This window comes from Orcinus orca, chromosome 13 (assembly GCF_937001465.1).
Source record: "Orcinus orca chromosome 13, mOrcOrc1.1, whole genome shotgun sequence".
Classification (NCBI taxonomy): Eukaryota; Metazoa; Chordata; class Mammalia; order Artiodactyla; family Delphinidae; genus Orcinus; species Orcinus orca.
In genome coordinates this window covers 81,492,716-81,564,804 of record NC_064571.1, presented here as the reverse complement: position 1 = coordinate 81,564,804, position 72,089 = coordinate 81,492,716, and the positions used below count along the sequence as shown (strand labels likewise).

The following is a 72,089-nucleotide window of genomic DNA, read 5'->3' as shown; positions in this document are numbered from 1 at the left end:
AAACTATAATTCAAAAAGAGACATGTACCACAGTGTTCATTGCAGCACTATTTACAATAGCCAGGACATGGAAGCAACCTAAGTGTCCATCAACAGATGAATGGATAAAGAAGATGTGTTACATATATACAATGGAATATTACTCAGCCATAAAAAGAAACGAAATTGAGTTATTTGTAGTGAGGTGGATGGACTTAGAATCTGTCATACAGAGTGAAGTAAGTCAGAGAATCTGTCATACAGGATGAAGTAAGTCAGAAAGAGAAAAATAAATACCATATGCTAAAGCGTATGTATATGGAATCTAAAAAGAAATTTAAAATGGTACTGATGAACCTAGTGGCAGGGCAGGAATAAAGACGTAGACATAGAGAATGGACTTGAGGACACGGTGGAGAGGGGGAAGCTGAGGCGAAGTGAGAGTAGCATTGACATCTATACACTACCAAATGTAAAATAGCTAGTGGGAAGCAGCAGCATAGCACAGGGAGGTCAGCTCGGTGCTCTGCGACAATCTAGAGGGATGGGATGGGGAGGGTGGGAGGGACGCTCAAGAGGGAGGGAATATGGGGATATATGTATGCATATGGCTGATTCACTTTGTTATACAGCAGAAAGTAACACAGCATTGTGAAGTAATTATACTTCATAAAGATGTATTTAAAAAAAGCTTATTCCCCCCAAATATATTCTTCTACATTTAAATAAAAAGTATAATGTATGGTGTGATTTGGTGGATGACTTTTAATGACTATTTTAGGCATTTGCAGATCCTCTCTTTCAGGTAAAGATAAAGGGTGTGTCTGAGTCCTATTCAGGACTACATTCATAATCTTATTTCATAAACCTGACATTCCTATTAAGTTTTGAGCCTCCTTTGTGAGCCATACCTGCAGCATCCTTAGCAGTTGTATGTCAGATTGGTTTCTTTTTTGTGTCAAAAACTTTAGATAAGTTAGAGAGCATCTCAGTCTCTTCCCTTCTGTAACAGCACTAAGTATACCTTTTGGGTGGTCTTCAGGCATATTTCTTGGTTTTATTTGATCTGTATCACATATTGGAGGAAAGAAAATAGAACCAACCTGCTGTATATTTTTCCCACTGCTCTCAGCAAACCATTCATCAGTAATTACTATGGACTTACTGTGTAAGGCATCATTCTAGGCAGCTCTCTGCTGTAGCTGAGATCCAATGGTGAAATTTTCAGTAATTTCTCCATCTGGTTGTTCAGCACAGCCATTATTAAATAGTAGATGATATAAACCTACAGTTAAATAATGTAGGTGAAAAAGAAAATTAATAGATACCCAAAACTCATCATTTGAATATTTTATTTTATTAACTTTACTCTTGTATATGCTCATGAAATGGCTGAAGTTACTGCATCTGTATGATGGAAGCACCATATATAGATATTACTGATCATCTCTGCTCAGCTCTGCATGCATTGATACCATGTTGGTTGCTTAAAATTGGTAAAAGTGGAAATATTTACACCACAAAAGTTAGCAAATGCTACAAATACACCCTTCCCCACCCCTCTCCGGCCCACTTATCAGCGCACCACTGCTTCAGGTGATACGTGAAGTCAGAGCTGAAAAGTAGCTATAGCATTTGGGGAACTGCAGTGTCCATGTGGAAGCAGGGGTAAAGGTGGAGGAGCAGCTCTTTGTATGCTAGTGTAGATTCATAATCAAAAGGTAACTGGCAAGATAATTAAAAGGTAACCAAGAGAAACATCCTGTGCTTTGGGCCAAGTACTGTAATTAGGTTCAACACATCATTTACCAGCTAAAATAGAGTAGGAAGCAGGCACTGCCTACTCTGAATGCAATGAAACTACATTGGCTAAAGCTGGTGGATGTTTCTGACGAGCTTTGTTACAAAGCAGATAGCTACTCTCCTTTGTTAATAAAAATTAGAGATATATAAACACAATTACTTTTATAAATACAGAATGTCTGAGGTTTAGCTGTAAAACATGTCTCCCAACTTCTATTTAGATAAACTTGATACAAATGTTTGGGCCAGTTTACCTTGAATACTCTTGAGTTAAAGACTCACTAGGTAGTCAGCCATACTCTGGTGTTATGAATCGCCCTTCATTCACAAGGAAGGGAAACTGGCATTTAGTAAGCTTCAACCAGGTGTCAGACAACTTGTTAGGTACTTAATAGAGGCAATATCTTGTCCCTGGTGTTCGGTAGGGGAGGGATGAACAGGAAAGAGAGGGAACTAATATAAACTGAACACATATACATTCTGCTCATACATTGTCTTGAATCATTACAACAAGTTTAAAAGTGATATTATTAATGCTCATTTTATAGTAGTGAAACAGGCTTGGGAAAAAAATGAAAGAAACTTTTTTCAAGATGACATTGCAAGTAAGTGGCAGGGCCAAGATTTTTAAAATACATACGTATCTATGAACTTTTCACTCAACAAACATTTTTTTCTTTTCCATTATGGTTTATTACAGGATATTGAATATAGTTCTCTGTGCTGTACAATAGGACCTTGTTGTTTATCCATTCTATATGTAATAGTTTGCATCTGCTAACCCCACACTCCCAATCCATTCCTCTTCCACCCCACCTCCTCCTTGGCAACCACAAGTCTGTTCTTTATGTCTGTGAGTCTGTTGAATGGATACAGAAGTTGTAGTATACATATATTATACAATGGAATACTACTCAGCCACAAAAAAGAATGAAATAATGCCATTTACAGCAATAGGGATGGACCTAGAGATTATCATACTAAGTAAGTCAGAAAGAGAAAGACCAATACCATATGATATCACTTATACATAGAATCTAAAATGTGACACAAATGAACTTATCTACGAATCAACAAACATTTCTTAGATGTATATTACATGCCAGGAGATGACCTGGATGCAGAAAAATGGTCAACCTTATTCCAGCTCTCTTCTTACAAAGTTTATACTATCTTGTGGGAGGAGGATAAGTAATTATAATCACTCTTGTGTATATTATTATAGAGGCCAGCACACTAAGTTCATAAGAAACATACTCAGCACGGTCTTCAGAGCTCAGTGCAGGCACCAGGGAGTATTCTAGTCTAAGACTTAAGGGACAAGCAGGAATTAGGCAGGTGGGATAGAATGGGGGTGGGTGAAGAGCATTCTGGACAGAGGGAATAACATCAGCCCAGGACTGGAGTCAAGATGAACAAGGCAAGGGAATCATAATAAGAGCTAAAGTTTTATTGATCACTTAGAGTAACTTATTCCTTCAAGCCTTTTAATACATTTAGGAGTAGACTCAGCTATCATAAATGAGGTTGTTTTAGGTGTCGGAGTGACTAGATCATGCATTTCCACGTGATTACAAGAGGTTTGGGTTTTTATCTTGAGCGTAGTGTTCCAGACAAGGACATAATATGATCAGGCTCACATTTTAGAAAGACCACCCGGTTTTGTGTAACAAGTAAAAATCTGATTAGTAACTCCCTTATTTGAAATCTGTTGTTCACTTTTTTCATGGTGTTTTGTAAGAAGTGGATGGATCATGGGTCAAAATCTAAATGGACTGCCTGAAATGTAGTAAGTCCTCAATAGATGGTGGCCTTTCTGTTTGTGTAATATTCCATGGGCTGTCTTTGGCTCTCCCCTAATCTCATCTCTGGCTGCTCTCATTTTGGTATTCAACATACCACCTGCTTGGAGTATTTTTCCAGAGGAAGCATCACTTTCCTGAAGTTTACCGGCTGAACTCCTAGTAGACTTTTATAACAGTGGGGGCTGGAACAGGAGCCATAGCTGGAAGAAGAGTTTTCATCACTCCCATTTCAGGAGTAGCAGTTAGAGGGGTTCAGGAGGACATTTCCCAAAGGATTCACTGAAGAATCAACCAAAGAAACTGTTGGCTGTAAATGATTACCAGGCCTAAAAATCATGAGATCATATGATGATGTGAAAAACGTTCTGCCCTCTTTTACTCTGCTGACTGCCTACTTTTCAGCCCAAAGGGGTCAGCCAGAGCAGTGTGGATAGGGGTGTAGGTTAGGGAGAAAGAAATAAAGCTAACTAGATACCTTCCATCTTTACTAGTTCAAATTAGGGAGAAAAGAGGCTTTAAACTAGGGATAATGAATTTATCCAAGTTGTATTTAGTATCTGGAAGAGAATGATTTTTTTAAAACAATTGAGAATATGGTGACAATTAAAAATGACCATGGAGCTTGTCTGTTTTCTATGAGTAATCATACAATTTGGGGAACTGCTTGTGTTTTTATGAAATGGCAATTGAAAAAGTTTCCTTACTGAATATATTTTATGAGAAAGTAAGAAACAAAACACAGTTATATATTTATTATATTCTATTAATTGTATTCTTTCCAAGTCCTAAAAATAGAATTTTTGAGTACCAAACTTAATGGGCTTGGATGGAAATGGAAAAAATGAAAAAAGATGATAAACTCTTAGACACATAGCAGTAAGGTGAAACTTGAGACCTGAATTTTCTTCAAGTGATTATGCTGGGATAAAAAAAGGGAAATGCATAATTCATGCATGTCTCACCAAGACTGTATTAAAGATTAATCATAGGGGTCACAAACCAAAGATGCAGTGATTGGAACACCGAGAAAGATGGAGAGTTTGAAGCTTTTTACCTTTTTACACATCTTGCTTCATATACTCAGCACAACCCACGTTTTCAGCCCCTTCTTTCCATAACTTCATGCTGCATTTCAGGTCCTTTAGGGAATAAGTCAAGCCTGGGTAGCCATTCTATCTTTGCAGTGTCTCTCTTGGCAAGCTAATCTCCTTCCTAATCCCGCCTCCAAGCCCAGACCCTGCCCCACTCCAAAATAACCCAAACAAAATCTTCATTTCAGTTACCCTGGCAACTCATTGCTCTTAGCTTTGCCTGACACACAGACTTTTTTTTTTTTAACATGTTTATTGGAGTATAATTGCTTTACAATGGTGTGTTAGTTTCTGCTTTATAACAAAGTGAATCAGTTATACATATACATATGTCCCCATATCTCTTCCCTCTTACGTCTCCCTCCCTCCCACCCTCCCTATCCCACCCCTCTAGGTGGTCACAAAGCACAGAGCTGATCTCCCTGTGCTATGCAGCTGCTTCCCACTAGCTATCTATTTCACGTTTGGCAGTGTACATATGTCCATGCCACTCTCTCACTTCGTCCCAGCTTACCCTTCCCCCTCCCCATATCCTCAAGTCCATTCTCTAGTAGGTCTGTGTCTTTATTCCCATCTTGCTCCTAGGTTCTTCATGACCACTTTTTTTTTTTTTTTTTTTTAGATTTCATATATATGTGTTAGCATACGGTATTTGTTTTTCTCTTTCTGACTTCACTCTGTATGACAGTCTCTAGGCCCATCAACCTGACTACAAATAACTCAATTTCGTTTCTTTTTATGGCTGAGTAATATCCCATTGTATATATGTGCCACATCTTCTTTATCCATTCATCTGTCGATGGGCACTTAGGTTGCTTCCATGTCCTGGCTATTGTAAATAGAGCTGCAATGAACGTTGTGGTACATGACTCTTTTTGAATTATGGTTTTCTCAGGGTATATGCCCAGTAGTGGGATTGCTGGGTCGTATGGTAGTTCTATTTTTAGTTTTTAAAGGAACCTCCATACTGTTCTCCATAGTGGACACACAGACTTTTGACACACTATTCCCTTCACTGGGTGTATTTACTCTCTCACTGCTGAGATTTCATTCCTCAAGACTCATTTTTTTCTATTCTTATAACACTTTGTTCTTACTTACAGTGAAGTAGTTTGCTGCTTTACATCATAACAGAGTCTTTCTGCTTATCCTCATAGACTGTAGGTTTCTTTGAATAATAAAATGTAAGGAAGGGGGTTAGACTTTTATTTACAAGCACTTGGAAAACACCTCATTTAATCTTCAAAATGACCCTGTAGCATATATGATCGTCTCCATTTTACAGATGAGTTCACCAGCTCAGTAAGTTAATCAACTTCTCCAAAGGGATGCTGCTGGTAAGGATATAAATTGAGACTTTTCTGACTCAGAGTTACTGCTCTTTTCACTATATCACCATATATTGAGATCACGAGTCAGAGTTTCTTTATTTTTGCACCTGGACTTTGTACTTTCTGCATCTGGATCGCTGTCTCCCTCTGTCTTTCTCTGTGTGTGCTTCCCTGTCTATCTCTTCTGGTTACTATTTATATTTCCTTAGAACTTTACAAAGAGCTTACCATACATATGAGTGTATAAGGGGCTCACAAGAGGAGTTCATCTTGAAGAATGACGTGGGAAGCTGCAGGAGCAGACATGATGGTCTGAATAGACATAGACAGAGACTTGGCACTCTAATGACCAACCAGTATAACAACTGGCCACTGTGGTGCCAGGGAGCTGATTCAAAGGGAGGACCCACGCGTTCCAGCCTACATCTCAATAACACCAGACACTAGGCAGGTAGGGCAGCATCTGTAGCTATTTCACAGGTCAAGCCCATCATCCAGGATACTCCCAGAGAACCAAAGCTCTGTGAAGATGGACAGTGTTCTACTGGTTAGTGAAGGAAGCAAACTACAGCCCTGTTAGCTCACCCCTAGTAAACCATTCCTCAACTACCTACATATGGGGAGATAGAGTGGTAACCATTCAGCTTATAAGCTTGTATAGACTCTCTGCAAATCACTTTTCCCTCTTGTATAATGAAATTATGCAAGATTAACCTTAGATTTGTTTCCTTGACCAAAAAAAAAATTGAGGTTCTATTAAATAAATGGCTGTTTGTCTTTTTTTTTTTTTTAAAAAAAAGTTTTTTTAACTCTGTTTTACTCTAAGGAAAATTAGTAGAATCTCCCATCTCTACAACACCATGTTTCTTAAAGGGACTTTATACCTATAACTATGTGACAATGGCATCTCTGTCCATATTTTTAGTTGAGGAAACTAAGGGCCCAAGAGATAAGATGGTTCCAAAGTCACGGAACAAGTTAAAAACAGAGCTGAGGTATGATCCCAGGTCTCTCGACATTTCTTTTAATGTTCTTTGCATCCCATCTCTGTTGATTAAAAAGAAAGAAAGAAAAAGAAATAGTACAAAGAATCATCCTGCTTGAGCTTTTGACAAGGCTTATACCCTGTGGAGTTATTAAATGGAAGCTCAACACCTGAGCTATTTTTGATCACTTGATGGCCCTAGTGACAAGGGTTTGAACAGTTCAGAATGAGACTGGTTAGGGGAACAGCATCTCTTTTTACATGAATCACAGCCATGAACATTTTCAGCATTTACCTACATCAGGCACACACATGAAAGACTCTAAGAAATCATATATGAAAGCTGGTGTTTTTTAAGCCCCTTCTGAATATTTGTGAAAATTGATGACACTAAAGGACATTGTTTTTCAAATTAAAAAAAAAAAAGGTTTGAAAAGGAGATGGAAGGGTCTTTTACTCAAGGTAGAAAGAATCCATTAAAAATCTATTTTCTTGTTTTTTTCAGCATGCCTGATGTGATAGTGATCATTTATTCAGTTTCAGATGAAGTCCAGAAAGTTGCCACTTTACAATCCACACATTGGAATCTTTAGACTTCTGTCCTTCAACTGACATTCAAACTAGCAATAGGAATTTCTCTGAGGTATAGGTGTGTTATTTGTGACTGTGAATGTCCTCAAGTTCCCCAGTCCTCAGCAGTCACCTTTCTGCTTAACACCTAACTGCACAATATGAGCTTCTACCCTATGTGACTATAAGGGGCCCCATCTTTCACTGGATTCTCGTCCCTCAGTCTTTCTGAAATCATCAGAGTGCTTCCATATCACCAAAATCAGTCTTCTGGCATGGTTATAACATGCTATGAAGAGCTGTCTGCTCTACTATTAAAACAGTCAAACAAATAACAACAAGATGAAACAGGTGTTTTGTATCCCCGAGCCCCATAATTTATCTGCTTATGTATTCCCATTCCTGAGTTAGTTCGGATCGTCTCTGTCATTAATGATTTCTATTTCTACAATATTGTGTAGTTTTCTTCATATTGTAGTCCAGATCAATTAATTTCATTTTTTTTTTGTACTAGAGAAGTTTTCTGATTGTCAATCACTATGCTATTTATGCCTATCTTTTTGCAAGTATAGTAAATCTTAATTATTGTGAGTGGGAGAAGCCTTGATAATTGGGAATACAACTTCAATTTGCTGAGACTTATCTACATCAACTTCAACTCTCCCAGGCTTGATTGAGGGTTTCCTGCTCACTCTACAATCTTGAGCTGCTTCCCAATTTTATCTACTTTTTCCCCATCTCTTGAATTAATTTTACACTCTGACTGTTTCCCCTATAACACTTGTCTGTAAATAGCTTGACTGTCATTAGCTTTAATTGAGACTAGTTTGCTAATCTCAGTTCTCTGGCTCGGTTATAAGTCAGGGTTCAATCAAGAGAAAGAAACTGCCTAGTATTTACTATAGACAAATTTAATGTAAAGAATCATTATCGCTAATTAGAAGAAGGAAACTATAAACAGGCAAGAGTTAAAGGAAAAACAAAACATGGAAATGATCAACTTGGGAGGGGGTGAAGAGTTCCTTTCCAAAACTAGGATTCAGACCCCGCAGGAGAAGGTTTAGGTGTTGCTCCCAACATATGCAAAATTTCTCTATGTTGCTCTAGGCCATCACTGCTCAACAGTCACTGGACAAGTAGAAAACATTTCTCCTGGGTGCAGGGAGGCTGAGGCTTGGGAACCAACTGCTGGGGTGCCTGCAAGGCTCCCTAGAAATTTACCCACAGGGAGTCACTGAAACCCAAAGGGAAATTTTTCATTTTGACAGTTCAGCCCCCATATTACATTATGCTTATTTTAATAGCCCTGTTCCTTTAATAATACTTCCCACAGGGGCTAAAATAAGCTGGCATCATCCATATTCTCTCTCTGTTTCATTGTGAACCATTTTGTGAATTGTTCATCTTTTTTTTTTTTTTAAGACAAAGAAACAGAAGCCAAATATGCTGTGGAAAGTGTCTGCTTCACTCATTCAAAGTAGCTGAGAATGATTTAAGCAAACATTTGATCTTCTGAGAGCAGTAAAAGCCCTATGTTCAGTCATCCCAGTTTGACCCATGAGAATCTGCCGTAGTCAACTAACCAAGCATTTATTTTTTTGTAGACTCAAAGTACTGTTTTGTTGCTGTTGAGGACAAGGGAGAAGTAAAGACATCAATCAACAAATTTACCAAAATTTGTCAGCCTTCAGAGCCTGTGCTCTTCCCTAAGTGCATGGCTAGAATATAATTTTTTAAATCAAGAACTTCACATCAGAGAGAACAAATGATGTCCCACTTCCCCTTCCCTCTCCATGTCAGGATATTGCTAGGTGTTTATTTATACTTCATTTCCTCTTATCACAGAAAAGATACTGCTTATGGAATTATATCAGGCATATTGGATTGGATTCAGGGTCATTATTAGAAAGCACCAGCTGTTTTGTATTGGACAAATCAATTTACATCTTCAAATCTGTTAAATGGGGAATTTATATCTAATTCTCTGACGACTGTTATAGTCACATATCGTTAAGAGATAGTTTCTGTTTCCCATGATAATATCTACCAGGAACCTCAGGATCTGCTTCAACTCCAGCATAAAGAAAGGTTGGAATAAATGGACCTACATGACATAAGGGGTTGAAAGATTTCTATATTTAATTGCAATAGTAGAAAATTAACTCTAAGCAGACTGAAAATTATACATATTTCTAATCCTAGAGCAACTACCAAACGTGCAAAAAAGTATAGTTTACAGTCAAATAGATAAAGTGGATTTATGAAAATATTCAAATACACATGAAGGTAGGAAGAACAGAGAAGCAAAATCAAGATGACTAATAATAAAATGATTAACATAAGTTCAACCTTATCAATGATACAAGTGGATTAAATATTCCACAAAGAAAACATTTACATAAGAAAAACCTCAGGACCCAGTTGGTTTATCTGATGAATTCCAATAGTCCATCCTCTTTTTAAAAAATGAGGGAACACTCCCGGACTCATTTTAAGAGGTCAACCTAAGTCTGATGATGAAACCTGATACATACATTATAAACAATACAAAAGAAAGAAGAGAAGGGAAAACAAATTAAAGGGAAACATCCCTCATGGACACAGATTACAAAAATCCTACAAAATAGCAAATAAAAAATATTTTTATTTGCTATATAAAAAATTGATATATAAAAATTGATATATAAAACAGATAATGAATCAAGATCAGAAAGAGTTTATCAGAGGAGTAAAATATTGCTTTAAATTTTGAAAAAATAATTAATTTAATTAATCATATTAACAGAATAAAAGGAAGACGAATATGATTACTCAATAGATGCAGAAGAACTATTTTAAAAAGGTAAAATGCTCATTCATGATGAAAACAAAAACAAACCTCTCAGCAAAGTAGGAATAAGATGGAAGTTTCCCAGCCTAATGAAAGATATCTTTGAAAAAGCTACAGCTAACATCAACCTTACTGGCGATTCTGTTTTTTCCTAGAGATCGCATCCCTTCTTAATATTCCTTTCCCTCAACGTTATGCCCTTTCAACTAATCTCTGCTTTTTCCTAAAGAATTCTCTCCAAAGGTTAGTTTGTATATTTTGTCTCTGTATTTTCATTATTTTCTCTCTTCTCAATTCCTTACAGTCTAACATCTTCACCCATCAGTTCATGCTGGGAAGCTCAAACCTGTCAAATGCTCCACAGCATTTATTTTTCTCATGCTTGGCAATCTCTAGGCACCGGCTGTGCCTTCTCAGCTATCTTCAGCTCTGGAATAGTCTAGGCAGATTCTGGAGTCTTGCTTTCCTCAACTCTAACCATACCGCCACATCTTTGTCATGTTAGTTTTTTCTAGCCAGTAAGAAGGGAAAATTCAATAAGACCAAATTGATTCAGCCAACTTAAGCTATGGTTGTGTGACGTCAGCCAACTGGAGCAACAGGATTTCCTTCTGTTGATTGGAATCTTCTCAATTCTTTCCTTCTACTTAGTTCGAGATCCTTTAATGTAGATCTAGCCCACTGCATTCATTGCCTCTTAATGTGCATACTCGCAAATGCTTTAGTCTCTTCCGGTCCATCATTCACATTTCAAATCACCAGTCTGATGGATGGTCCTTTATCCCCTCTGCTGCCTCTGCTTACACGTCTGTCTTCCATTGCACTTCAGATAAAAAAACACACTCCTTACTGGAACCAACTTTGTGTGCCCCACAGAACCCTGAATGTAATTCTAGCTTCATCTCTAACCATAATGTTCTAGCCATTTCCCCCAGCCCACTCCTGCCATAGTTTCTTTGCAATTACAAGTGTCTTCACCTAAAATTTCTTTTGCCATTTTATCTAATTTCTAATTTTCCTTCTGATTTTAGCACAAGTATCACTCAGGGAACACTTCCTTGACCTTCCTGGCTCAAATCTTCTATCAAATATTCTCACAGCATCTTGAACCTCTCCTTTGTAAAACTTATCAGAATTGCAGTTTTATATTTCTGGTGTAATTTTTTGATTGTTCTCTATCGCCAACCAGACCATTTACTCGAAGAATTCAGTGACTATGATGTGTTTACTTATCATTGTACTTGATAATCTAGTTAGGGTTGATAATCTTGATAATCTAGATAGTCCCTTTATTCAGAAAGGGACTGTCTATCCACCTGTCTCTCTGTCAGTATTTCTGCCTTTTCCTAGGACTTTGTGATGACTCCTTGTTCAAGGACTGTTGGCTTACCCGGTTCTTACCAGTTCCTGAGTTTCTTAGTTTGATTCCCTGCCTCTGTCACTTGATTGCTCCTCTTTTGATGAACACCAGCCCTGCCTGTGCTGGTTTTCTCCCCTCAAAGCTGGATCCTCTGACCCACATCATTTGTAGTTCTCATCAACTTAAAGACTCTTTCTCACCTTCAAAATCACGTGTTTTTTTGAGGCACTTGTTTAAAATCTTTAGGATAAGGGGCTTGCACCTGAGACACACTCAGAGCCACCTTTCCAGTTCTCCTCAAGACCACCTTCTCTGTTCTTTGATTCAGAGCCTCCCTGCCTTTCCATAACCTTCAGGAAAGTTCCCAGTTTCCTTACTTGCAATTGCAGCATTGTGGAACTTGTACCCTTTAAAGCACTATCACAGCTCAAATGAGGAATCCAACTCCATATGCCAAAATCTCATCAACTCAGCACATAGACCTTGCGTATCTATTTAAGATGAAGCTCTCGAGACTGGCATGAGCATCTCAGAGTTTTGGGAGCTTAGTCAGTGAGTGGGAAGCAAGCCTTAGAAAGCTGATATCATTAATGATCAATGACAAATCTCTTAAGAGCATCTGAGGAGCTCAGTCTTAAAAGGCCCTCTTTTCTAATATTTTATTTTGTTTTGTAAGTAGCGATTTTAATGATAAGAAATTTAATTTTTTAAAATTTGTATCTTCCTGTGTTACACTAATCGAATGTGGAAACACTCTGGGAGTTTTCTTCTTCCCTGTACTCTCTCAGTAGGCTATCGGTGATGCCGAAAAAAACCAAAAAATAAAAAACACACCAAGCAAACTTGAAGGGTTTGTGATCGTCTGAAACACAGAAGCCCAGCAAATAGCATATTATAGTTGTGCTTCTATTTCTAGAAATCAAAATAGTTAAAGGAGTCTACAAGACTCTGCCAGTTACATAATCTCAGGCAAGTGATTAATTCTTTTGGCTTCAGTTTCCTCATCTGTAAAATGAGAATATCACAGTACTGCCGTAGAGGGATGCTGTGAGAAGAAGTAAGGGAGTTCGCATGTGTAAGTGCTGAGAACAATGCATGCTATTTTCATGCTTCCTTTTGTTTACAAGTCTGGCATTTCCCATCAGGGTGTCAGACTCATCAGATCTATTCATTTTGGTTCACCTCTGACCCTGACAGGAGGCCTTCGTATAGACAACAACTTGTCCTTGAGGAAAATGTGCACAAATCATCAATTAGAGAATTTGCAATGAATCTCCCCTGATGTGGATCTGAGACTGTCTTCTGTCTTTAGTTGGAGCATACGCTGTGCATCTCACAGACTTTCAAACTCCCAGATGCCCAAGGAATATTCAGACCATTAGTTCCCTTTCCTTCTTGGCTGACTGTGAAATAAATATGCTGTAGTGAAAAAGCACTGGACAGGGATCCAGCAGGTATGGCTCTGCCAATAAGTCTTTACTTTGACTCTTTCAGAGCTTCATTTCCTCTAATGTGAAACCAAGAGTCCATGTCACGCATTTGCAGAAAGGCTTTGAGCATCAAACGCAATCATTACATAGATGCAATTTGAAAATAGCCAAGTTTTGTATAAATTTGAAAGCTAATAATACTGATTAGTAACACTGTTAACTGTTATCATTACAATTAAAAGCAGAACACACATTACCCCGTCTATACTGAGGGTGCCTATGAGTTGCCTCTTCTCCAAGTTTGAAGATAATGTGATAGAAGGTTGTTAGTTTCCCAATCAAACTCTGCCACAACAGCAGTAGAGCCATGACCACAAAGAAAGCATATGGATCAAGGTGTCCTGATCCTTCCAAGAGAGGTAGATGCTAAAAGAAGTACTCACTGTGCAGGCTCTGGAAGGGATTCTGATCAACCATCCCCCTACAGCAATTAAACTTGAAGTTGGGTCCTGACAGGTACAGCAAAATTTGTGGAAGCTGAAATTTTACTATGATCCCAAAGACAGAAACAACCTGTTACCATGTGAGATCAAGACTGGATGACCTTTGAGGCCTTTCAAACTCTCACATTTTTGGATGCAGTAACTTTATAACCATGAAACAACAGTGACAACAGCTAGTATTGTTCTTATATACCGCTTTACATGCCAAGCACTATTTTTAAGTGCTTTGCGCATTACTCCTTCAACCAACACAACAACCCTATGAGGCAGGTACTACTAGGATCTCATTTATAAATGAGGAAGTGGACGCACAGAGAAGTTAAGAAACTTGCCCGAGGAACAGAGTCACCATCAGCAGAGCCAGGATTTGAACCCAGGTAGATTGCCTCAGTGTCACAATCCTCACCACCACTTTCCAGTCTTGGAGTCAAAACTGAATCTTTCCATCAAAACTAACTTCATCTCTCTTTTTTCTACTTCTTTGCTCAAAGGAGATATAGATTAGATCATGTTCAAAAAAGACCTTTTTCCCTAAGAACATGCTGCTTTTAAGTCTGCTGTTATCACAATGTCTCAGAAGGTACATCCTTCTAAATAAGCAGGTTCAACCATTAAGTCAACAGATAGTGAGCACTGGATTTCTTGGTTACTGCGCTGGGAAGAGAGGACTGAATAGGACGTACTGACGTTTCTCATGACTCACACAATCCATAAGGGTAGAAAGAAAAAGTACAATCATGGAAAATTAGTGGTACTACAAAAAGTCATGTTTATAATGTCATAAAGACCCCAAATCCAGAGCACTCTGCCTCTCATGGGAATGCCTCATAAAGGATGTGAATTGACTCAAAAGCATTTCTCCCACTGGCAAGTCTCTCTAGTGTAGTGACGAACTGGTCCTAGATAATGGATCCTTGAGATCCAAGGAATTCCTCGAGTGAAATTATCATACAAAAATTGGAGAAAGCATTCTCTAAAAGAGGCTTATCCCCAGTGGGACTAGTCAAAGGTGACAATAAGCAAATGGCACTGTATGCTGTCTTTGTAATTTAAGATGAGTTTGAGATACCCCAGACCCCATGATCTACATGAGGAATAGTCAAAGGATCACAGAACTTGGGTCTCTGCTGGGCCTCCAAGTTGACCTCATTTAACATCTGAGGAAGCATGCTGGTGATTCATACATTCTCTGTTTGAGGTCATTTAACGTCTAAGAGATGACTGCCCTGTCAAGTGTTCCTGGATATACTTAAGTTTTAGAAATAAGTACAATGAGCCAATATATTTCTCTCTGTAACATAACTATTGGTCTTTGGGTCTTCTTGGAATGAGATAAGTATCTCTTTTACTTCCTTCTTATTTTTTATACTCCCCACCTTCCAAATCAACATTTAACTAATTAATAGACAAATTTATACATTCATTTAACACACAGGTATAAGTGCCCACTCTAAAAGTCTATCTAGTTAGTATGGGTGGAAGAGGAAGCTGGGCAGAGTCTTGCTACCCCCAGGGAATTTAACAGCTTCATATCTGATTCTGATTTTTTTAAGGCAAAGAAAATATTAAAAGGGTGGAAAATGTCACAGGTGTCAGACGACATAGAAAAGGCTGAGTAACATGCCATAGGTGAGAGTGGATGGGGAAGGACTCTGAGCTTTAAAAGGACAGGGAAGGTGGCCCCTCTGACATCTGTACCATTTTCACAGGTACAGAAGCTCTCCTTCCCTCTGGAAGCAGAAGGACAGTCTTTTTGTCCTCATCACAGAAATGTATAAATATTTCACCCGTAGTCTGACTATAACACTCATGAACTTGCCCAACTGCCCTGACCTCAATCACAGAAGCCTCCACCCAAATATTTGATTTCCCGACTGCTTGTTTTGGTGATAATTTACCTGGGTCTAGGGCACTTCGGGTGACATTTTCTTGTCACCCAAAGGAAGGAAGATTTTCCTTGAGGAAGGAAGTTTCCTTACTCACAGTGAAATCATGCATTTAGCATGGGCAGACTACAAATCGCTCTTGAAATTCATTACTTCTCTTGAATCTTAGTTTTGCACTCCTCAGTTCCCTGTTTTTCACCAGCAATCTCCAGCCCTAAACTTCATTCTGGGTTTTGCTCAGCTGATGTACTGAATCTAGAATACACACACACACACACACACGCACACACACACACACACACACAGAGTGTAAATTTACTTCAGATTCCCAATTTCCTTTAAAACAAAGAAATAGCAACATTACTTCAATATTGGCTCTCAGTATTTAAATGGTTTTCTTAATGACTGTTTCTAGAGTTAGTACCCAGTATGATACGGTGAAGAGATGACTATGTTTGGTATTTAATACATGACTTTTTATTTTAAAAAGTTACAGGTGGCTCTATTATTCCTTGATGGGATTAAATGGCTCCTGCAGTTGCTTCCATCTTTCTAAATGAGGGATTTCTGCTACTCACCCCCTTCATCCCTTTCTCAATTTGGCATTTTTACAACTGGAATGAAGACAGGAATTAGTGTTTTGAAATACTGCATCTACAGCTTATTCATAACACAGTTCAGCAGGAAGAAGGAAAGGTCAGATGATTTTAGGTTTGCAATTTGGGTACCTGAGAGCTCTAAGTTGAATTCCCTAAATTGTACTGGTCCTTCTTTATTACTTATTAAGGCTTGACATGAATGAAGCATCGAATGACATATTTTAAAGCTTAGGAGCTTCTGTAGTGAAAGGTCTGGGGATTCACAAAAGTGAGTAAAATGAAAATTCACCTTGATATTCTACATCAGCAGCAGCATAAGTCCAGTGACGACAGACAGCTATGTCTACTGGAAAGTTTTGCTGAATTTGCCTTTATTTCATCCTCACCATCACTGTCTTCTTTCAAGACTTTTCATTTCTCTCCTAGATTGGTAAAAAATACCAGTTGCTACTTCTCTTCAGTATTATTCTCCATTTAATTTCCACATTACTATCAAATATTTTGAAATTACAATCCTAATGATTCTCTCACCTTCTTAAAGCCATTGAATGGTTGTTGCCTTCACAATAGAGTTCAAACTCCTTAGTAGAATGTACTACAGTGTTAATATTTCATGTCCTAATGAGCTCTTGGACTTCTAATCTCACATATCCCTTTATACATCTTGAATTCTAGCTATGCTGAAGTAGTGCTCAAACATTACAGTATCCTCCTGTCTCTGTGCTTTACATGTGTTGTATCCTAGCTACTTGAAAATACTTAATCCCCTTTCCTCTTACCTAAGAGCTATGGATCCTATAAAAGTGTCCTTTCCATTGAGTGGTTTTGTTTTCATTTTTGTTGTTGTTGCTGTTCTTTTTTAGTTTGAGTTGGGTGCTTTCCCATTTTGTTTTCATCACTCCTTGGGCTAGTCTGCATCATTGCATCCATGACACCATATTATAATCCTCCACCTATATTTCTATCTTCCATGATGACCTGTAAGCTCTGTGAGGTCAGGGACTATGCTTTATTTACTTTATTCCCTAGTATATTGCACAGTACCTTGCACACTGAAAGCCAGGTGTGTTGAATGACTTAATAGATTTCTGAGTTAACCAATTAATGAGATGGTCATTTTTCAATATGTAAAAGCTGGTTCAGATAATAGCACTTTATTGCTACACTCCCCATTATGGAAGCCTAGAATGCCAGGATGGTGTCCATGCAGATTCTTGGTTTCACCTGGGTGTCCTGCCATTCACTCAGGACAGATGATGTTTGGCTGAAAAGTCTTTGATCCACATCCATTTTTTAAAATCTATTTTAGTTAAGTATAGAATTAGAATTTGATCATTTTTTTTCTCTTTCAGTGATTCAGAGATAGCATTTCACTTTCCTCTCTTGAATAATTTTTGTGGTCATTCTTATCTTTCTCTGTACAGAAACAAAGTTGCTTTTAAGATTTTTTTTATTGCTGATTTTCAACAATTTCATTATGATATGCTTTGGTGTGACCTTATGTTTCTTCTGTGGAGTTCATTAAAATTCTTGGACCTATGGTTTTATAGTTTTTATCAAATATTAATAAATTTCAACCATTGTTTCTTCATATATTTTTTTCTGTTTCATCCCCCTTTCTGGGACTCAGACATTTCAGACTACTTGAAACTTTCCTATGGTTTATTGAAGCTATATTTATTTTTTGTGGTCTCTTTTTTTCTCAGTACTTCATTTTCAGTAAATATTATTGTCAAGTCTTCAAGTTTACTGATCTTTTCTTCTGAAATATTCAATCTCCTGTGAATCCTATCCTGTTATCTCTTATAATTTCAGATGTATTTTTATTTTTTAAAGTTTCATTTGGTTCTTTTTTATATCTTTTCATTATGTTAATGATTTCCCTTAGAGTGTTATTGGACTCAAGTCATATTAGACTTGATGATAGATGATATGTACCTATTTATAACATTTTATCTTAATCATGTACCATCTTGTTTTTAGATATGCCTCTTGAAATATTGTAAACACTTGAAAAAAATGTGTAGCAATGCCTTACTGTACATGAGGCTGTCATGTTGTTCACAGGCTTCATCACTTTCTCTCTCAATCAGATATAGAATACCAGTAAACAGTTGTAGAGGAAATACATAATTTTTAAAGTATAGTTGATTTACAATATTATATTAGTTTCACATGTGTGACATAGTGATTCAATATTTTTAAAGATTATACTCCATTTAAAGTTATTACAAAATAATGGCTATAGTTCCCTGTGCTGTAAAATATATTCATATTGCTTATCAATTTTATACATAGTAATTTGTATTTCTTAATCCCATACCCCTATCTTGCCCCTCTCACCTTCCCTCTCCCCACTGGTAAGCACTAGTTTGTTCTATACTTGTGAGGCTGTTTCTGTTTTGTTATATACATTTATTTGTTTTATTTTTTTTTAGATTTCACATATAAGTGATAACATAGAGTGTTTGTCTTTCTCTGTCTGATTTATTTCACTAAGCATAATACTCTCTAGGTTCATCCACATTGTTGCAAGTGGCAGAATTTCATTCTTTTTAAAGGCTGAGTGATATTTCATTGCGTGTGTATTTGTATGTGTGTGTATATCTATAAATATCATTTCTTCTTTATCTGTTCATCTGTTGATAGACACTTAGGTTGCTTTTATATCTTGACTATTTTAAATAGCGCTGCTGTGAACACTGGGGTGCATGTATCTTTTTGAATTAGTTTTTTCATATTCTTCAGATATATACACAGGAGTGGAATTTCTGGATCATATGGTAGCTCTATTTTTAGTTTTTGAGGAACTTCCATGTTGTTTTCCACAGTGGCTGCACCAGTTTACATTTCCACCAGCAATGTATGAGGGCTCCCTTTTCTCCACATCCTTGCCAACATTTGTTATTTGTGGTCATTGATGACAGCTGTTCTGACAGGTTTGAGGTGATAGCTCAGTATAGTTTTGATTTGCATTTCTCTGATGATTAGTGGTGTTGAGCATCTTTTCATGTCCCTGTTAGTCATCTGTATATCTTTGTTCATTCAGATCTTCTGCCCATTTTTTAATTGAGTTATTCATTTTTTTGATATTGAGTTGTATGAGCTGTTTATATATTTCAGATATTAATCCTTTATTGGTCATATCATTTGCAAACATTTTCTCCCATTCAGTTGGATGTCTTTTTTTTTTTGTCAATGGTTTCCTTTGCTGTGCAAAAACCTTTAAATTTAATTATGTTCATTTATTTTTGCTTTTATTTATTTTGCCTTAAGAAATAGATTTAAAAATGTATATTGCCACAATTTATGTCAGAGTGTTCTGCCTATGTTCTCTTCTAAAAGTTTTTAATGTTTCTGGTCTTACATTTAAGTCTTTAATCCATTTTGAGCTTATTTTTGTGTATGGTGTTAGGGAGTGTTCTAATTTCATTCATTTACATGTAGTTGTCCAGTTTTCCCAGCAGCACTTATTGAAAAGACAGTCTTTCTCCACTGTGTATTCTTACTTCCTTTGTCATAGGTTAATTGACCTTAAGTGTACAGGTTTATTTCCGGGCTCTCTATTCTGTACCATTAATCTATGTGTTGGTTTTTGTCAGTACTATGCTGGTTTGATGACGGTACCTTTTTAGTATAGTCTGAAGTCAGGGAGGATGATATCTCAAGCTTTGGTCTTTTTTCTCAATATTGCATTGGCAATTTGGGATCTTTTGTGGTTCCATATAAATTTTGGAATTATTTGTTCTAGTTTTGTGAAAAATGTCATGGTTATTTTGATAGAGATTGCATTAAATAGGTAGATTGCTTTGGGTAGTATGGGCATTTTAACAATATTAATTCTTCCAATCCAAGAACAGGGAATATCTTTCCATTTCTTGGTATCATCTTCAATTTCCTTCATCAGTGTTTTATAGTTCTCAGAATATAGTTCTTTCACTGCCTTGTTAAGTTTATTCCTAGACATTTTATCCTTTTTGATGCAGTTTAAAAGGGATTGTTTTCTTGTTTTCTCTTTCCGAAAGTTCATATTTAGTGTACAGAAAAGCAACAGATTTCTGTATATTAATCTTGTATCCTGCAAGTTTATTGAATTTGTTTATTAATTCTAATAGTTTTTTTCATGGAGACCTTAGGGTTTTCTATATATAGTGTCATATAACCTGCAAATAGTGACAGTCTTACTTCTTCTCTTCCAATTTAGATGCCTTTTATTACTTCTTCTTGTCTGATTGCTGTGGCTAGGACTTCCAATACTATGTTACATAGAATTGGCAAGAGTGGGCATTTTTGTTTTGTTCCTGATTTTAAAGGAAAGGCTTTCAGCTTTTCATCACTTAGTATGATGTTAGCTGTGGCTTTGTCATAAATGGCTCTTATTATGTTGAGATATATTCACTCTATACCAACTTTGATGTGAGTTTTTATCATGAATTGGTGTTGAATTTTGTCAAATGCGTTTTCTGTGTCTACTGTTATAATCGTGAGGAAATAACTCTTTTATTTATGATTGCTACTGGCAAATACATATATTGATCATAATGTAGTCATATTAATCAGAATTGGGCTAAATGTATTCTTTAATTTGTAGACCTATATATCATTTATTAAGTGTTTTCATCTAAATTTTCTCATTTGATAGCAGCAACAGTCCTATGGTATATAATATCCTTTTCTAGGTTCTAATTATGCTCTCCTTTTCATTTGGGGAACAAGAAATCAGAAACAATAAGGAATTGTACAATGTTTATTATTTTACCATGGTCTTTTGATACCTAATGCACACTTCTGTTTTAAAAAATGTTACAATATAGCAGTAACTGTATTAATAGGAGGTAAATAATAGTAAGAAAATATTACCCATTTTATTGTCATACCAAAAACAATTAATGACTAATGTTATACATGCCCCCTCTTTGCTTTTGTTCATGTGTATGTGTATATGTCATGTTTATAGCAAGGATAAATCTTAGTGAGATATTTTTGGTTTGTTTTCCTTTGTTCATGTTATGTTAACCTTGTATCATTAGTTCAGTGATCTTTTCATACAATAGCATTGTCTCTCCAGACATGAGTCATAATGTGAGTTGTTTGTACAATAGAGGTTCTATTTATTGAAAATTTGATTTGGAGCAATCTGAAAATTCTATGACAAAAGTGTGAATTTATAAATAAGAAAATAATACTCTGAAAGCCCATATAACTTTAATATATAAAAGCAACCCTCATTCAGAAATTATTGATTCTTTGTTGGCACAAATTCTGGTAAACTTGGTTTCTAGATTTCCTAAACCATATCACATTTACAACACAAAATGTGTCAGTGATAACTGTGTCATTTTCACTGAGTATTTATTGATTAGTTGATATAGGTGAAGCCCTGCGCAATACTCTGCAGCTACAAAAATGTAGAACACATGGTCCTATCTTCAAAGATCTCAGTATAAAGTTAGAGAAACTTCACATATATAAAAATACTAGTAACAGTAAAAAGTAGAACACTCAGACATCAAAAAACAGTTACAGAGGAATGTTTCCAGGTATTAGAAGAGGAAATAGAATGAAAGAATTAAAGTCTATAATTAAAGAGTGACATAAAAAACTAAAACAAAAACAAAAGCAAAACAGATATCACCAGGACTTCCCTGGTGATGCAGTGATTAAGAATCTGCCTGCCAATCCAGGGGACATGGGTTCAAGCCCTGGTCTGGGAAGATCCCACATGCCACAGAGCAACTAAGCCTGCAAGCCACAACTACTGAGCCTGTGCTCTAGAGCCCGTGAGCCACAACTACTGAGCCCATGTGCCACAACTACTGAGGCCCATGTGCCTGGAGCCTGTGCTCCACAACAGAAGCCACTGCAATGAGAAGCCTGCGCACTGCAATGAAGAGTAGCCCCCACTCACTGCAACTAGAAAAAGCCCGTGTGCAGCAACAAAGACCCAACACAGCCAAAAATAAATAAATTAATTAATTAAAAAAAAATAAAAAAAAGATATAACCAACACAGCATTGAAATATGACGCCATGTTCTTTCCATTCACCGAGAAACAACATGACCTCAACTGTTTCACCTCATCTGTTTTTAAGGATGTCATCATAAAATTTATATACAGAACTTGGTTAACAAAGCTAGTTAGGCCCATATAGTACAAACAAAATCAGCTCCATAGCAACAGTGATCTAACATAGTGTTTACAAGGGTCAAGGATGGGCTCAAAAGTCATACTGCCTGGGATTGACATCCCAACTTCATCAACTGCAAACTTGGACCAAGTTTTAACCTGTGTCTTGATTTCTTCATCTGAAAGGGAAAATAAAATAAGAATACGTTCATTGTGGAGTTATTGTGAAGACTGAAACAAAAATTGTAAAGCACGTAAAACAGTATCTGATACACAGGTAAATTTCAATACATGCTATTACTTAATAATAATACAAGCAACTGTGTCAATAACACTTACCTATGTACCAGGCACAGTTCTAAATTTTTACATCTTTTAACTCACTCAGTCCTTGCATCAACCCTAGGAGGGTGTTACTGCTATTATTTCCATTTTCCACTTGAGAAAACCAAATCTCAGAGATATAAATAATTTGCTCAAGGACTACCTACTTAAGTAGAAGAGTCATCATTTTAGCCAAGTGCTTTGTCCCTAGAGCCCTTTGTAATGTTGCCACCACAATATTGTTCATAACAAAGCATATAAATATTAGAGCCACCTGAAAATATATTAAGCCACTGATTTCCTGAGGCAGTGATTGTCTCTTCACCAAAGGATTCAAAAAAAAGGCATCCAGTTAGGTGGCTGGACTATATAGTCTGTGTAGCTGCTAAGTATTTATTAAGTTATTGTTGGGCCATGGTCAATCAACAGTAAAAGAATGTTTTATTTTTATTGTTTAAGGATGTACGTATGTTTATACCCACTGAAGAATGTATACTCTCAGAAATTGCTTAAATGTGGGGTGTAAAGCTCCAATTATCTTTCAAAAATATATCTATAATTATATATATGATTTATATATAATTTTATATATACAATTATATGTAAATTTTCATTCTCCATATATACAGAAAAAATTTCTTCACCAATCCAGGAGGTGCTTTAGTTTATTGTTTTAACACACAGGCTCTAACATTAGACAAATCTGGATTTGCGATCTAGCTGGATCACCTATTTGTGTAAATTTGTCATTGTGAAATGGGGGAAATAACAATATACACACGATAAAATTGTTAGGAATCACTGAGATAATTCATTAAAAAAGTATCTAACATAGCGCATGGCAAGTGGTAAATACTCATTAAGCATTATTATTCCATTTTGTATATGAAATGTTAATTTATTAATAAGTGCAAAGGCAAACACATGGGAATATTTGTCAATAGCAATTAATTTAATAATGAACATTATTCTTTATTTTATGCTTTTTATTACCAAATATAAAACCCATACAGAAAAGTAGACAAATCGTGAATGTACACTGTGTGTGTGTGTGGGGGGGGCAGGGGTTGGGGATGGGAAGAGATCCAGTGGTATGAGAAAAGCTTAGTCTGAGAATCAGGATATCTAAATCCAGATTTTAATCTGTCCCCAACTCACCCTGTGACCTGGAAACAATTACTTTCTCTCTCTGAATATTTATCTTATCTCTAAAATGAAAGACTTGGGCAGGTTGATTCCTATTTCAAAGTTCTGGAACTAAGTGGTCAAGAGACAAGAGAAAGTATAAGTTTAATGCATATAAAAAGGGTAGAACTGGTTTAGATAGCACAGTGGATTCCTGAATCCGTAAGTTAAATAAAGGGACATTTGGGCCATTGCCACTCTCATTTGAGAACTTTGTCCAGTAAACAGTTCCACTTGGACAGTAGTCTTGGCATTTCAGGTCAGGTCTAAAATTATGAAATCATATTTTTGTGCCAAAGGGTAAAAGAGCTTTCCAAGCTAGAGCATTGCCAAAGATGTCCTAATAAAGATATACAGCCCAATCAGTGAGTTTTAACCCCTTCAAAGCCTTTTAAAAACTTGACTTTGCTTTCATGTATTGCAAAATTAAATGTTTATTTCTGTTGACAATGAACTCCTTCAAGTCCTGTTTTCTAGGTAATCTAATGGAAGTTAGAGCTCAGTCACAAGAATATGTTTGTAATATTAAAAAAAGATGAGGTATCACTTTGCAGGCTAATATATCACTTTCCTTAAAATATTAAAAAATATATTCAGTTACCTAAAAAGAACCTTTATGGAGGGGTAATCAAGTACTGTCAAGGGAAGCTTTGTTGCATTCCTCTATTTACCCCTGAAGTTCATCTTTCCTTTTCTTTAGATTTCTCTTTTATAATTTCAAAAACAAACGTAAATAGCTTTACTGAGGCATAATTGACACACAATAAATAACTCATACACAATTTGATCAGTTTTGACAAATGTATAAACCTAATGAAACCATCACTACAACCAACATAGTGAACATACATGTAAACCCCTTTTGAAATCCTCCCTCACCACTCATTCCCTGGTTCTTTCAACCAGGTACAACCGATCTGCTTTCTGGCACTATAAACTAGTTTGCATTTCTAGAGCTTTACAGAAATGGAATCGTATTGTATGTACTTTTTTTGTCTAACTTCTTTCACTCAGCATAATTATTTTCAGATCCATCCATTTTTGTGTGCATAAATAGTTCATTCATATTTATTGCTGAGTAGTATTCCATTGTATGAATATACCCATAATTTGTTTAACCATTCATCTGTTGGTGGATATTTGAGCCTTTCTCAGTTTTTGTTTATTGCAAATAAAAACTGCTATAAACATTTGTGTATAGGTCTTTGTGTAGTCATACGCTTTCATTTTTTTGGGGTAAATGCCTAACAGTGGGGTGACTGTATTCTATGATAGCTGTATGTTTTACTTAAAAAAAAAAAAAGATTGTGAGTAAAGGCAATTTTATTTATTTACTTTCAGTCTGGATGTTTTAATTTATTATTATCTTTTTTTTCCTTTTTTCACTGATTTAGAACTTCCAGTGCAATGTTAAATGGAAATGGTGAGAGATAGACGTCTTTGCCTCGTTACTGCTCTTACAGGGAAAGCGTTCAGTCATTCTCCATTAAGTATGAGTTTAGCTGTAGATTTGCCATAGATGCCCTATGTCACTTTGAGAAAATTTGTTTCCATTCCTAGTTTTCTGAGAGTCTTTATCAGAAAAATATTAGATTTTTAGTAAATGTTTTTCTTCATTTATTGAGAAGATCATATGTTTTTTCTCTGCTCTCTCTTTCTCTTTTGGAGAGGTTGTTAATATGGTGAATACATTGAGTTTTGTGTGTTATACCTACCTTGAATTCCTAGGGTAAACCTCCACTGATTATGGCATATTATGCTTTCAATATATTTGTGTTTCAGTTTGTTAAAACTTTGTTAAGAAGTTTTACATCTATAATCATGAGGGATATTGATCTTGTAGTTTTCTTTTGTTGTAATGTCTTTGTCTGCTTCTGTTATTGGGTTAATACTGGTCTCATATAATGAGTGTGATGTATTCCTTTCTCTTCAATTTCTGGCAAAGTTTGTGTAGAATTGGCATTATTTCTTCCTCTTAGGTAGAATTCACCAGGGAGACCTTCCAAGCCTAGAATTATTTTTACTGAAAGGTTTTAAACTACAAATTCAGTTTCTTTAATATATATAGAACTAGTCAGTTTATCTATTTTTTCTTGAATGAACTTTCATAGTTTGTGTCTTCCAAGATATTTTTTCATTTCATCTAAGGTATCACATTTATTGGCATTAATTTGTTAATATTACATTATTATCTTTTTAATATATGCAGAATCTGTAATGGTGTCACCTCTCTTGTTTCAGATCTTGGTAATTTGTGTGTTTCTTCCCTATCTTTTCTGACTAATCTGATTATAGGTTTATCAATTTTACTGGTCTCAAAAATTCATCTCTTGGCTTAATTTATCTTTCCCATATGTTGTCCTTTTTCCTATCTTAGTTTTTTCTGTTTTGATCTTTATTACTTCCTATCTTTTCATACTTTGTGTTTAGTTTGCTTTTTAAGTTCAATTCCTTAAGGTAGAAATTGAGATCATTAATTGGAGATATCTCTTCTTTTTAAATATAGGTGTTTATTACTATAAACCGCCCCTCATTTCCCTTGATATATGACAAGAAATAAAGGTGAGGTTATAAAAACAATGAATAGTAAAGAATTAAAATTTATCATTATTATGGGAGAATGATCATAGCAATTAGTTCATCTTAGGAAAGTTTTAAGGTTACTTGCAGTATATCTGATTTTACGATGAAGTTTAAAATGTGTTCAAATGTGTTACACTTCTTTAAGATGGAGGAAGCCCCAGGAATAAATGTAGCAAGGTTAAATACCAACGAAGAGAGCACATCTCAGTAAAATTAGGTCTTTTTTAAAAATACAATTTCCATTAAAAGTCATTTTCATTTGTTTATGTTTCAATAAATGTATATATTTTATGTGTTTTAAAGCATCAATAAATATTAAAAGCAAGCTGATGTTTACAGTTATCTCATCTATACAAGTGTTAACTGTCCTGAAAATTCCTGAAGGGAATCTGAGTTAACATACTTGTCTTAAATATGTCATCCTCTTAAAACAGTTGATTAATAATTTAAGATATATGGTATTTTCACTCAAAGTTGCCCATGTAAAATTTGTTAGTTAAATGCAGTATTGTTAGGGAACACTTTTTTTTCCCCATAATTATGATAACCCATAAAGTAATTTAGGAGAGAGAGGCAGACTCATGGGGTGATGAATTAGGACATCATACATATGACACTCAAACTAATTGTCAACCTGCTACTAAAACATTAGACCAAATAATCACCAGTCTGACCATTGGGAAGAGTCTTCACTCTTCACTTGGACCATCATTTACATTCCTCCAGTGACAAGATGTTCACCATTCCCACCTTCGGTCAACTCTGAAGGTCACGTTTCCCCCTTTAGATTTTTAATCTCCATTTTTTCCTTTCATGAAGTGGGAATAATACTAATCTTGACTACTCCACTGACTTATTTTGAGGCTGAATTTAGGCAATAACTAAAAGTCCACTGGAATTTGTATGAAAGGACACAAATTTGAGGAAGGATTGACTGCTTGAAGTAAACTCAATACTACCATGTGCTTGTCTTACTGCTCAAATCCCTCAGTTATTTTATTTTTAACCTGTGTGTGTTAGGTTACAGAAATGTAGCTTGGATTAGTCTTTCTGACTAACTCCTGATTTGAGATCAAACAAGGAAGGAAATGTCACTCAGGAAAGCAATATGATTGCATGGACAGGAAAAATCGGGTAAACTTGCTCTCCTGTTTGTGTCACTGGCCTCGTTCGTTTCAGAGCTGTGATATAAGACACTTAAAGCACTTGATCAATTTATTTCTTGATCAGTTTTAAACGTTCTGAAGTGTAAACAAAGCACCTCTGAAGGGGCTGAGCAGCCCTAGTGACAGGAGCCGAAGAAGCAGCGCAGGTTGTCCCGTTTCCCCTCCCCCTTCCCTTCTCCGGTTGACTTCTTGGGTCCCCTCACTCCACAGTCCCGATCCCACCATGTCCCAGAAACAAGAGGAGGAGAACCCTGGGGAGGAGACCGGTAAAGGAGAAGCAGGACACACAGGAGAAAGAAGGTACTCTCCCTGAGAGAGCCAAGGAGGCAAAGTTAAAGGCCAAATATCTAAGCCTAGGACAAAAGCTTGGAGGCTCCAACTTCCTCACGAAGAGACTCCAGAGAGGGCAAAAGTACTTTGACTCAGGAGACTACGACATGCCCAAAGCCAAGATGAAGAATAGGCAGCTACCAAGCACAGGACCAGACAAGATCCTGGTGATGGGTGACCACATCCCCAGCCCACAGGATCTGCCCCAGGGAAAGTCCTCGCTCATCACCAGCAAGCTTGCGAGGTAACTGGGGCCCCCTTCTGCTTCCCTTCCTCACCCACCGGACTTTTATATATCATAGGCAGGGATGCAATGGGCACCTAGTTATATCTTCTCAACTTGCTAGCCAGAAATGACTGTGATTCTCCTGGAGGCTGCTGAGAAGGTAATGTGGGCTGAAGAGAGGTTCTGAGTTCATTTCTTTGGATAAATGGAGATTTTCACACCCTCATGTGGCCCAGGTAGGGGCTCAGAAATGGGAGACTAGGATTGGATAATGCTGCAAACTCTTTTTCTTTTGTACAAGAAACTGGGGAGATGTGATTTCTCCTTTTGGAAGAGAATATCCCCAAATTGGTTAGCCTAGGCCTTGGGAATAATATGACAGGTTTAACGTCCCAAGGCTAACCTGACGTGGTTGGGAAAGGTAGATTGAATGGAATCTGTTTTCTGTGCTTTAAGTGTTTTGTCCCTTGGGCTGCTACTGCTTCATGTTTCCATTATGACTGGTTTAGAGAATCCTCAAAAAGAAAAACTGATTTCCTTGCCTAAAACTATAGTGCCCACTTAACCTCCTTTACTCAGTCAGTGTCTTTTACAGTTTGCCCCGGCTCTTAAATAACGTAAAGATTGGAGGATATAATTCACATAAAATGGGCACCTTCTCTCTCTCTTCCAGCATGTTGCTTTTTGAAAGTATCATGGGATAGTGGAAAGAACACTGGGTTGGGAGTCAAGATATCTGGGTTCTAGCTCCACTCAGTCTAGGCAGAACGGACGTGTAACCTTGGTCAAGTCATTTAACCTCTCCGGATTTCTATTTCCTCATCTGTAAAACAGAGTTGAATATAGATGAGATTGATTCTGATTCTAAAATCCTGAAAAAAACTGTGCTGTTCATTGTAAACCCAAAAGTGAGGAAGACCCATAGGTGAGCCTACAGAGGGGAAATATTTGAAGACTACATGGGGAGAGAAGTTGAGGTTTGGGGGTTATAAAGTCAGGCGAGAGGGGGCTCATCAGGATCATGGTCTTGAGGGTCAAGAAAAAAAATTCTAAGCTAGCAAAGCTCTTGCCTCTGCCCTCACCTGCTTTCCTACAATCTGGGCCCTTGCTGCTAAAAAGCTGCGCTGACAGCCAAGCTGTGGGCCTGGAGAAACATGCTCAGTCGTGCACATGTGGAGTCCCACATTTCAGATGTTGTCAGCTGCCAGGCGTATTGTTAGGGAGACAAGAAGAAAAGGGATGAACTGAGCGAGCCTCCAGGGCTTAGTGCTACAGCAGGGCTGGGGCAGCAGGTTCTCAGGAGATGACTCACCTTGGAGGAAGCTGGGGAAGGTGATTAGGGAGAAAGGGAAGAAGCACTGAGAAATCTCTGCCTTCCTAGAGCTCAGTAACCCAGCTCCTGTGCTCTGAGAAGCAGAGTGCTGATCGTGAACCAGGCGGAGGAAAGGGGCTGCAGAAGGCCAGCATCGTCAATCTAGTTATCAGTAGCTTGGCCTGAACGTTACTGAATGCAACCTGCTAGTGATCACAGAGACGGCAGGGTGGGAACTAGCTAGCCGTTCAAGAGAGGAAGATTCTATAATCCTCTCTCGCCCTCTCAGCTCACCACTTCTGATACGCCACACATCTGGCGCAATGAGAACAACTGATGAACTTGCTGATGCACATGGAGGGGGTTGGGGGTGCCTCCACTTCTTTCCTGACCAGCCATTCACTTTTCAGGCCATCATTCCAACTGGATAGGAAAACGTTGGTGAGGAGGGAATGGAAAGAGCAGGATCCTGTGATTCCCTGGCCCCCAAACTCCTTGGCTGTCGCCTGTAATTGTATATAATTTTTGTGTTTCTTGCTCCATTTCCTTATGCTGTCTTCCTTAGTCTAAAATCCATGTGGAAAGGGGAAAGTGTTGCACATCCTTGTATAGTTTCCTCAACTGTCCCAGACATGTTGTACACAGATATGTTGTGTTTATTATATATGTAAATATATATATAATTTTGTATGTTTTCATCTCCAATCTTCTCGCATTTTGTACTCTTTTCTTTTCTGTCTGAGCTGTCTTCTCTATCGGTCAGTATGACTCCTCAAGACCGAGGCCACAGCGAGTCTGGTTTTTAGGAAGGAATAGAAGAAATAGGGAAATCAGAAAAATTTTTGGTCTCTTTCTCCACCTGGTCATCTTCAAGGCTAAGAAATCAAAGAAGCAAAAGCTACCCTCTCTATATGCCACCTGTTTCCACAGTGTGAAGTGTATAGTTTCCATGGCAAAGAAGGGTCATTTCAAAATCCAAATCCAAATTGCTCTGATTAAACCTAGATTATTAAGTCCACTCAGAAGAACATGTGTGCTGTCTGGCCCTGACCTCCGGGAAGTTACCACCTGATCACTGTGTGCCCCCAGTCCGTCTCCGCTGCTGCAAGTGGCTCTGACCATGCCTCTGAGACCAAGCCTGCTCTGAGCCAGGCAGTTTACACCCCTGAAAACCTCCAGTTATTTTGATCTTGTCTAAATAATTTTTTTTCTGTTTTTGTTTTCATGGATATCTCCAAAAAGAGAACATTTTGTTTTGAAGATAGGAAAAGACTGAAATTTTCTCTCTCTCTTTTGTTTTAAACAACTCGCTGGATAAGATTGAGACATGTGCCAGGTAGCCCTGATTGTTAAGTGCGGAAGAGTGATGGGGTAGAGACTGGGGTGGAACTTAGGGCTCTTTCCCTTCCTACTTGACAGTGTTTTCTTTTTCTTCTGTGTTGGTCCGCAGCGGCCAACTTGAATGATGCTGCCCGGGGCTCTGCCAGATACTGAGACGTTGCCCCCCTGGGTCCTGTGCTGGCTCCTGGCCCTCCCTGCTTTTGCAGCCAGGGGTCCGGAGGTGGCTTGGGTGTGGGCTGGAGAGGCAGAAGCCCCTGCCCTTGTTGAGATACGTCTCAGTGAAATCCTGGGGGTGGGGGTGGGGATGGGGGTGTGAGAGGGTGGAGTGGAGATTTGGGGGAATATGAATTAGGGCTTGGAGTTGATAAAAACATTCTTGACTATCCTCCTGCTTAACCACGTGGCTTCTGTGGGGTGGGTGTGAGGAAGAGGACATAAAGTGGACTAAAGATGAGAGACTCTGATTCAGCTCTGTAGAAGAATGCCTTGTTTGCTTGGATGTGGCCGGGGACCTGGTGTCAGATAAAGGAAACTGTCCGTCTAAATATGAAAGATGCAGACAGCTCCTCTGCAGAGCAAGCTGAGAACTCAATGTTAATTGTTCATAAAAAAAAAAAAAAGAACCTCTAAGGGGACAGTCTATTAGGATGTTTGCCTAGTCACTTCCTGCTTCATGCCCACATCCTCCTATAACCGGTTGTTTCCTCGCAAGAGTAAGTCCCTGCTCAGGTATGGACAAAAATCCCCTTATTTTTCACCTGAAATTTGCCGTGGAGACACTTAGTTCACCTTGCGTAATCCCACTTTCCTTATTACTTCTTTCTAGCAGTCTTCTGTCTAGGACGGTAATCCCACAGCAGGGGCCATAGTCTCAAGATCTGGGTGTGTGTATGTTTTGGGGGTGGGGAGATGGGGCTTCAGGACAGGATTTAGAAGTTTAATGCCCAAGAATCTTGGCTGTAATTTTTACAAACTATTTATTTTTTACTGTTATGTAAAGAGGACATAATATAAAACTGTCACGCAGAATACATTGATCTGTCTTGGGAACAGGACTTCCGTTTTGTAATTGAACGGTTCTTAATTGTTGAGTGTAGTAGTACAGAGCTTAAAACAGCCTCTCTCTTTTCTCTCCATCTATTGATTCTGGTGTTTTCTGGGGTGAAAGAAGGTATATCTAACTCCTCTTGGTTTTATGAATCTTCTGAAGCTTTGTGGAGAGCCATTTGTCACTTTCCTCTGTTGCTGATTAGCCAAGGACAAAGGAAAAGGAGGTAAAGGAAGGGCAGAGTGATCACATCACCCTCTATTGGAAATTGGCCCATGTTTCTCAGCTGACTTTCTTTTGATTGAGAATCTTATATTTGGGGATGGACTCCAGGATACAGAGTGATGATTATTTGTCACTGATAATTAAGTAATTATCATTTTGCCTGAATGGAGAAGAACCCAAACATTTGCTGGGCACATCAGGAGGCGGCAGTGAGTAGGGCAGCCATCCTTCTGAAGGCAACTTCTCCACGGCCATGTTATAACAGTAGCTCCTGTGTGGGTTCTCACGGACGCTTAAAAAAATCTCCAAAGCCTTTGAAAATGTACTTTCCCCCATTTTAGACCGGTGTAAGTTACTTATTTTTTAGTGATATCACAAAGGACAAACTCCACAGTTTTTATTTCTGACCCAGATGTGTACATTGTATTTTTTTTTCAATATGAGGCAGCAAAATTATTCTCCAAGCAGCAAGATTATTATGCTACTTGTTCATATTCATCATGTTGGGATTCCCTTTCTTGCTTTCAGTGTCATTAATTTGGTCTGTATTTCTGGATGCTGAGGAAATGCACAATAAACATGGACCCTTGCAAGCATTTTAAAAATACCGATTTCTCTAAAATTCTTACATTCAAGGAAGCGTGTCTCATTCTCCCTTCCGTTTATTAAGAATAAGGACAGCATTTCCACTCACTGCAGTGTTAGCAGGAGATCTTCTAGCAGCAACTGCGTCTTACATTATTAATAGCCTCACAAAAAATGTGCTGTTGCCGTGGTGGGTACGTATCAATTTGTGCCGGGGTAGGACGTTTTCTCAGACATGAATAAAAAACCAGTTCAGGATGCAGGATGTGTATAATGATATCAGGACTCACAGTATAACAGACTCATCAGCATCCTGGTGATGTGGAAGGAACACTGAGGTGGGAGTCTTGGGTTGGACAATCAAGTCTGCCATTCATATGTGGTGTGAGCTTGGACAACTGCTTGATATCTCTCAGCCTCAGTCTTGGCATTTGTAAACTAAGGAGATACTCTTCGTGCCCTGCTCAGATCCCCTCATATGCATTTTATCATTCTGGATGCAAATCCCCTCACCTCCTGCATGCTTTGCTTCTACTGGCAGGGCCTGCAGTTTTCTATAGGGGACCACCTTTGACTCATGGTGCCTCTTGCTTCATCCTTACTCACAAAAGTGCCAGGAGTTTATCTGTTCTCCACTAGGCCTCCTCTAGCCTATCCAGTGACAGGCTGATCTAGTAGTATGAAAGCCCAGCTGCCTTGCCGTCAGGGTGAATACATTCTGAAGGTGTAATATCTTCCAGGGCTTCCTATGCTATTGCTGGGACTATACCTGAAATCTCAACCTTGCTTGATGTCTCCCCTCCCTGCTCTTCTCTCAGCTCCTTACTTGTTTCCCCAGGGAATAGTTTCTTAAAAACCACTTGCACCGGGCTTCCCTGGTGGCGCAGTGGTTGAGAGTCCGCCTGCCGATGCAGGGGACGCAGGTTTGTGCCCTGGTCCAGGAGGATTCCACATGCCGCGGAGCAGCTGGGCCTGTGAGCCATGGCCACTGAGCCTGCGCGTCCGGAGCCTGTGCTCCGCAACGGGAGAGGACACAACAGTGAGAGGCCCACGTACCGCAAAAAAAAAATAAATAAAAAAATAAACCACTTGTACCTAAACCCTCATCTCAGGATCTGCTTCTTTAGAACCCTGCCAACCTCATTGAACCAGCTGTTCAAAGTTAAATAAATGTTTAATTAGCACAGTCTTCTTCTTTTAATATTTTGATAGTGCTTTAACAGTTGCCCAAGTTCTTATAATGAGACTATGGAGTTCATCAGTCTACATACCTGTGTTAGGGGGAGTGAGTATAATTGGCACCTTGAGGTCCAGATTCAAGTGAAAAAGTGTTACTCTTTCACTTCTTAATATTTACTTGTTTCATCATAGCAATAGCTTGTAGTGGAAAGGAATTACTATTGCATTTTACAGAAGAGAAAGTTGAAACTCAGAAAGCACACATTGCGTAAGTGAAATCATGCAGTATTTGTCCTTCTGTGATTGGCTTATTTCACTTAGCATAAGGTTCCCAAGGTTTATCTATGTTGTTGCATATGGCAGGATTTCCTTCTTCTTTATGGCTGAATAATATTCCATTATGTCTATCTATCTTGATCATCTATCTATAGATATAGATATAGATATGCCACATTTTCTTGAGGTATCTAAAGTAGTCAGAATTACAGAAGCAGAAAATAGAAGGGTGGTCGCCACGGTCAAGGCAGAGAGAGAAATGGGAAATTGCCATCGTTTGATGGGTCTAAAATTTCAGCTCTGCAAGAAGAATAAATTCTAGAGACCTACTGTACAACGTTGTGTTTTCAGCTAACAGTACTGTGCTGTACACTTTAAAAAATGTTAAGAGAGCAGGTCTCATATTATCTCCTGTTACCACAATTTAAAAAAAGAAAACAAGGGACACATCCCTTGTCTATATGTCTACAGAACTTGGTTGCTCCATTGCAGCTCACGTGTCCCAGCTCTGAGCTCAAAGTCCTCTCCACTGCAAACTAGACTGTAGGTAAATGATGTCCTTGAAACCTCCTGATTTCCTGGTCCACCCCCCATCTGCTTGGCATTGTTTCCACTGAAACCTCAATTTCATGTTTAATTCTGAGAAACTTTTCAAATGATGACTAAGATATTAGCTGTTAGGGACTCAGGGAGCATCGATAATTTAAGAGGGTGCTTTAGGTATCCAAAGATTTAATATTCAAAGGAATCAAAACTGGAATGATACTGGACAAGATTTTTTTTTCTCAAGTTCTAAAATCATACAGTATATGTAATGGAAAGAACATGGGAACCATATTTTTGCCTATCTTCACGTTAGAACTGAGATTCATTCATCTTTAGAAGGAAACCGTTTGGCATTTTCTTTTACGACAAAACCGTTATGATTTTGTTTGTTCTTGTAATTTGGTTACTGAACATCAAAGTTTCTGAAGAAAAACTGACACTTTGAAGAAGGCAGTTTGCAAAGTAAAGAAATTTTCATATGAGAAGAGTGGGAGAGAGTCAGTTAAGGTTCAAAGAAACCTTTATTTTAACTCTCACAGCAGGAGTAAAGCACTCAAGGGGTTTAGGTTCCAGGAAGGAAACATGCAGTCTTCTCAGACTGAAAAGAAGAAAAGTCAAACTCAGAGTCACTCAGAGGTTTCAAAGAGGTAATTAGCACCTTTCTTCTTTGTAACTGACAACTAAGTGACTTCCTAATCAGCCCAGATGTTAGGAAAAAGATAAAGGTTTTAAAGCTCTGGCTCGACTCTTAGAGTGTGAAGATTACCCTGGGGAAGCTGCTTTCTAAGGCAGATTTTGAGCCTAGTGTCTGTAAGCTCTGTTTTCTCTTGTTGGCCGGTAGAGCCCAGGAATCTCCATGTGTAACATGCAGGGAGACTGTTTCCATGTTCCTCACATCTAGAAACAGAGCAGGTGACGTATTATTTTAATACAGGCCAGTATTCCAGTAAGGACTCTTTACAGCAGAATCCTATTGTTACCAATGCTGTTGCCCCAGAATCGTACCTGCCCCTCCCTGGAATAGAAAATAATTACTCTTACCTAAGTTTCAGGAAGGAGCTGCAAAGAGAAAAAATGAATGAGAACCAACTAGGCCCAAGATGGCAGAAGATTTGACTTCCAGCGGACCTTGAGCCTCATTATACACTCCCTGTAATACATTAGCTAAGTGACACACCCACCAGCCCCTTGACAGTTGCTATGACAACAACCAGAAAAGCCCATGCAAGGACTGAAAAGGAGAGATGCAACAATTCCAGGTCCAAACCACACCCGCGTTCTCAGTTACCTCATGAATATTCCTCCTACTCTTTCCAACTCCCTCCCTTTTACCTCGACCTTCCCTCTATAGAGTTGCTGGCTCTGCTAGAATTGGGTTGAGAAGTTGATTTGTGAATTAGGTTCCTGCTTCTCCTTTGGCCATTGAATAAAACTTGTGCAGTTCCAGTTTCAGTATCGGTTTTGTTATTGGCTGCACAGATGTATAACTGAATCACTTTACTGTACAGCAGAAATTAACACAACATTGTAAATCAACTATATATCAATTAAAAAAAGAAAAAAAAAAGAACGTCCCTGGCTGAGACAGGGGGTCTCGCCTGGCTAGGACATTGCCACGGGTCCTGTCAACCAATTCAGTAACAATATGATGTTTGTATTGTTATTTTTCCCTCTTAATATCTTGTAATAACTTATAGGTTTGCCAAGGAAAACAGATGTGACAGGAAACTAAAGTGCCTGTGGTGAGAGGACTTTACTGTTTTCTGAGAAGCAGTTGAAATAAATGAAGATACATAGAGAAGAAAATAATTCTGAACAAATGCTAACAGCCATCAAATATGATATTTAAATGAACTCCTATTCAGTTTTTTTTTTCTTCTGTGTAGCTTCAAGAAAACAATTGAAGATCAATGAGTAGAGTAATGACTCTTCAGAGACATGGATTTCTAATAGAGTTGTCTCAGCTGAACTGCCTCAAATAAAGTGAGTTCCAGATTCCTGGGAGATTTGCAAACATTAAATAACCAACCAACCGGCAAGATGAAATGGTACAAGGCCCACTGGTAATTCGTGTTCCCTCACTGCCCATGTGTCCTTCCAGACAGCAAGACAGTGGACATCTCAACAGAAGAAGAGCGCCCACTCACATCCACACATATACCTACTGCATAGAATTGCTTCTCTTTTTCTCTCTATAATTGCGTCTTTTGCTAAATTTATTGAGGGATCATAATTTCCAGAAATGCAACAAGGTCAGATGTAAAAAGTAGTTATATGGTGGTGCAATAAAAATTAACTAATAATGAAGTACTGCCACTTACACCCATCAAAATGGAAACATTTACAGCAACTACAATATTTATTTTTGTTGGGAGTATAGTGAAAATACTACTCTAACAGCTGCTGGTGTAAACACATATTGTCACATCTTTTTTTATTAAGCTATCTTAAAGATGCTATTGAAACCTAACATGCATATACTCTTTGATCCAGCAATACTGTATTCCATGAAAGGTATCTTATAGAAACTAAAAGACCAGTAAACAAAGATCTATGTACCAAGGACTTTCTTGCATTTTTATGCATGTAGAAATGTATACGGAAAAATGCCCATCAATGAAGAATTGGTTATACAAATTGTGGTGTGTTAACACCAGGAAATAAAGCCATTAGAAAGAATGGGTTAGAATTATTTCTGTTGGGACTTCTCTGGTGACGCAGCGGTTAAGAATCCACCTGCCAATGCAGGGGACACGGGTTCGATCCCTGGCCTGGGAAGATCCCACATGTTGCAGAGCAACTAAGCCCGTGCTCCACAACTACTGAGCCTGCGCTCTAGAGCCGGCGAGCCACAACCACTGAGCCTGTGCACCACAACTACTGAAGAGCCCGTGCTCTGCAACAAGAGAAGCCACTGCAATGAGAAGCCCGCATACTGCAATGAAGAGTAGCTCCCTCTCGCCGCAACTAGAGAAAGCCCGCATGCAGCAACGAAGACCCAATGCAGCCGAAAAATAAATAAAATTTTAAAAAAAAAGAAAGGGAGCATTAATTTAAAAAAAAAGAATTATGTCTGTTTACTGGAAAGAATGTTTACTAGATATTGAGAAAAGCAAGATGAAGAAAAGTGTGTATAACAGAAATTTAGGTTTATATATTTGTGTGTATATACATATAAGTATATAGTGTAATATACATATTATATATATGTAATGTGTGTGTATATTGTGTGCCTTGGCATATCTAGGTGTGGAGACAAGAATGGAAGATATAGATATTAACATGTTTTACCTAAAAGGGCACTGGTGTAGAGGGAGAGGAAAGAGGAAGGAAGGAAGGCAAAAAAATGAAAGTGAAAGAGTGAAAAAAATGCAAGACTGCATTAAGTAAATAGTATACATGATATGGTTCCACATGTGTATAGTATGTAAAATATACATGTGTAAAAAAAGTACAGCATCTTTTTCTGAGAGATGGGGAAATACTATACGCATATTTTATTAGCCATGTTTTAAAATCTAAATGATGAATAACATTTTGAGGAAAAAGTCAGCAAATAACAGAGCAGTTTCAGCTCAATGGTATATTTGCTTGTTTAGTTTTCTACAATCTTTCTCATTCCAGCTCTGATTTAATGCAATTTGCAATGAAAAGTACAGCATAATCAGAAAAATAATTGAGGAAATTACAGGATGTGGAATTTAAATGCATTTTTTACAATTATTTTTTATAAGCAATAACAAAACCCTCAATTTGGGTATCTGACAAGGCGCTCGTGACTGAAGGGTTTATGCGTCCAAGCAGAACATTATCAGTATTTTATTGAGTTGGGTCTCTTGATGAATTGACCTCATTTATCTCTAGGACAGAGCAAAGAGATTTTTTTCACTTGGACGAACATTCAGGCATTGTTGGGTATTGTCAAACTCAATAAGTCAATGGTAATTCCAGGGGAAAAGTTATTTATTTTAATTGCACTCTAGCATAGGACTTAACAGAAAAAGGTCTACAGGATAAGAGATTATTGCTTCAACCTTTCCATCTTGTTTTGTTTAATTTAACACTTCAGCGAACTTCCCGATAGTAACATACTGCCTTAGACATTTCTAACTCCTTTTAGGTCTTTTACAGTTTTCACTGAATACCACAAATTAAGGAGTTCAGTGTGGGTCAGGATATATTATTTCTGAAACCATGGGTATGGATCTGATATTTCACTTATCACCAAATCTATCAAGTAATAACTGTTTCCCCAGAGCTGTTAAACACAAGGACAGTTTGTAAGCAGCTCTACCTATACTGGTATGTCTTCTAGCGTAAAAACTTCAGACAGAAATGAATGATCTCCTGTGGCAGTGAGAGTGTATACCTTCACCTGTCACTTCCACCCGCTTTCCAATTATTGCACCAGGCCTGCAAGCTCGCCCTCAGAAAAGGACCTGGCTGGCTTTCACCCTAACCCCTTCTTGCAGAAGTTCTTAACTCAGCTGTAGAACTCCCCTCCATGTGAAACATGTCATGGAGTCTTCCAGTCCCAGATGTAGATTTCAAAACCACAATTCCTCAGATTTAGATAGAGAACATTTAACTAAAGGGAAAAAAAACTTAAGTCTTTTCAGTCCGAGGCTAGTAATGTGTCCCAGGTTGAGGAAAATAGGTCAAATATTGATTAAAACCCCAAATATTGTTTTTCCTTGTAACTTGAATGCATCCTTCCTTCCTTCTTTCCTTCCTTCCTCCCTCATTCCCTCCCTCCCTTCCTTTCTTCCCTTCTGACATTTAACAAGCATACGTGCCAGGTGCTAAGCTGGTTACTGAATATACTGGTTTCCTATTTCTGCTGTAACAAATCGCCGCAAACTTAGTGGCTTAAAACAGCAATTTTTTTTTGCTTTTACAGTTATAGAATTCAGGAATCCAGACTGAGTCATAAACAGCTAAGTCAAGGTGTCAGTAGGGCTGTGCTCCCTTGGGTGGCTCCAGGGGAGAATCCGTTTCCCGTTGCTTCTTCCAATGTCTGATGACTGCTGACATTCCTGGGCTTGTGGCCATGTCACTCCAATCTCTGCTCCTCTTGTCACATTGCTTTTGGCTCTTCTGTGTCAATTTTCCCTCTGCCTCTCTCTTATAAGGACATTTGAGATTGCATTTAGGGCCCACCCTAATAATTCAGAATAATATTCCAATCTCAAGAGCCTTAATTTAATTTCACCAACAAAGTCCCTTTTGCCACAGAAGGTAATTTTTGTAGGTTTTAGGAATTAGGATCTGATTATGTTTGAGGACCAATATTCAGCCTACCATACTGGAGACACATGAAATACAAACCATGTACCTGCCCTCAAAAAAGCTCACATGAAAACCATGTCAACAGATTACCTAAATCTTAGAAAGTTTAATGTTAGACACAGACTCTGAGAGCATACTATTTTCCTGCTAGGAAATGATTAGGAATTAATGGCTTCCCAATTATTAAATTCAGTTTCAATCTGAATAGGGATCAATGCCAACTTGACTATATGAATCAAAAATTAAAACTCATTGCAGATGGAGATGTCCTTTCATGTCTGTGGTGGGCTGAATAATGAACCCCGAAGATATCCAGGCCCCAGTTCGTGCAGCCCATGTTTGATACTTTATATGGTAATGGGGTCTTTGCAGCTGCAATTAAACAAAGGATTTTGAAATGGGAAGATTATCCTGGATTATCTGAGTGGGCCCTATATGTAATGTAACTGTCCTTATGAGAGGGAGGCAGAGGGAGTTGTGAAAGCAGATGAGAAGGCAAAGGGATGATGGAGAAAGAGAAAGATTTGTGATGCTGAGCTGTTGCCTCTGAAAACGGAGGAGGGGGGTTCATAAGACAAGGAGTGCAAGGAAGACAGCTCTAGAAGCCGGACAAGGCCAGGAAAGGGGTTCTTTCCTGGAGCCTGTGGAGGGCGTAGAGCCCTGCGCACACCTTTCCTTTATCCCACTGAGACTGATTCTGGTCTCCGACATCAAGAACTGGAAGCGAATACATGTCTGGTGTTTTAAGCTACCAGATGTTTGTTAATTTATAAAAGCAGCCACGGGAAACCAATACAGTGTTTACAGGCTCTGAATGTTTTCTGCAACTCAGTGTAGCGGAAAGAGCCTGTTCTGAGAGATTGGAGACAGAATCCCAGAACAGCTAGTTACTCACGAACTAGGGACCATAGGCAACTGCATGCTTCCGAAGCCCAGGTCCTCTGTCTACACTGTAACCCATGACTCTCCTTTATGTTTTAATGTTATCTACATAAAAATAATCTATATTTAACCTCCAACACATAATAAATTTCCAAATATCAAATTAGGACAATAACATTGATACAATGCTCATATTCGTGGGTCAGGTTCTGGACTAGAAAGAGGACATGAGACAATCTGTTCAGAGTAGAGGAGATCATCTCATTATTATCCTTTTTCTGGATCATAATCCAATTCAGGAACACACTTTGCATTTACTTGTCATGTCTCATTAGTCTCTTTTAATCCAGCACAGTTCCTCTGTATTTCTTTGTTTTTTTTTTTATTGTTTGGCACTTTTAAACAGTACCGCGCGTTGTTTTGTGCTGTATCCCTCAGATCAGGTTGGTCTGATGTTTCCTCAGGATTGCGTTTAGGTTATGCGATTTTTGGCAGGAAACCCACAGAAGCAATGCTGTGTCTTTCTCAGTGCACCCTATCAGAACGCACATGTTGTCAGTTGATCTTGTTTAGGGATTTGGGGTGAACGGTGTATGGGAATTCCTCCCAATTTCATACATCTAAATGAAAAAATTCAAAGTTAAAAAAATCCCTACTTTTCAGCATAGGATATAAATTAGTGAACTGGTATAGTTTTAAATGTCTAGTGTATCATGTAAAAAGTTGAAAGAGTTAATGCCCCTCGAAAATGGCCTACCTATCAGCATCGTAAAACCTTGGACACAGAAACAGTGGAGGTGTTTCAGGAGCAGAACTTCATGGGTAAGAGTCAGGGATCCAGCAGATCAGACCTGCTGATTTGATCTCTGCCATTTAGTGGCCCACTGATCCTTGGCAATACATAATAATAATAATGACAATTAGTTAATTTATTGAGAATTACTGTGTTCTAGGTGTTGTTTTGAGAGATGCACAATTATTCCATTTAACTGTTGCAACAACATATGCATTTTATATTATTATTATTCCCACTTTTAGATGAGAGAACTGTAGCCTAGAGAAGTTAAGTCACTTCCTCAATAGCCAACAGCTAGGAAGTATTAAAGCCAAATTCAAACTTATTCTGCATCCAGGTCCTATGCTTATTACCACTTTATTACACTTCACTAAGATTGCTAACCACAGTTTTCTTATCTGCAAAATGGAGATGATAATCACACCTGTGTTATAGTTATCTGTGATTTAATAAAAGGAGGCATTTGAATTTATGCCTCATGGTAGGCATATATAAAAGTTAGTTTTATTATCCCATACTGATTATTGTACCTTGGCTTTACTGGTGGGAGAAAATGAGGCTCAGAGAATTTAAGTAATTGCCCAGACTAACACCATGAGGATATACACTTAAACCACTGTCTCATCCATGCTTCTTTCCATCATGCATGACCTCTCCTGGAAAGTGATTATTATACTAAAATCCAGGGGGCAGATTTTATCATAATGATGTAGTATATCCTTTGGTATAAATTAAAGACATAATTTCCTTGTAAACTCATTAGTGATCACTCAGCAGCCGTTTACTAAAGAGGCAATGGTAGCTCTTTGGTTCCAGGAGCGGATTCAGAGCACTTATTGGTAGTCTTGCTGCTGGAAGAGAAACGTGCCTTGTCAATCACTCACCAACCGCCACACTCTCCCGGGAGCTCTGACTCAGCGCCCCCTCTTAAGAAAGTGGCAAGCATCACTCCGCATATTCTGGTGAGAGACTAGTCATAATCCCAGATCTAGACGTAATTTGTGTCCTTACACAAGCCACTTCCATTCTCTGGGCCTCAGTTGCCTTAATAACCAAAAGAGGAAGTTGGAAGAACTTTTTAGACTTTCTCTTAATAATTCTCTATCTTAATAATTTTAGATATTCTGAAATGCTTGATTATTAATGTTCCCATTAGTTTGACTTTTTGAAAAGGCATTATAGATATCAGTCAACTAATAATTAATCTTGTGCTTGCTACAGTGTTAATACATGAAATACATATTCATGTATTTCGTAAATTAGCGTTTTGGATGGAAAGTCGGGTTTTTTTTTTTTTTTTTTTTTGGCGGTACGCGGGCCTCTCACTGCTGTGGCCTCTCCCGTTGCGGAGCACAGGCTCCGGACGCGCAGGCTCAGTGGCCATGGCTCACGGGCCCAGCCGCTCCGCGGCGTGTGGGATCTTCCCGGACCGGGGCACGAACCCATGTCCCCTGCATCGGCAGGCGGACTCTCAACCACTGCGCCACCAGGGAAGCCCAGTCTGGGGTTTTTAAACATGCTTTTCTTGTGCTCTCTTGTCATTTGGCTGATTTTTTTATTGCATTGTGTACACTCGGGCTTTATCTGTCTACTTGCTAAAAATCTAAGTTATCTGCAGTGTCTCAAATGACCTTGCATTAACCTTGTTTACCATAAAGTGAAAGTATGTCCGTAGAAACTCTCTGTGCTTTTAACACACTTGTTAACTTTCCCCAGTATTATCAGAGGGCACAAGAAATTCACATCAGTGTTCAGTAAAGCACCGTTTTTAATTTTGATTGTTCTTATATGGGTAAGTAAAGACCTCAGGAAGAATACATTAGCTGTGAATTTCCACCATATGCCACGCATTCTAACAAGATGAAAATCAATCCAGCGTGGAACTGAGTAATGAGAATATGTGACTTGCTCTTATCCCAATGAGTATGTTTCCAGTAGTATTAGCTTGAAATCAAGGCCAAAATAATACTTCCAAGATCCCAAATACACTGAACTATTAATGACATTTTAATACAATTGTTCTATTGTTATATTCTTCAACAGATTAGCTTGGTCTCCTCTTTAGTATATATTTAAACTTGAGTTTTATTCTAAGAAATTTTCTTGTTGAAAAGCTAAACTGAGATAAATTTTCTTTCATACATTAAACTTCTTGTTTTAGTTTTAGTTTTTAATTTAATTATTTTTCCTGTACAATATTATATTATTGGTTTGGCCCAAAGGTTTGTTCGTTTTTTCCCTAAGATGGCTTCAGTAGCACTTAGTTGTCTTTAAGTTCATTCAAAACAATTTTGTTAGATTGTATGTGATAGCTGTTATATCAGTATGCATTTAAAAGAAGACTTATCAAAACTGGTGAAGTTTTGTGTAGCCATTTTAATATTGAAGATGGAAGAAAAAAGCAACATTTTCTGCATATTATGCTTTATTACTTTAAGAAAAACGCAACTGAAACGCACAAAAACTTTGTGCAGTATACAGAGAAGGTGCTGTGACTGATCGAACATGTCAAAAGTGGTTTGCAAAATTTGGTGCTGGAAATTTATTGCTGGACAATGCTCCACAGTCGGGTAGATCAGTTGAAGTTGATAACAATAAAATCAAAACAATAATTGAGAACAATCAACGTTATGTCACATGGGGGATAGCCGACATAATCAAAATATCCAAATCAAGCATTGAAAATCACTTGCACCAGCTTGGTTATGTGAATTGCTTTGATGTTTGGGTTCCACAAAAGTTAAGCGAAAAAAACTTTCTTGACCGTATTTCTGCATGCGATTCCCCACTGAAACATAATGAAAACGTTCCATTTTTAAAACAAATTGTGACAGGTGATTAAAAAGTGGACACTGTACAACAATGTGACAGAAGCGATCACGGGACAAGTGAAATGAACCACCACCAACCACACCAAAGGCTGGTCTTCATCCAAAGAAGGCGATGTTGTGTATATGGTGGGATTGGAAGGGAGTCCTCTATTATGAGCTCCTTCCAGAAAACCAAATGATTAATTCCAACAAGTACTGCTCCCAATTAGACCAACTGAAAGTGGTACTAATTCTGGAAAAGTGTCCAGAATTAGTCAACAGAAAGCACGTAATCTTCCATCAGGATAACGCAAGACCGCATGTTTCTTTGATGACAAGGCAAAAACTCTTACAGCTTGGCTGGGAAGTTCTGATTCATCTGCTGTATTCACCAGACATTGCACCTTGGGATTTCCATTGATTTCAGTCTTTACAAAATTCTCTTAATGGAAAAAATTTCAATACCCTGGAAGACTGTAAAAGGTTCCTTGAACAGTTCTTTGCTGAAAAAGATAAAAAGTTTTGGGACAATGCAATTGTGAAGTTGCCTGATAAATGGCAGAAGGTAGTGGAACAAAAGGGTGAATATGTTGTTCAATAAAGTTCTTGGTGAAAATAAAAAGTGTCTTTTATTTTTACTTAAAAAACTGAAGGCACTTTTTCACCCACCCAATAGTTGCAGGTGTACAACATAGTGATTCAATATCTATGTACAGTATGAATTGATTACCATGATAAGTCTAACAACAATCTGTCACCATACAAAGCTATTGCAATATTATTGATTATATTCCCTAATCCAGACTGTACATCCCTGTGACTTATTTCTTCTGTAACTCGTATCTCTTAATACCCTTTACCTATTTTGCTTATCCCCACACCCCACTCTCTTCTGGCAGTCACCAGCTTTTTGTCCATATCTATGAGTCTGTTCATGTTTTGTTTGTTCATTTGTTTTGTTTTTCAGATTCCACATGCAAGAGAAACCATATGGTAGTTGTCTTTCTCTGTATGACTTATTTCATTTAGCATAATACCCTATAGGTACATCCATGTTGCTGCAAATGGCAAGATTTTGTTAATTTTTGTGGCTGAGTATTATCCTATTGTATATGTATAAAAGTGTGTGTGTGTGTATGTAAATAATGCTGGAATGAACATAAGGTTGCATATATCTTTTCAGATGAGTGTTTTTGTTTCTTTCATATAAATACCCAGAAGTGGAATTGTTGGATTGTATGGGAGTCCCATTTTTAATTTTTTGAGGAAACTTTATACTGTTTCCCATAGTGGCTGTACCAATTTACATTCTCAGCAACAGTGTACCAGGGTTCCCTTTTCTCCACATTCTGGCCAAAATTTGTTATTTCTTGACATTTTGATAATAAGCCATTCTTAAAGGTATGTTGTGATATCTCATTGTAGTTTGATCTACATTTCCCTGATGATTAGTGATGTTGAGGATGTTTTTACATGCCTACTGCAATCTGTATGTCTTCTTTGGAAAAATGTTTATCCAAATCTTCTGCCCATTTTTTAATCCTTTTTTTTTTGATGTTGAGATTTATGAGTTCTTTGCCTATTTTTTTATATTAACCCCTTATCACATATATCATTTGCAACTATCTTCTATTCAATAGGTGGGCTTTTTTGTTTTGTTAGTAGTTTCCTTCATTGTGCAAAAGCTTTCTATTTTGATGTAGTCCCATTTGTTTATTATGCTTTTGTTTCCCTTGCCTGTGAAGGCGTATCCAAAAACACATTGCTAGGATGATGTCAAAGAGAATACTGCCTATGTTTTCTTCTAGAAGTTTTAGGGTTTCACATATTATATTTAAGTCTGTAATAGCTTTTGAGTTTATTTTTGTATATGATATAAGAAAATAGTCCAGCCTGATTGTTTTGCATAAAGCTGTCCAGTTTTCCCAAAACCAGTTATTGAAAATGCTGTATTTCCCTATTGTATATTCTTGCCCCTTTGTCCTAGATTAATTGACCATATAAGGGTGAATTCATTTCTGGGCTGTCTATTCTGAACTATTGACCTATGTGTCTGTTGTTGTGCCAGTTTCATACTGTTTTGATGTCTGTAGCTTTTTGTATAGTTTGAAGTCAGCAAGCATAATGCCTTCAGCATTCTTTTTCTTTCTCAAGATTGTTTTGGCTATATGCAGTCTTTTGTGTTTTCATATATATTTTAGGAGTCTTTGTTCTAGTTCTGTGAAAAATGTCATAGGTATTTTTATAGGGATTATATTGAATCTGTAGATTGCCTTGGGCGGTACAGCCATTTTTTTGTTGTTGTTGTTGTTTTGCCACCTTTAACTTTTAATTACTTTTTTCTTATTTCACATCTTTATTGGAGTATAATTGCTTTACATTGTTGTGTTAGGTTCTGCTTTATAATAAAGTGAATCAGATATATGTATACATATATCCCCATATCCCCTCCCTCTTGCATCTCCCTCCCACTCTCCATATCCCACCCCTCTAGGTGGTCATAAAGCACAGAGCTGATCTCCCTGTGCTATGTGGCTGCTTCCCACTAGCTATCTATTTTACATTTGGTAGTGTATATATGTCAATGCTACTCCCTCACTTCATCCCCTTCCCCCTCCCCATGTCCTCAAGTCCAAGTCGATTCTCTACATCTCCATCTTTATTCCTGTCCTGCCCCTAGGTTCATCAGAACCTTTTTTTTTTTTTTTTTAGATTCCATATATATATGTGTTAGCATACAGTATTTGTTTTTCTCTTTCTGACTTACTTCACTCTCTATGACAGACTCTAGGTCCATCCACCTCACTACAAACAACTCAATTTCATTTCTTTTATGGCTGAGTAATATTCCATTATATATATGTGCCACACCTCCTTTATCCATTCATCTGTCGATGGACATTATGTTGCTTCCATGTCCTGGCTATTGTAAATAGTGCTGCAATGAACATTTTGGTACATGACACTTTTTGAATTACAGTTTTCGCAGGGTATTTGCGAGATAGTGGGATTGCTGGGTTATATGGTAGTTCTATTTTTAGTTTTTTAAGGAAGCTCCATACTGTTCTCAGTAGTGGCTGTAGCAATTTACATTCCCACCAACAGTGCAAGAGGGTTCCCTTTTCTCCAAACCCTCTCCAGCATTTACTGTTTGTAGCTTTTTTGATGATGGCCATTCTGACATGTATGAGGTGATACCTCATTGTAGGTTTGATTTGCATTACTCTAATGATTAGTGATGTTGAGCCTCCATTCATGTGTTTGATGCAATCTGTATATCTTCTTTGGAGAAATGTCTATTTAGATCTTCTGCCCATTTTGGGATTGGGATATTGGGATATTGAGCTGCATGAGCTGCTTGTATATTTTGGAGATTAATCCTTTGTCAGTTGCTTCATTTGCAAATATTTTCTCCCATTCTGAGGGTTGTCTTTTCATCTTCTTTATGTTTCCTTTGCTGTTCAAAAGCTTATAAGTTTCATTAGGTCCCATTTGTTTTTTTTTGTTTTCATTTCCATTTCTCTAGGAGGTGGGTTGAAAAGGATCTTGCTGTGATTTATGTCATAGAGTGTTCTGCATATGTTTTTCTCTAAAAGTTTTAGAATGTCTGGCCTTCCATTTAGGTCTTTAATCTATTTTGATTTTATTTTTGTGTATAGTGTTACGAAGTGTTGTAATTTCATTCTTTTACATTCAGCTGTCCAGTTTTCCCAGCACCACTTATTGAAGAGGCTGTCTTTCATCCATTGTATATTCTTGCCACCTTTATCAAAGATAAGGTGACCATATATGCATGGGTTTATCTCTGGCCTTTCTATCCTGTTCCATTAATGTATATTTCTGTTTTTGTACCAGTACCATACTTTCTTGATTACTGTAGCTTTGTAGCATAGTCTGAAGTCATGGAGCCTGATTCCTCCAGCTCCATTTTTCTTTCACAAAAAATTGCTTTGGCTATTCGACATCTTTTGTGTTTCCATACAAATTTTGAAATTTTCCTTCTAGTTCTGTAAAATTGCCATTGGTAGTTTGATAGGGATTGCAATGAATCTGTAGATTGCATTGGGTAGTATAGTCATTATCACAATGTTGATTCTTCCAATGCAAGAACATGGTATATCTCTCCATCTGTTTGTATCATCTTTAATTTCTTTCATGAGTGTCTTATAGTTATCTACATACAGGTCTTTTGTCTCCTTAGGTAGGTTTATTCCTAGGTATTTTATTCTTTTTGTTGCAATGGTAAATGGGAGGGTTTCCTTAATTTCTCTTTCAGAAGTGATTTCTGTGCATTAATTTTGTATCCTGCTACTTTACCAAATTTATTGATTAGCTCTAGTAGATTTTTGGTAGCATCTTTAGGATTCTCTATGTATAGTATCATGTCATCTGCAAATAGTGACAGCTTTAGTTCTTCTTTTCTGATTTGGATTCCTTTTATTTCTTCTTCTTCTCTGATTGCTGTGGCTAAAACTTCCAGAACTATGTTGAATAATAGTGGTGAGAGTGGACAGCCTTGTCTTGTTCCTGATCTTAGAGGAAATGGTTTCAGTTTTTCACCATTGACAATGATGTTGGCTGTGGGTTTGTCATATATGGCCTTTATTATGTTGAGGTAAGTTCCCTCTCTGCCTACTTTCTGGAGGGTTTTTATCATAAATAGGTGTTGAATTTTGTTGAAGTCTTTTTCTGCATCTATTGAGATTATCATATGGTTCTTATTCTTAAATTTGTTAATATGGTGTATCACATTGATTGATTTGCATATATTGAAGAATCCTTGCATTCTTGGGATAAACCCCACTTGATCATGTTGTATGATCCTTTTAATGTGCTGTTGGATTCTGTTTGCTAGTATTTAGTTGAGGGTTTTTGCATCTATGTTCATCAGTGATATTGGCCTGTAGTTTTCTTTTTTTGTGACATCTTTGTCTGGTTTTGGTATCAGGGTGATCATGGCCTCATAGAATGAGTTTGGGAGTGTTCCTCCCTCTGCTGTATTATGGAAGAGTTTGAGAAGGATAGCTGTTAGCTCTTCTCTAAATGTTTGATAGAATTTGCCTGTAAAGCCATCTGGTCCTGGGCTTTTGTTTGTTGGAAGATATTTAATCACAGTTTCAATTTCACTGCTTGTGATTTTTCTGTTTATATTTTCTATTTCTTCCTGATCCAGTCTCAGAATGTTGTGCTTTTCTAAGAATTTGTCCATTTCTTCCAGGTTGTCCATTTTATTGGCATATAGTTGCTTGTAGTAATCTCTTATGGTCCTTTGCATTTCTGCAGTGTCAGTTGTTCTCCTTTTTCATTTCTAATTCTGTTGATTTGAGTCTTCTCCCTTTTTTCTTGATGAGTCTAGTTAATGGTTTATCAATTTTGTTTATCTTCTCAAACAAGCAGCTTTTAGTTTCATTGATGTTGGCTATTGTTTCATTCATTTGTCTTTCATTTATTTCTGATCTGATGTTTATGATTCCTTGCCTTCTGCTAACTTTGGGGTTTTTTTCTTCATTCTCTAATTGCTTTAGGTGTAAGGTTAGGTTGTTTATTTGAGATGTTTCTTGTTTTTGGAGGTAAGATTTTATCGCTATAAACTTCCCTCTTAGAACTGCTTTTGCTGCATCCCATAGGTTTTGGGTCATTGTGTTTTCATTGTCATTTGTTTCTAGGTATTTTTTTATTTTCTCTTTGATTTCTTCAGTGATCTCTTGGTTATTTAGTAGTGTATTGTTTGGTCTCCATGTCTTTGGACTTTTTGCACTTTCTTTCCTGTAATTGATATCTAGTCTCATAGTGTTGTGGTTGGTAAAGATACTTGAAACGATTTCAGTTTTCTTCAGTTTACCAAGGCTTGATTTGCGACCCAATATATGATCTATCCTGGAGAATGTTCCATGAGCACTTGAGAAGAAAATGTATTCTGTTGTTTTTGGATGGGATGTCCTAGAAATATCAATTAAGTCCATCTTATTTAATATGTCATTTAAAGCTTGTGTTTTTTGTTTGTTTGTTTGTTTTTTTGTGGTACGTGGGCCTCTCACTGCTGCGGCCTCTCCCATTGCAGAGTACAGGCTCCGGATATGCCAGCTTAGCGGCCATGGCTCATGGGCCCAGACACTCCATGGCATGTGGAATCCTCCCGGACAGGGGCACAAACCCGTGTCCCCTGCATTGGCAGGCAGACTCCCAGCAACTGCTCCACCAGGGAAGCCCCTGTGTTTCTTATTTAGCTTCATTTTGGATGATCTGTCCATTGGTGAAAGTGGGGTGTTAAAGTCCCCTACTATTATTGTGTTACTGTTTTATGGCTGTTTGCACTTATGTTATGTATTGAGGTGCTCCTACGTTGGGTGCATAAATATTTACAATTGTTTTATCTTCTTCTCGGGCTGATCCCTTGATGATTACGTAGTGTCCTTCTTTGTCTCTTGTAATAGTCTTTGTTTTAAAGTCTATTTTGTCTGGTATGAGAATTGCTTCTCCAGCTTTCCTTTGATTTCCATTTGCATGGAATATTTTTTTCTATCCCTCACTTTCAGTCCGTATGTGTCCCTAGGTCTGAAGTGGGTCTCTTGTAGACAGCATATATACAGGTCTTGTGTTTGTATCCATTCAGCCAGTCTATGTCTTTTGCTTAAAGAATTTAATCCATTTACATTTAAGGTAATTATCAATATGTATGTTCCTATTACCATTTTCTTAATTGTTTCCGGTTTGTCATTGTAGGTCTTTTCCTTCTCTTGTGTTTCGTGCCTAGAGAAATTCCTTTAGCATTTGTTGTAAAGCTGGTTTGGTGGTTCTGAATTTTCTTAGCTTCACTTGTCTGTAAAGGTTTTAATTTCTCCATCGAATTTGAATGAGATCCTTGCTGGGTAGAGTAATCTTGGTTGTAGGTTTTTCCCTTTCATCACTTTAAGTATGTTCTGCCACTCCTTTCTGGCCTGCAGAGTTTCTGCTGAAAGTTCAGCTGTTAACCTTATGAGGATTCCCTTGTATGTTATTTGTTGCTTTTCCCTTGCTGCTTTTAGTATTTTTTCTTTGTATTTAATTTTTTGGTAGTGTGATTAATATGTGTCTGGCATGTTTTTCCTTGGATTTATCCTGTATGGTACTCTCTGTGCTTCCTGGACTTGACTATTTCCTTTCCCATATTATACAAGTTTTATACAACTATAATCTCTTCAAATATTTTCTCAGTCCCTTTCTTTTTCTTTTCTACTTCTGGGACCCTATAATTTGAATGTGGTGCATTTAATGTCCCAGATGTCTCTGAAACTGTTCTCAATTCTTTTCATTCTTTTTTCTTTATTCTGCTTTGAGGTAGTTATTTCCACTATTTTATCTTCCAGGTCACTTATCCGTTCTTCTGCATCAGTTATTCTGTTATTGATTCCTTGTAGAGACATTTTAATTTCATTTTTTCTGTTGTTCACCATTGTTTGTTTGCTCTTTAGTTCTTCTTGGTTCTTGTTAAACCTTTCTTGTATTTTCTCCATTCTTTTCCCAAGATTTTGGATCATCTTTACTAACATTACTCTGAATTCTTTTTCAGGTAGACTGACTATTTCCTCTTCATTTTTGGTCTGATGTGTTTTTACCTTGCTCCTTCATCTGCTGCATATTTCTCTGTCTTCTCATTTTGTTGAACTTACTGTGTTTGGGATCTCCTTTCCTCAGGCTGCAGGTTCGTAGCTGCTGTTGTTTCTGGTGTCTGCCCCCAGTGGGTAAGGTTGTTTCAGTGGCTTGTGTAGGCTTCCCGGTAGAGGGGACTGGTGCCTGTGTTCTGGTGGGTGGGGCTGGATCTTGTCTTTCTAGTGGGCAAGGCTGCATCCAGTGGTGTGTTTTGGGGTGTCTGTGGCCTTAGTATGATTTTAGGCAGCCTCTCTGCTAATGGGTGGGGTTGTGTTCCTGTCTCACTAGTTGTTTGTCATGGGGTGCCCAGCACTGGGGCTTGCTGGCAGTTGACTGGAGCTGGGTCTTAGCATTGAGAAGGCGATCTCTGGGAAATCTCTCGCCAATTGTTATTACTTGGGGCCAGGAGGTCTCTGGTGGTCCGATATCCTGAACTTGGCTCTCTCACCTCCGAGGCTCAGGCCTGACACCAGGTCAGAGCACTGAGACCCTCTCAGCCACATGGCTCAGAAGAAAAGGGAAAAAAAAAGAAAGATAAAAATATATTTTTTAAATTATTAAGGTAAAAATAAAATAATAATAAAAAGAATAGAGCAACCAAACCAATAAACAAATCCATCAGTGATAACAAGCACTAAAAACTATACTAAGATATACATAAAAATCAGGAACAAATCAGTTATAGGCAGCAAACCCCCAAGTCTACAGTTGCTCCCAAAGTCCACTGCCTCAATTTTGGGATGATTCGTTGTCTTTTCAGGTATTCCACAGATGCAGGGTACATCAAGTTGTGGGGATTTAATCCACTGCTCCTGAGGCTGCTGGGAGAAATTTCCTTTTCTCTTCTTTATTCACACAGCTCCTGGTGTTTAGCTTTGGTTTTAGCCCCGCCTCTACAGGTAGGTCACCCTCAGGCATCTGTTCCCCACCCAGACAGGAGGCGGTTAAAGCAGCGGCTGATTAGGGGGCTCTGGCTCATTCAGGCCAGGTGTAGGGAGGGGTATAGTAGCTATAATTGGAATATAGGGTGAGCCTGCAGTGACAGAGACCTACATGACATTGCAACAGCCTGAGGCACACCATGTGTTCTCCCTTGATTGGGACCCTTGTAGTGGCGTATTGCACAGGCTCCCAGGGTGGGTGTGGATAGTGACCTGTGCTTGCACATGGGATTCTTGGGTGGCTGCAGCAGCAGCATTAGCATTTCATGCCCGTCTCTTGGGTCTGAGCTGGTGGCCCCAGCTTGCTCCTGTCTCTGGAGCTCGTTTAGATGGTGCTCTGAATCCCCTCTCCTCGCGCACCCTGAAACAATGGTCTCTTGACTCTTAGGCAGGTCCAAACTTTTTTCCTGGACTTCCTCCCAGCTATCTGTGGCACACTATCCCCCTTCAGGCTGTGTTCACAGAGCCAATCCCAGTCCTCTCCCTGGGATCTGACCTCCAAAGCCCGAGCCTCAGCTCCCAGCCTCCACCCACCCCAGCGGGTGAGCAGACAAGCCTCTCAGGCTGGTGGTAGGCACTGATCCTCTGTGGGAATTTCTCCATTTCACCCTCTGCTCCCCTGTTGCTGCACTCTCCTCCGTGGCTCCAAAGCTTCCCCCCCCACCCAACCCCCCTCTCTGCCAATGAAGGGGCTTCCTAGTGTGTGGAAACTTTTCCTCCTTCACAGCTCCCTTCCAGAAGTGTAGGTCCCATCCCTATTCTTTTGTCTCTGTTTTTTCTTTTTTCTTTTGCCCTACTCAGGTACATGGGGATTTTCTTGCCTTTTGGGAAGTCTGAGGTCTTCTGCCAGCATTCAGTAGGTGTTCTGTAGGAGTTGTTCCACACGTAGATGTATTTTTGTTGTATTTGTGGTTAGGAAGGTGAGCTCCATGTCTTACTCCTCTGACATCTTGAAGGTCCCCCCCCCCCATCATTTTAATAATATTAGTTCTTCCAGTCCAGGAGGGTGGTATATCTTTCCAATTGTTAGTGTCATCTTCAGTATCATTCATTAATGTCTCATATTATTTTGAGTAAAGGTCTTTTACCTCCTGGGTTAGGTTTATTCCTAGGTGTTTTATTTTTTTTTGATGCAATTGTAAATGGCATTATTTACTTAATTTCTCTTTCTGATAGTTTATTGTTAGTGTATAGGAATGCAACAGATTTTTGTATATTAATCTTGTATCCTGCAACTTTACTGAATTCATTTATTTGTTTTAATAGTTTCTTTGGTGGTATCTTAGGATTTTCTATATATAATATCACATCATCTGCAAACAGTGACAGCTTTACTTCTTCCTTTTCAATTTGAATTCCTATATTTTTGTCTGACAGCTGTGACTAGGACTTCCAATATTATGTTGAATAAAAGCGCTAAGAGTGGATATCCTTGTCCTGGTCTTAGAAAAAAATGTTTTCTCTTTTTCACCATTGAGTACAATGTTAACTGTGAGCTTGTCATATATGGCCTTTATTTGTTGAGGTATGTTCCCTCTATACCCAATTTGTGGAGTTTTTATCATAAATCGATGTTGAAATTTGTCAAAAGCTTTTTCTACATCTGTTGAGATGATCATATGATTTTTTTGTTCTACAACAAAAGTGAATAATTTTTATTAACATTTTGTTAATGTGGTGTACCATGTTGATTGATTTGTGGATATTGGATCATCTTTGCATCCCTGGGATAAACTCCACTTGATCATGGTGTATGATCCTTTGATAATAGTTTGTTGAGCATTTTTTGCATCTATGTATGTCAGTGATATTGGCCTGTAATTTTATTTCGGGGGTACTTTTATCTAGTTTTGGTATCAGGGTGAAGCTGCCCTCAAAGTTAGTTCAAAAATGTTCCTTCCTCTGCAATTTTTTGGAATAGTTTGAGAAGGATAGGTGTTAACTCTTCTCTAAATGTTTTATAGAAGTTACCTATGAAGTCATCCAGTCCTGAACTTTTGTTTGTTGGGAATTTTTTATTACTGAATCAATTTTATTATTGGTAATTAGTCTGTTCATATTTCTGTTTCTTCTGATTCAGGCTTGGGAGATTGTACATTTCTAGGAATTTGTTCATTTCTTCCATGTTGTCCATTTTATTGGCATATAATTGTCCATAGTAATCTCTTATGATCCCTTGTGTTTCTGTGGTGTCAGCTGACAATGAGTCAGCTCTGAGTTTTGTTGATCTTTACTCTTTTTTGTCTCTGCTCTGATGTTTATTATTTATTTTCTTTTACTAATTTTGGTTTTTCTTGTTCTTTTCCCACTTCCTTTGGATGTAAGGTTTTATTCTTTATTTGAGACATTTCTTATTTCCTGAGGTAGACTTTTTCCCCTATAAACTGCACTCTTTTAAGAACTTTTGCTGTCTCCCATAGATTATGGATCATTGTGTTTCTATTTCCTTTGTGTCCAGGTGTTTTATTTAAATTCTCTTTTCTTTTTTTTGTTCATATTTTTCTTCTTCCTCTACTCTATCTTCCAGATTGCTGATCTATCCTTCTGCATCCTCTAATATGCTGTGATTCCCTCTAGTGTGTTTTCCTTTCAGTTATTGTAGTCTTCAGTTCTGATTGGTTCTTTTTTATATTTTTGATCTCTTTTTTGAAGTTCTCAGTGAGTTTCATCCATTTTCTCCTGATTGCAGTCATCTTTATGACTATTTCTTTGAACTCTTTATATGGTAAATTGCTTATTTCCATTCTGTTTAGTTCTTTTTCTGAACTTTTGTCTTGTTCTTTTGTTTGGAAGGTATTCCATTGTCTCTTCATTTTGCCTAACTCTCTTTTTGTTTCTACCTATTATGCATATCAGCCACATCTTCCGGTCTTAAAAGAGTTACCTATGTACAAAGTACCCTGTGGGGCCCAGTGGTACAACCCTCTCTGGTCACCAGAACCAGGTGCTCTAGGGTCGTTCACTGGGTGGGCTGTGTGCACCCTCCTGTTGTGATTGAGCTGCAATTTCTGCAGGTTTACTGGGGGATGGTGTTGGCCACCAATGTGATCCTCTTGCTTTCTTTAATGAAAATATTCATTGGTATTTTAATTTAATTTATGAACTGGAGTCCAGTCAATATTGAATTTTCTAAGTCTTACATTTTATTTGGTGAAGAATATAAATGCTCATTTTTAAACAAAGAATTGCTAATATCATATTCCATGTATGGAGTGTTCAGTTAGGTCTAGGCCTTGGGGAGAACAAGGGATGGATTTAGAACACATGGCAGCAATTTTGTGACCAACTTGCTATCATCCAGTAAGAGAGAGAAGAGTTGCAGCAAATTAATTGAATACAAAGTAGACTGTATTATATAACTTGAGTGGTTCATGGATTATTTTGAGAACTTAAAGGAAGATCAAACTGTTTCTAGTTGGCAGTCAGGAAAAGCTTTGCAAGTGAGCTAATAATTGAGTTGGACTTTGGAAAATATAGCAAATGTGAACTTAGAAAAAGTCTGAGTAAGGACACTTGAAGGATGATAGATAGATTAAGAAGAAGCACAAAGGGAGGCAAACACAGGTGATGGTTTGAAAATTGGGGTTACAGTAGCCCTCCCTGATCCACAGTTTCACTTTCCACAGTTTCAGTTACCCACAGTAAACTCTGGTCCAGAAATGTTAAACAGAAGTTTTCAGTAATTAACAACTCTTAAGTTTGAAATTGTAGGTCTTCTGGGTAGCATGATAAAACCTGGTGCTGTCCTACTCTGTCCTGCCTGGAATGTGAATTAGCCCTTTGTCCATTGTATTCTGCCCATTAGTTACTTGGTAGCCTTCTCAGTTACCAGATTGACTGTCATGATATCACAGTACTTGTGTTCAAGTAACCCTTGTTTTACTTAATAATGACCTCAATGTGCAAGTGTAGTAATGCTGGCAATTCAAACATGCCAAAGAGAATCCATAACACGTTTTCTTTAAGTGAAGATGTGAAAGCTTTTGACTTAATAAGGAAAGAAAAAAATTATATGCTAAAGTTGATAAGATCTAAGAACAAATCTTCTCTCCATGAACTTGTGAAGAAGAAAAGAGAAATTCTTGCTAGTTTTGCTGTTGCATCTCAAAATGCAAAAGTTACGGCTATGGTGCATGCTAAGTGCTTTGTTAAGATGGAAAAGGCATTACATTTGTACAATAGGGCATTTTGAGAGAGAGAAATAGACCAAATTTGCCTAACTTTTATTACAGTATATTGTTATAATTGTTACATTTTATTATTAGTTATTGTTGTTAATCTCTTAGTGTGCCTAATTTATAAATTAAACTTCATCACAGATATGTATGTGTAGGAAAAAACAGCAAATACAGGGTGTGGTACTCTCCATGGTTTCAGGCATCAACTGGAGGTCTTGGAACATATTCCCTGCAGATGCAGGGGACTACTGTACTTCAGTTTTATTAAAACATAGATGGGTGGTACAACCACTAGGGAGACAGTATAGAGGTTCCTTGAAGAACTGAAAACAGAGCTACCATATGATCGAGCAATCCCACTCCTGGGGATATATCTGGAGAAAACCATAATTTGAAAATATACGTGCACCCTAGTGTTCACTGCAGCACTATTTATAACAGCCAAGACATGGAGGCAACCTAAATGTCCATCAACAGAGGAATGGATGAAGAAGATGTGGTACATATATACAATGGAATATTACTCAGCCATAAAAAAGAACAAAATAATGCCATTTGTAGCAACATAGATGGACCCAGAGATTATCATACTAAGTAAAGTAAGTCAGACAGAGGAAGATAGAAAGACAAATATCATATGATATCATTTATATGTGGAATCTAAAAAGATGATACAAATAAACTTATTTACGAAACAGAAACAGACTCACAGATTTGAAAACAAACTTATGGTTACCAAAGGGGAAACGTGTGGAGGAGGGATAAATTATGAATTGGGGACAAACATATACAGACTTCTATATATAAAACAGATAATCAACAAGGACCTACCATACAGCACAGGGAACCATACTCAGTATTTCCCTATATGGGAAAAGAATCTGAAAAAGAATGGATATATGTATACGTTTAACTGAATCACTTTGCTGTACACCTGAAACTAACACAACATTGTAAATCAACTATACCCCAATATAAAATAAAAATTAAATTAAAAAAAAGGAAGGTCTAAAGAGAAATTCTAGGGGAAAAAAGGTTAAATATATACATGAGAGGCAGTACTCAGGAACCAAGTATTTAGAAAGAATAAACTCTAACCCCAAATTTTCTACTCACCCCTGACACTGTGCTTGGTATTACCAATTGGAAATATGTATTTGACAGGAAAGGGAGAACAGCACATGTAGAAGCAGGGAGGATGGGCATGATAGAGTTTGGGCTACCCAAATTTTTCCCCTAGATCAAACTTCTTAATAAAACACAGTAAAGCAGGAATGCCTTTTTAATACTCTTACAGGTAGAAAGAGTATAAAGCAAATTCTGGAATGGTGATTACTTGCAAACCAATGTCAATGGAATTGCTTGGAGTGTTGAGTGTTTATTTTTGAAAGATGCCCAATGAAAGGAAAAATCAGAATGCAATTTCAAGAGGAGAATAGGTTTTGTGAACTCTGTCATCACTTCATTTTGCCTCTATGCAAAGAAAATTTTATCTTATGTTCCAAGTCACAGTACATTTGTCCTCAGATAGTTTTATGCCATAGTCACCACCACCAATTTTCTGTCAAAATGTTTACGTTATCTGTGGGTCTGTTTCAGAAACTGACAAAAATTGTTAGGCTGAAGGAAAGAAATTTCAGTGAGTTTAGTACATGCTTTGGCTTCCTTACCAAATTCAAATGTTGCTTGCAAATTATATGACATTGCAATATTATGCCAGTTACATCATTTAGAAGATCTATTTGAGAATATCAAATTTAATTGTTTTGTTCTTCAGATGTTTGCAGACATTGACTTTGGAGAAGGCTCTGATTGGAGATTTCATTAAACTGGGGAAGTTCACAGGTAAGACAAAATGTTTCCATTTCTCTCTCTTTTTTTCTGACTTTTGTTGCAGAGCCATCCATGTTTATGTTGATTTTCCTATGGGGAGTGATTTATTTCAGGCTAACTTGTGATGAATATCTTTTTCATGATTAAAAGGAGTGCTTTTTAACCTTAGGCTATGGCAGGATATAAAACAGAAATGAAGCCTAAGATTGACTTGTTTGCTTTTTAATCCTTTTTCCCCTCTACAATTTTTTTTTAATAAAAATTCAGTAGTTCTCAAGAACTATAGTTTGGATAAATCAAATTTCTTCGTTCCGAAGCCCAATGTTTAACACTGGCGATGACATGAACTGTTGAATAGACTCAAGGGAGTTGCTTATCTGAGTATCTATTTAATCCTGACTGTGCTTGTTCACTGTTCACATGCTATAACCTTGGGCATATATCTCTTCTTATCAATACAAGGAGGGACTCTTCCATTTGGGAACTTATGGAACAACTAGAAATAATTAATAGCACCCTTTATGTTTGTATATGAGATTGGTCCATGTTCTATTTTGTATAGAATATCTTTAATGGTTTTGTAATCATTATTGTATGTTTCTTATAGAAGAAACCATGTGATTTATTTGGATAACCTAAAAGCAAATTCTGTTTGCTTTGTTCATTAAAAAAAATGTATTAAGTGAAAGGAGCTAGACTCATATCACAGAACAATAACATACGTGTTTCAAAGCGCTAATTTAAGCAGAAATGCATATGACAAATTAGTACATATGTGAGAATCAACGGAAATGTAGTTCCAGTTTAAAATTTTTATTCCACTTTTCTACATTAATTAACAGTGAATAGAGCAGTGTTTCTTATACTTTTGCCACATTCTTTGGATTATATTTGATTCTGGCCCACATTATCTATTGTATTGTCTTATTCAATAGATATAAGAGGACTTCCAGAGGACTACTACTATGGGTATTACTTACTAATTGCTGAGATGCCTCTGACTCTGATTGTTCAGGGTTCAGTAATTAGCATATGGAGGTATTCTACCTCTGGTGTGTTTCTACTGTCCTGGATCTCTTTGATTCACTTCTGAATTTCCGGTGCAGTTAAGTCTTGATATAAATCTTTTCAAATACACTCTAATGACTGTAAAAGTTCTTTGGAGGTTAGAATTTAACATTCCCAGAAAAAACTATCTTCCGAGGGCTCCATTTATGACCCTTCTTCGTCTTTCAAGAACCCTTTTGTCTCTGCTTACTTCCTTACCTGTCATCACCTGAGCTGTGGAAGGTTGCAAGAGAGAAGAGGGCTAGAGTTGCCAGCTTTAGCAAACGAGAACACCTGGGAGGGGCAGAGACTGTTTCTGGTGGCACCTCTGAGCTATCCGTTAGATACCCAACTGGAGATGTTGAATAAAAATTAGATATCTGGACTTTTTTTTTTTTTAAGATTTCCAAAACAACAAAACATTTATCTTGAGATTTGAGAATAATGGGAAAATTAAGTAATAGGAATTGGACCCTCATGGGGGTCTTCTGAGAAATCGGAAGCACCACCCTCTTCTGCAGGTCTATGCTTCTCCAGTTTAGCAATCAATTCTTTCACTGGATTGAAGACGCCATTGGTCTGCTGGTCACAGACATAGCAGCCCCGGGTGGGGCGGAAATGCTGCAGCGCACAGCTCTCGCAGAAATAATGCCTGCCCTTGGTGACAACTGGGTTTTGGAAGGTCTGTCGACAGATGAAACACTTGAATGGTATTTCCTCCTCATCACTTCCCACTTCATAGTTTTCGTCCTCATAGACACCATTAGCGATCCTCATCAAACTCACGTTCGATCTGCCACCCATGCTTGTAATCTGAATTGTCCTGGAGGAATTTGCAGCTGTCTCTGAAGCCGCGAAAACCAGTCTCCTTGTAACCCATTGAATTCAGATATTAGATATCTGAATCTGGACATTGGGGAAAATTTCTGGTCAAATTGGGAGCCATTGGAAGATTAAAGGCGTGAAACTAGATTAGAGGACCAAGCGACTGAGTTGAGGTAAGGGAACCAAACATTAGCTCTGGACAAAAACATAGAAGGTTTAAAATATGTGTAACTAAGTTAGTTCATTATGTGTTATAAACCTGTAAAAGTCTGTGTATTCATATTGGCCTAAAACCTTATTTTCATTTTATTCCGCTTTGGGAAAATAGAGGATCAACTTAATTTGGATTTGCCTTCAGTACTGAGACGTGTTCTAACACCTTATCAAGATGGTTTCTATAGGGGGTGGGACACTGCAGTGAGCCCTTAGCAACCTGAACCTGTGTGGTAATGGGCTGGAATATAGCAGGGTTCAACTGTGTACCGGGTTCTTATTCATATTCTATAGGAAAGGGAAGGCTGGCTTTACTAACGGGATCTTTAAGTAATTTTTCTGTTTTTGAAACACTGAAACCATCTTTCTTATATTATTCATTCAGGAGCTTTTTCTCCTTCTGAAGGGAAATGTCTTGGCAAATGTGAATGTGCTTCCATTTTCTTTCTTGTTAATTCTTTTCACATGATAAATTGCAGGGAACTGTTCTGAAATCCCTTGAAATTGAAAAGTCAGCCTACATGAATGCTTAGGAGCAAAGGTTTTAAACATAATAAGTCCATAGATACTCAGCTGAGAGAATTTTCAGAAACAGTTGCAGTAGACTGCTACCTCTTATGGGTACACGTAGATTCATTTGCATACCTTTCAATACTTCTTGCTTAGGTGGTCAATCTGAGTTATCTAAAATGATTGCAAAGCCTCCAAGGATTATTTAAAATATTTGATATTTTTGGAAGTTAAGGTCATTCACTAGGTAACCTGTTCTTTAATATTCAGTAAGTGAAAACAAAGACATATTTTTGGATTTCTCCTCATTTCCAGTGATACAGAAATGAACTATATCTGTTTCCAACCTGGCCTCCATGCCCCTGTGTGCACCAGGTCATAATGGAGGTCCTCAAGTCATTATTTTTTTCATTTAAAAAGGAGTATATATTCATAAAACATTTAAAAGCACTTTCAGGGACTTCCCTGGTGGTGCAGTGGTTAAGACTCCATGCTCCCAATGCAGGGGGCCCGGGTTCAATCCCTGGTCAGAGAACTAGATCCTGCATGCCTCAACTAAAGATCCCTCATGCAGCAACGAAGATCCCACGTTGCCACAACTAAGACCCGGCACGGCCAAATAAATAAATAAATATTTTTTTTAAAAAAAAGACCTGTATGCAGAAAATTATAAGACACTGATGAAAGAAATTAAATATGATACAAATAGATGGAGAGATATACCATGTTCTTGGATTGGAAGAATCAACATTGTGAAAATGACTCTACTACCCAAAGCAATCTATAGATTCAATGCAATCCCTATCAAACTACCACTGGCATTTTTCACAGAACTAGAACAAAAAATTTCACAATTTGTATGGAAACACAAAAGACCCTGAATAGCCAAAGCAATCTTTGGCAACGAAAGCAACGAAAAATGGAGCTGGAGGAATCAGACTCCCTGACTTCAGACTATACTACAAAGCTACAGTAATCAAAACAGTATGGTACTGGCACAAAAACAGAAATATAGATCAACAGAACAGAATAGAAAGCCCAGAGATAAACCCATGCACATATGGTCACCTTATGTTTGATAAAGGAGGCAAGAATATACAATGGAGAAAAGACAGCCTCTTCAATAAGTGGTGCTGGGAAAACTGGACAGCTACATGTAAAAGAATGAGATTAGATCACTCCCTAACACCATACACAAAAATAAGCTCAAAATGGATTAAAGATCTAAATGTAAGGCCAGAAACTATCAAGCTCTTAGAGGAAAACATAGGCAGAACACTCTATGACATAAATCACAGCAAGATCCTTTGTGACCCACCTCCTAGCAAAACGGAAATAAAAACAAAAATAAACAATTGGGACCTAATGAAACTTCAAAGCTTTTGCACAGCAAAGGAAACCATAAAGAAGACGAAAAGACAACCCTCAGAATGGGAGAAAATATTTGCAAATGAAGCAACTGACAAAGGATTAATCTCCAAAATTTACAAGCAGCTCACGCAGCTCAGTATCAAAGAAACAAACAACCCAATCCAAAAATGGGCAGAAGACCTAAATAGACACTTCTCCAAAGAAGATATACAGATTGCCAACAAACACATGAAAGAATGTTCAACATCATTAATGATTAGAGAAATACAAATCAAAACTACAATGAGATATCATCTCACACCAGTCACAATGGCCATCATCAAAAAAATCTACAAACAATAAGTGCTGGAGAGGGTGTGGAGAAAAGGGAACACTCTTGCACTGCTGGTGGGAATGTAAATTGATACAGCCACTATGGAGAACAGTATGGAGGTTCCTTAAAAAACTACAAATAGAACTACCATACGACCCAGCAATCCCATTACTGGGCATATGCCCTGAGAAAACCATAATTCAAAAAGAGTCATGTACCAAAATGTTCATTGCAGCTCTAATTACAATAGCCAGGACATGGAAGCAACCTAAGTGTCCATCATCGGATGAATGGATAAAGAAGATGCGGCACATATATACAATGGAATATTACTCAGCCATAAAAATAAATGAAATTGGGTTAGTTGTAGTGAGGTGGATGGACCTAGAGTCTTCCATAGAGAGTGAAGTAAGTCAGAAAGAGAAAAACAAATACCTATGCTAACACATATATATGGAATCTAAGGAAAAAAAAAAAGGTCATGAAGAACCTAGGGGTAAGATGGGAATAAAGACACAGACCTACTAGAGCATGGACTTGAGGATATGGTGAGGGGGAAGGGTAAGCTGGGACAAAATGAGAGAGTGGCATGGACATATATACACTACCAAATGTAAAATAGGTAGCTAGTGGGAAGCAGCCGCATGGCACAGGAAGATCAGCTCGGTGCTTTGTGACCACCTAGAGGGGTGGGATAGGAAGAGTGGGAGGGAGGGAGACGCAAGAGGGAAGAGATATGGGAACATATGTATATGTATAACTGATTCACTTTGTTATAAAGCAGAAACTAACACACCATTGTAAAGCAATTATACTCCAATAAAGACGTTAAAAAAAAAAGGACTTTAAAATTATTTAAGCATTTTGGACCTTTCATTAATTCACAATAAATTTTCATGGGATAATTTAAAATATCAAAATAATTTTGAGTTATCAGAAATCCAAGTATTGAATTTACATGTTTGCATGTGCATACTACAAATAAAAACCAAAATCAAATAAACTTACACTACTGAATGTGTGTTGGGGAAAAGAATAGTCACACAATCTCAAATAATTGCCCCCCGCCAAATTATTAATTATGATGAGAGAAAGCTTCTTTTACAATGAAGAGATCTGGTAGATACTAAATTAACTGAGGGATAAAACTACATATTACTAATAATGGACAAAATGCCATTGTGTTCCTTGTGATGAAATACTTTGGGAAGCATCCTTGCAGAAAATGCTTAAAATCTAAACAATGGAACATCAGACAAGTCTACATGTGGACACAACACACATGGCTTGTCTCTTTAAAAAATGTCAGTGATGTGAAAGAAAAAAAAAAGAGAGGGGTAGTCTAGATTAAAAGAAACTAAAGAAATACCAAAGGGTCATTTATAATCATTTATAGTATTAGACTCTAGATAGAAACATTTGAATATAAATTGCCTATTGAATATCATTGTATCAATGTTAGACATCTGGTTGTGATTATAGTATTTTGGTTATGTAAGAAAATACCTTTGTTCCTTGGAGATATATTTAGGGGAGAAATGGAATAATATCTACAACTTACTTTCACAAATTTATAAATGAATACAAACCCCCATGCAGGTAGAGAGGGATAGATGAAGAATATGTGGGAAAATGTTAACAATTCGTGAATCTAACAATATTGGTGAAGGGTACATGAGTATTCATTGTCCTATTCTTTCAAATTTATTGTAAGTTTTAGATCATTCAAAAAAAGTTGAGAAAATAAATTATATACATGAGAAAGGAAAATAAATAGAATTGAAAAATATACCTCTTAATATAAATGAATCCAATTTAAGGAAATCACTTTTTAATAGATATAGTAATTATTATTGTGATGTTTCTAATAAAAGCTTATTTTAATATAGTGCTTATACTTTACCAAACACCCTTTTGGGGATCATTTAATGCTCAGAAACTCCAGTGGTGTCATGCTAAATGATCATTGCTATTATCACTTTTTAGAGATGGAGAAACTTGATTCTGTAAATTTAAATTCCTTGCCCAAGATTTTACAGATTAAAAAAACGGGAAACTGTAACTCACACCCAGGTCACTCAATTCTAAGTATTTTCTGTGTTTTACTCACTAGATTCTTGTGTGTATACTTTTATGAGTTTGTGTTTTTTCAATAATTAAAAACCTTTGAAAATTACATGATTCGTTGTTAATTTTAGTGGGTACGCAGTAGGACTAATGAAACACATAATGTAAACTCAGTTTCTGTATGAGGGAGAAATATCCAGGGTTTCCCATTACTCTGCTGCAAATGAATGGAACTGGGATCACAGAGCCAGATCACAAAGGATTTTTGCTTCAAGAAAATGTCGTCTTTGCAATTTGTGTGTGCTCTTTTAATAGTGGCTTACATCTGCTCTTTTTATTTACACATTATGCCCTGGTGACAGTTATAACTGTAATTCAAATACCTAAATTGTTATAGTTCTTGAGAATTTCACATTTTTTAAATTTGAAAAACATTACTCCAAATTCAATAAGAAAACCTTATTTAAGTGTTGAAACTTGCAAAGAAATGTCTATTTCCTCTATACACTCTGCAAGTCAAATGGTTCCCAGGAACAAGTTCCTGTAATTGTTTTTTATGACAATGTGTTTTGTAGTTTCTTTAATGATTAGATGATAGACATATTTATCTTGTGAAAAAGTTGCCACTAGCTGGAATTTGTTTGCTTAGCAATTTTATCTGACATTTTCCATTACTTCAGCAGATTCATATTAAGGCCAAAAGCTCAGCCTCTCTGCACGGATGCCAAATCAAATCTCAGAGGCAGAGTTCTGGGTGAGGTAGAAAAGAATAGCTTTATTGCTTTGCCAGGCAAAGAGGGATGCAGCAGGCTCCTGCCCTCAAAAACTATGTGTCCCAACCTGGGAGGATTCGATGAGAGGTTTTATAGCAAGAGCTCAAGTGTGGGGTTGCTGATAAGAATCAGGTGTGAGCAGGGTTTGCAATCCTTTAATCTCATCTAATGGTCAGTCTCCTAATCTTGATGAGTTTCTCTGGTCGCTTTAATCTTGTCTCAGGTAGTTTCTTGACTGTTCCTCCCTGGATTAGCAACAGTTCGAATCTGCCCTTTGGAACCCAAGGAAGGTCAAGGGAGGCTGGAGTCTTGCCTACAAGAAATGGGGGACAAATAGGCTTTCATGCCCAGGAACCCCACAGGGTCCTTCTCGGTTGCAATATTAACAAAGGCATACAAGTTACTGTACAAGTCAGTGTCTTATGGAACTAAGCAAAGTGGGCCTTGAGATATGGTTTTTCCTTTGTAATTGTATCATTGTATATCTTGACTCCGGCTTATATGGTTTATGAGCAAGTCTTTAATTATATACGGCAGTCTCAGGCTTCATCTGCAAGAGTTGCAGTCATAAAGTGATTGACATAGATGCTCTGTTGCCTTTGGGTTACTGTCCAATGGTTTCAGGGAAGGTTGGCCCACTCCTGCACTACTGCTACCTTGTAGGTGAAAGTATCATTACATGACTTGATTTTTTTACTGCTGTGCTTTATCCATTCCTCTTTTCATCCCTTCATAAAGAGTTTACTGAATAGTTAAAAATAGAAAATAAAATTTGGAAAAAGAAACCTAAGGAGGGAGGACAGTTCTAAAAAATACTAAAATATGTTAATAGCTCTGATAATTAAAATAATAGGATACTGATATAAAAAAAATCACTATAAGCAGAGGCATGGCTAACTCTGAAACAGTCTGTAGTTTAATAATAATTCAGCATAAAGTAAACAAATTTGATCAATAAGTAAATAAAAATATTCAATAAATGCTAATAATAGAGTGACTGGTCTTTGGGAACATAAATAAATGTAGACTCACATAACAACATGTGCTAAAACACATTTATATGGTTTAAAGGGTTAAACATAAAAAGAAAAAACAAACAAATAATAAACAACTGAGAAAAAAAAGCAAGCACATGGAAGTTTATATGCAGAGAATTTCTTTGGTTTAAAAGCTGGGGGAAGAAAATAAAAAGAGACAATAAGTAAAGTTTACTAGGTAAACATTAAAGACTTCTAAATGCTAAGAAAAAAGGTGCAGAGCAAATAATTGTTGGCTAAATGTTCCCAGACAATAGGAGTAACAAAGAGTTAATGTTATAAAGACCATAAATCTATTGAGAACAATAGATATCAGAGGGCAAAGCTCTGATAAAGTCATTTTGATTTTAAACAATCCTTAAAAGAAATTGGAATAAAGAATGGAAAACTTTCGGAATTTTCTTTAGCTGATTATCTGATGTAGCCTCTTCAGAGCTGGTAATTCTGAAGAGCTAGACATTTGCAAGCCAGCTTTCGATACTTTTTGTGTTCCAAATAACTAATTTTGAACACCTTGGCTATTTACTAAATCCCATTAATAGTAAAATGTAGATTACCTATGCGTGTTGTAATGTAAGGAAAAGCCAGAAAAAAAGAGTCTGGTGAGCATTGTGTGAAGCCTCTTAAACCAAATTATATCAGGAATCAGGAATAACTGCTCTTTCTTTCTTTTTTTTTAACATCTTTATTGGAGTATAATGGCGTTACAAGGGTGCGTTAGTTTCTGCTGTATAACAAAGTGAATCAGCTATACATGTACATATATCCCCATATCCCCTCCCTCTTGCGTCTCCCTCCCATCCTCCCTGTCCCTCCCCTCTAGGTGGTCACAAACCACTGAGCTGATCTCCCTGTGCTATGTGGCTGCTTCCCACTAGCTAGCTATTGTACATTTGGTAGTATATATTAGTCCATGCCACTCTCTCACTTCGCCCCAGCTTATCCTTCCTCCCACCCCATGTCCTCAAATCCATTCTCTACATCTCTGTCTTTATTCCTGTCATGCCCCGAGGTTCTTCATAACCTTTTTTTTTTTTTTTGATTCCATATATATGTGTTAGCATACGGTATTTGTTTTTCTCTTTCTGACTTACTTCACTCTCTGTGAAAGACTCTAGGTCCATCCACCTCACTACAAATAACTCAATTTCGTTTCTTTTTATGGCAGAGTAATATTCCATTGTATATATGTGCCACATCTTCTTTATCCATTCATCTGTCAATGGACACTTAGGTTGCTTCCATGTCCCAGCTATTGCAAATAGAGCTGCAATGAACATTGTGGTACATGACTCTTTTTGAATTATGGTTTTCTCAGGGTATATGCCCAGTAGTGGGATTGCTGGGTCTTCTGGTAGTTCTAGTTTTAGTTTTATAAGGAACCACCATACTGTTCTCCATAGTGGCTATATCAATTTACATTCCCACCAACAGTGCAAGAGGGTTCCCTTTTCTCCACACCCTCTCCAGCATTTACTGTTTGTAGATTTTTTGATGATAGCCATTCTGACTGGTGTGAGGTGACACCTCATTGTAGTTTTGATTTTCATTTCTCTAATGATTAGTGATGTTGAGCATTCTTTCATGTGTTTGTTGGCTATCTGTATATCTTCTTTGGAGAAATGTCTGTTTAGGTCTTCTGCCCATTTTTGGATTGGGTTGTTTGTTTCTTTGATACTGAGCTGCGTGAGCTGCTTGTAAATTTTGGAGATTAATCCTTTGTCAGTTGCTTCATCTGCAAATATTTTCTCCCATTCTGAGGGTTGTCTTTTGGTCTTGTTTATGGTTTCCTTTGCTGTGCAAAAGCTTTGAAGTTTCATTAAGTCCCAATTGTTTATTTTTGTTTTTACTTCCATTTCTCTAGGAGATGGGTCAAAAAGGATCTTGCTGTGATTTATGTCATAGAGTGTTTGGCCTATGTTTTCCTCTAAGAGTTTTATAGTGTCTGGACTTACATTTAGTTCTTTAAAACAAAAAAGATACAGGACCACTAAACAGTGGGAATCTTTGTAACAGTAGAAGAATTCAGTGGAAAATGAGTAAAGAATCCTAAAATGTAATTTACAAGAGGGAAAAAGAGGTAAACAAACAAATAGAAAAATATTCAACCACAGTATAATTAGTTAAATATGCTTTTTCTAAATATGAGATACATTTTCTCTTGCTTAATTAGCAAAAGTTTTGAAAAAGTAATACTATTTTTTCTGGTCTTCCATGAAATGGACAGTATTATGTGTTGCTTCTTTGCTGGAAGTTTAATTGGAAAATATCAAGAACTTTAAAAATGTGTACCTTTTTTAACTCAAAAATTGGAGTAAATATGTATTCTAAGTATATAATCTATAATAGTACAAAAGTTTTTTGCACAGAGATGCTTGTTCCATAATTTTTATCAATACTAGAAAATGATAGAATTCAACAGTATATACACTATTTGGGATGTTATATTATGATTTAAAATGGTGACTATAAAACAATAGGAGAATGGTCAAAAGATTTGAACAATTTAGCAAAAAAAAAAAAAAAAATTCAGAAGAAAAATACATGTATGAAAAGATGCCCAAACTGTGTATTGTTCAGTGAAAGAAAATAAAATCATAGAGTACTATTTTTTAAACTATCATATTTTCAAGGACCAACGAACAGCATAGTTTATATGGTTCTTAAGGCTACAGGGAATATGGTACTCTCATATATTATACAACAGATTGCAGTGTAAATTGGTACAACATTTTCAGAGAGCAACTTGTCAGTACCAATCAAATAAAAAATATATAAAACTGCTGACCAGCAAATTCTACTTTTAAGTTAACTCTCATACAGAAAAACTCAGAGTTGACAAGGATTTTTATTGCAGTTTTGGAACATCAAAATGCTGTAGAGAACTTAAATGTCCATCGGTACATCAATTATGATACAATCATATTGAGGATTATTGTACAGTCATTGAATAGAATAAGCTCAGTTTTACCTACAGACATGTAAGAATATCCATGATGGGCTGTTGGGTTAAAAAGCAAATTGTAGGTCAATACATAGAGCAAGATCCAAGATTTATGCTTTTTCTCTGTCTCTTTGTCTCTGTCTCTCAATCTTTCTCTCTCTTTCTCATCTATCTCTCCCATCTATCAATCTCTATATATTATCTATCTATCTATCTATCTATCTATCTATCTATCTATCTATCTATCTATCTATCTTCTGCCTCTATCCATCCATTGCTATCTGGAAACTTATGCTAAGAAGCAGGAAGGTTAAGAGGTGAGCAATTTCTCATTGCAATTCTGTACTTATTTTTACCTATATAATTTTATAATCAAAAATAATAAAAGAGAAAAAAATCCTGATATTCTAGGGAGAAATATATAGTGTAATGATTAAAGATTTTATTATTAAATATAAAGAAGGATGTCAAATTGTTAAGTACATATAGGAAGATATACTATTTTACATTGTATTAAAGCTGTAGCTATGCAAAAGTAACAAAACTGTAAGCATAAAAAATTACACATGGTTATATATCTGAGTACTAAACATGCTCATTTCTGGGTCATGGGTATTGGGAATCGTGGGTGTTTTTTCTTTCTGTATTTTTCAAATATTGTATAATGAGCTAGAATACATAACATTTTATGGTGGTAAAAAACTTAAAACAATGTTCATAAAGGATTTATTTAATGTGTAGGATGTCTTGGTTTTTTCAGGCTGCCATAACCCAGACTGCAGATTAGGTGCCTTATAGACAGCAGAAATGTATTGGTCGTGGTTCTGGAGGATAGAAGGCTGAGATCAGGGTGTCAGCATTGTCAGATGAGAGCTCTCTTCTGGGTCCTAGACTTCTTGTATCTTCACATGTCAGAGGAGGCAAGGGAGCTCTCTGGAGCCTCTTTTTTTTTTTTTCTTTAGTGTGTAAAGGTACAATATTTTATTTAACCAGTCCTCTGTTGACAGATGTTCAAATTGTTTCCAGGTTTTCACTATTACATCCAATATTCCGATGATGGAGGCTCTTTTATAAAGAGCTCAAGAGGGCTCTACCCTCATGATTTAAGCACCTCCCACGGCCCCACCTCCTAATACCATCATTTTGAGGGCTTAAGACTGCAGCATATGATATTTAGGCAGACACAACCATTCAGAGCATAGTACCTGAAGTGCTATCTTAAGTACTGCAAGTGTAGGAGATAAAATAGATGATTAACACTTTCATAGACAGAACTCACAATTTATCAAACATTTCGTATTGTGTATAGTAGTTACAAGCATTGATTCTGGAGCCAGATTATCTGGGGTTTACATTCCATCTCCTGTACTAGCTGGTTGTATAAGCTTGAACAATTTTATTAATTTCCCAATGCCTCAGTTTTCTCATCTGTAAAATGGAAATAATGATAATACTTACCTCACAGAGTTGTGATGAGGATTAAATTAATGTGTACGTAAGAATGCTTTATGGCTGCTGTTACAAATTTCCACCACCTGAGAGACTAAAACAGTACACATTTACTCTCTCATGGTTATGGAGATTAGAAGTTAGAAGTCAATACCACTGGGCTGAAATCAAGGTATTGGCAGGGCAGTGCTTCCTCTGGAGGCCCTAGAAGGGAATCAGTTTCCTAGTACCTCCAGCTTGTAGAACTACATTCCTTGCATTCCTTGGCTCAAGGCCACTTTCTCCACCTTCAAAGCCAGTAGCTTAGCACATTGCTTCAGACTTCACATTGCCTTCTGTCCCTCTGTGTTAAATCCCCATTCCTCCCTCTTATAAGGACACTTGTAACTACATGAAGTGCTCGCTCAGTAAACCAGGATAATCTCCCAATCTCAAGGTCCTTAATTTAATCATATCTGTCAGGTCCCTTCACCTCATAAGGTAACATTCACAGGCCTGGGTATTAGAATGTGGCTATGTTTAGGAGCCATTATTTAGCCTACCACAGTATGTAGCTC

At 37.5% G+C, this 72,089-nt stretch overlaps 1 protein-coding gene and 1 pseudogene across 1 annotated transcript; one reads left to right on the top strand and one right to left on the bottom strand.

The window, feature by feature from the left end:
* Positions 1-27,780: 27,780 nt before the first annotated feature.
* LOC101280237 (alpha-endosulfine-like) lies at positions 27,781-60,399 on the top strand (annotated as a pseudogene).
* A 17-nt stretch (positions 60,400-60,416) lies between these two features.
* On the bottom strand, positions 60,417-60,904 carry LOC105748246 (E3 ubiquitin-protein ligase RNF113A-like). The gene has a single exon (XM_012534867.3). The coding sequence runs from the start codon at positions 60,832-60,834 to the stop codon at positions 60,484-60,486; it is 351 nt and encodes a 116-aa protein (XP_012390321.1). The 5' UTR covers positions 60,835-60,904; the 3' UTR covers positions 60,417-60,483.
* Between the last annotated feature and the right edge of the window lie 11,185 nt (positions 60,905-72,089).

What these genes read in the sequence shown, in the direction of transcription:
- LOC105748246 (XM_012534867.3), bottom strand. Translation starts at nt 60,834, where the DNA reads ATGGGTGGCAGATCGAACGTGAGTTTGATGAGGATCGCTAATGGTGTC.